The sequence below is a fragment of the Hydra vulgaris genome, chromosome 06 (assembly GCF_038396675.1).
Source record: "Hydra vulgaris chromosome 06, alternate assembly HydraT2T_AEP".
In the NCBI taxonomy this organism is placed as follows: Eukaryota; Metazoa; Cnidaria; class Hydrozoa; order Anthoathecata; family Hydridae; genus Hydra; species Hydra vulgaris.
This window is the reverse complement of record NC_088925.1, coordinates 40065193-40137281: the sequence shown is the minus strand read 5'-3', so window position 1 is coordinate 40137281 and position 72089 is coordinate 40065193. Positions and strand designations below refer to the sequence as shown.

General features: G+C 26.6%; 5 protein-coding genes and 1 long non-coding RNA gene across 8 annotated transcripts; 3 read left to right on the top strand and 3 right to left on the bottom strand.

The window, feature by feature from the left end:
* Window positions 1-1415: 1415 nt before the first annotated feature.
* On the top strand, window positions 1416-7578 carry LOC101235288 (uncharacterized). The gene is made up of 4 exons (XM_065800135.1): window positions 1416-1505; window positions 1730-1860; window positions 5993-6295; window positions 6700-7578. Exons 1-4 carry the CDS (start codon window positions 1456-1458, stop codon window positions 7449-7451), a joined length of 1236 nt encoding a protein of 411 aa, XP_065656207.1. The 5' UTR covers window positions 1416-1455; the 3' UTR covers window positions 7452-7578.
* Window positions 7579-9315: 1737 nt separating this feature from the next.
* LOC136081850 (uncharacterized) lies at window positions 9316-11026 on the bottom strand. Its single transcript, XR_010639184.1, has 2 exons — window positions 10652-11026; window positions 9316-10545 (listed from the first exon to the last, which is right to left on the bottom strand). It is a non-coding gene; the product is annotated as an uncharacterized LOC136081850 (long non-coding RNA).
* A 25031-nt stretch (window positions 11027-36057) lies between these two features.
* LOC136081848 (uncharacterized) lies at window positions 36058-45931 on the bottom strand. Of its 2 annotated transcripts, XM_065800131.1 has the most exons (12): window positions 45798-45931; window positions 45632-45693; window positions 45527-45551; window positions 43929-44029; window positions 43807-43851; window positions 43509-43569; window positions 43320-43381; window positions 43215-43239; window positions 42792-42865; window positions 40071-42090; window positions 39667-39873; window positions 36058-39308 (listed from the first exon to the last, which is right to left on the bottom strand). In XM_065800131.1, exons 1-12 carry the CDS (start codon window positions 45855-45857, stop codon window positions 39279-39281), a joined length of 2772 nt encoding a protein of 923 aa, XP_065656203.1. In that variant the 5' UTR covers window positions 45858-45931; the 3' UTR covers window positions 36058-39278. The 2 variants fall into 2 exon arrangements, with proteins under 2 accessions (XP_065656203.1, XP_065656204.1); XM_065800132.1 differs by lacking the exons at window positions 45527-45551; window positions 45632-45693; window positions 45798-45931 and having other exon boundaries at window positions 43509-43547; window positions 43929-44015.
* Window positions 45932-46039: 108 nt separating this feature from the next.
* Window positions 46040-50278, bottom strand: LOC136081849 (uncharacterized). Of its 2 annotated transcripts, XM_065800133.1 has the most exons (15): window positions 50141-50278; window positions 49530-49607; window positions 49186-49282; window positions 48729-48894; window positions 48160-48355; window positions 47985-48041; window positions 47830-47862; window positions 47708-47740; window positions 47125-47159; window positions 46847-46907; window positions 46663-46724; window positions 46551-46575; window positions 46387-46472; window positions 46287-46311; window positions 46040-46151 (listed from the first exon to the last, which is right to left on the bottom strand). In XM_065800133.1, the coding sequence occupies exons 2-15, from the start codon at window positions 49557-49559 to the stop codon at window positions 46047-46049; spliced, it is 1011 nt and encodes a 336-aa protein (XP_065656205.1). In that variant the 5' UTR covers window positions 49560-49607; window positions 50141-50278; the 3' UTR covers window positions 46040-46046. The 2 variants fall into 2 exon arrangements, with proteins under 2 accessions (XP_065656205.1, XP_065656206.1); XM_065800134.1 differs by lacking the exon at window positions 50141-50278 and having other exon boundaries at window positions 48792-48894; window positions 49530-49708.
* A 7033-nt stretch (window positions 50279-57311) lies between these two features.
* On the top strand, window positions 57312-58157 carry LOC105847287 (N-acetylglucosaminyl-phosphatidylinositol de-N-acetylase). The gene has a single exon (XM_065800130.1). It carries the CDS (start codon window positions 57329-57331, stop codon window positions 58154-58156), a length of 828 nt encoding a protein of 275 aa, XP_065656202.1. The 5' UTR covers window positions 57312-57328; the 3' UTR covers window position 58157.
* Window positions 58158-63348: 5191 nt separating this feature from the next.
* LOC136081029 (uncharacterized) lies at window positions 63349-64341 on the top strand. The gene is made up of 2 exons (XM_065798357.1): window positions 63349-64085; window positions 64246-64341. The coding sequence occupies exon 1, from the start codon at window positions 63439-63441 to the stop codon at window positions 64003-64005; it is 567 nt and encodes a 188-aa protein (XP_065654429.1). The 5' UTR covers window positions 63349-63438; the 3' UTR covers window positions 64006-64085; window positions 64246-64341.
* Window positions 64342-72089: the final 7748 nt, after the last annotated feature.

Genomic DNA, 72089 nt, shown 5'->3' with positions numbered 1-72089 from the left:
GTCATCTCTGCCTGTACTATTGACTATACTATCTGTCATTACCCTTTTTTTAATACCAAACTTAGGTTTTTATTCTTTCAACGAAAAACGTATTCATATGCTTTTAAAAGTATCATTATGAAATCCTTAGCTTACTGTTTTTCGATATAGATGTTACGCATCCGTTAAATATGCGTTAAGTGTACTTTTATCGTCTTTTTGCAACCAATAGCAAACAATTTAAGGCAAATGTACTTTTAAAGTATAACTAAAAACTCCTTTAAAAGTTGCTTTTAAAGTCCCAAAAGCAAAGTTTTAAAATCGGATATCAAATAATGGGTATCAAATATTGGGTATGAGATGGTGATATCACATGACAAAAAAAAGAAATACATTTTGCTCAAAAGTCAGTAGATTCTTTAGCAGAGTACAACCTATTTAAAGCCACCTACTCATAAATTGTAGGTTTTCCAATAAAAACTTCTTCCTTCTTGTTAATTTTTTAAAACTATTTTTAACAGAATAGAGGATAAAATTTACATTATTTCTTGTATTTATTTATGTATCAAAAAGGTCATTTTGGCGCTCCTGTTTCTTTTGGCTCTAAGGTAAATACCCGATGTACCAATCCCCGGTTGGCAAACCGAATCTTGCTTTTAGTGAGCACTGATTAAAAAGGCTTGATTTGAGAGTTATCTTCATACTAAAATTAAACAATAACTAAATTTTTTTTTGTTGATTTAAAGTCTTGTTTAGAAACAAAATCTTTTAACACTTAAATCCTTGCTTTGAGCTCTTCAATCTTTACTTTGAGCTCTTCAATCTTTAAATTTTCTGTTTCAATAATGTAACAGTTGAACCTTTTACTATTGAGTGACGCAGCAATTGAGCTACGTCATTATTTTTTGTTAACGGTTTAGATTACCGAATTAGACAACTAATTTCGAGAAGTTACTGAAAAATAAATTAAAAAAAAAAAAATTAGATCTTTTTATATAATGAGTTTATTGTTCAAATTTAAAAGAATACTATCTAGGGACAGAGTGTAGCTATTTTTTATTCAATTACATTTTCTTGTTTTGGATACTTAAACCGTTTTTCAAACAACGTTTCAAAAATTAGGATATGAGATAAAAATAAATTTCTTTCAAAATGTTAATATAATTATTTATTAAACTATTTTTTGAAAGGATTTTTAAAATAGCTTATGATAAAACATTTTTTAATAACGAGAAAAATTCAAAACAACTATTAGTAGCTTCCAAGCACTATTCAAACCAAAACGTTTCACAAATAACAGAGTTACACTGCTAGCGCAGTAAGCTTCCCATTCATAGCTCGTTAGAAGAGTAAACTTTAGCTCAGTATGAAGCAGGTTACATCTATTCAACTTGTTCAATTAATTGTTTTAAATGTTTCGATTGCTTTAATTATTTACCAATTTAAAATGTTTTACGGAGAGTAATCACATTATTGATGTGTAACTTCATACGTTCGTTATTCAGAAAAGGTTGTGAAGAAATGAGGTAAACAGTTGCTTTATAACTTTTAACTAATTTCTAAGTGTGACAAAATTTTATTTTCAAAAATGCTGTTCAGCATTTTTTCTTTTTTTGATAATTACTTTTAATTTTATATTTCAAAATCAACATATTAAAACTAGTTGACGTGATGAAAAAGTAATTCAAAATTACTCGCATTACCGCGTATATATTAATTTCCGGAAAGAAATTTTTTTTTTTTTAAATAGTAATAGCGCGTCAGTGTCTCACTTATCACACGAAAGATCGGAATACGAGCAACAAAAGAATCTTGAAGCTAACTCGAGAATACCTAAATGTGCACGATGCAGAAACCATGGAGTAGATTACGAGCTTAAGGGTAATTTATACTTTAATGTTAGAGTTTAAAATAGATAGATAAAGTGTAAAAAAGAAAGAAATAATATCTTGAGTTTAAAATTATTATCATAAAATTATTAAACCTTAAAATTATTGGGCATATTTTATAAATTTAAAAAAATAAAAAAAAATTCAGTTACTAATTTACTACTAATTTATTCGGTTCAAAATCATAAAAAAAATAAAAATTCGGTATTTAATCTTAATTTTTTTAAAATTAATCTTTTCTATATTTCAAAGAAATTTCAAAATGTTTTGCTTGTTATTATCAAAACACTTCTGTTTGTTTTTATCAAACACTTTGTTTGTTATTATCAAAGTGATAAATTCTGGCTTGGTGATAATATTACGGCATGTTAATAACTACTAAGCGCAATATATTAACGAAATATTATCTATGTATCAATTATATTCCTCCACCTAATTCAAATCAGGCAATGAGAAACTTTAAACAACAAGCTTAATACTTAATAATATTTTGAATAAGAAACTTAAGACAGCTCATTTATGAATTTAAACAAGTTACTTTACTTAGAGCATTGAAATCGTGATAACTTGATAATCCTTTTCTTTCTGCCACCTATCTTACCCAGTGGGCACAGGACGTAAAAAAGACGTCTTTTAAACGTCTTTTAAACGTTTTAAACGTCTTTTGAACGTTCAAAAGACGTCTTATTTAGGTCCTGTGCCCACTGGGTAGGTAACGCTAGAACTCGATATGTTGGAATCGAAATTAAAAAACTATTTCAATAATAACTTACAATACCAATGTCATAGCCGACATCATCTACCTTTTTGTCTTTTTTTAATTACGAATACAAAAACTAGTATTGTATATTGTTACTAGTATGATATATTGTATATCGTAAGAATAATTTTCTTACGAAACTCCGATGGGATACTTATTAAAAATATACAAGAAAAAAATTTGTTAAAAATACTATTCCGTAATGCTCTGTAAAACGACCATCATTCTATATATATATATATATATATATATATATATATATATATATATATATATATATATATATATATATATATATATATATATATATATATATATATATATATATATATATATATGTATATATATATATGTATATATATATATATGTATATATATATATGTATATATATATATATATATATATATATATATATATATATATATATATATATATACATGTATATATATATAAATAAAATGTTGTTTTTGGGACACACACATATATATATATATATATGTATATATATATATATATATACATGTATATATATATAAATAAAATGTTGTTTTTGGGACATATATATATATATATGTATATATATATATATATATATATATATATATATATATATATATATATATATATATATATATATATATATATATATATATATATAAAGTTAGATAAGTGTTTTTACTAATTTATATATATATATATATATATATATATATATATATATATATATATATATATATATATATATATATATATATATATATATATATATATATATATATATATATATATATATATATATATATATATATATATATATATATATATATATATATATGTATTAGGGTGTCCCAAAAAACACCATTTTTGAAAAATATATGAATACACCCCCTTAATGTGTTCTATATAATAAAAAAATACTGGTTTTAAAATTTTTTTGAATAAAAAATATTTTTAGGGGCCCCCAAGCTCCTTAAAAATCAGATGGGTCCATGATATTAAAAAAAAAAAGTTTTTCAAAAGTATGTCTTGTTAGGTCTCAAAAGAAGCGAAAATATATAAAAACTTTAAAAATAATCATCATTTTATAAAAAAATTATTATTTTAGATTTTAGTGAACAGAAAATGAAGTTTTTTAACTGAAAACAAAAAATAGAGAATTTAACAAGATTTTTTTAATTATAATATCTTTTAGCTATGTTTTTTAATAAAATAATGATTAATATAAAAATTTAAAAAAAATTCTGCTTCTTTTGAGACCCAACATGATATAACTTTTGAAGAACTAACTTTTTAATAATTGTAGGGACCCATGTGATGGTTAAGGGTCTTGGGGGACCCCTAAAAATATTTTTTATTCAAAAAATTTTTAAAACCAGTGTTTTTTTATTATATAGAACACATTAAGGGGTGTCTGCATATATTTTTCAAAAATGTTGTTTTTTGGGACACCCTAATACATATATATATATATATATATATATATATATATATATATATATATATATATATATATATATATATATATATATATATATATATATAAATTAGTAAAAACACTTATCTAACTTTTATCTTCTACAGCATGTTTCGCCATCAGTAGGCTCATCAGGAGGCTTCCTGATGAGCTTACTGATGGCGAAATATGCTGTAGAAGATAAAAGTTAGATAAGTGTTTTTACTAATTTATTATTGCTCTGTTCTTTAAGAACATTGAGCACTTTATTTGAAGAATACACTGACATAATTTATTTTATATATTTATTTTATATATATGTATATATATGTATATATATATATATATATATATATATATATATATATATATATATATATATATATATATATATATATATATATATATACACAACATCATAAGAAAAACGTAGCTTGTTCAATAAACTTTAAAATTTGTATAAAACGAAAAAATAACTTAATTTTAGTTACTTTAAACAGAATATAAAATAAATAAAATTTTTAATTTTTCTAATTCTTTTTATTTTGTCTTCTTTTTATTTTGTCTTCTGTAACGCCTTCTAGAAGGAAATCAAGGATATTAATGTTTATAAACGAACCAGTGGAAGTTTTGACAGGCAAAGACACGTTTTATGTGATAGTCGATGCCATTGTTGCTGATTTCAGTAAAAAAAAAAATTTAGAAAGTGATCTGCGTTGTTTGTTTTTATGTTGTGATATCAACAGCCATGTTACAGCAGAGTTAATGATATCATAGTTAAACTTTATTTGATGATGTTAATAACAAACTATTTGATAGATGGATATACTGGTGACTATTTAATAAATGGATATACGGGTAACGTATATCCATTTGTTAAATAATTCGTGATTGACACCAGTTGAATAAAGTATAACTAATGATTTTACTGACTCTGCCGTAACAGGGCTGCTGATATCACAACGGAAAAACGATTGACGTCAATCGATTTCTGAATAGGCTCAAACCAGCAACGATCCTTTTTATTTTTGGCTCAAATCCCAATGGGCATGCGTCATCCGGGTTTATGAACGTCTGAACGTGCGTGATTGTTGCGTGAACGTTGCTGACCCATTGTGCACGCGTCGTCCCCCAGACGACGCGTGCACAATGGGTCAGCAACAATTGACTGACTATTACATAAACGTATTCTTTACTGTCAAAATTTCCGCTGGTTTGTTACTGCCATCTGCTTTGCTTTTTAGACACTCGTAACAAGTATTCTTTTTTAAAACAACTACTATCGACAAAAACAGGTAAAGCAGTTACTCCACAAAAGATGATAAACATAATGTATCAATATAAACAGCAGTCGATAACAATGAATCAGGAAAGATTGTCGAGTTTAACTTTTTTGAACTTTGATCAGAAATATTCACAAGCCTTGAATTTCAAGATATCATTGATTCCTTCTCTACTCTAAAAGCACGACAGAAAAACTTTTTCAACAATGTGATGTGCCAGCCGAAATAATTTAACTACAATAAAATAAAATAAAAACAAACTTCAAGCTAACTGCATATTACAGTTTTATTTTATTTTCATTTTCATTAAGATATATTATGTATTTTTTTATTTAACTAATTTTAGTCTAACTGTAACTACTTTTTGGGTCGGTTAGAGGGCCTACTTTAGTTTTATTCTGCTATTTTGCGCCAGACTTACATAATATCGATCCAGCACTATAAGTTATACAGGACTTGGTGGTGAGATCTATACAATCTTTAAGTAATTGCTCAATCAAATTTTATAATATGTATACTCTATGATATTGAAAAAAATTGTTATGATATAAATATACATACATTTCATTAACATATGTATTCATAAATATTTTGGAATATTTAATAAATACTTTTTTGAACATTTAGGACATAAAGAAAAATGCAAGTTTAAAGATTGCGTCTGTCGATCCTGTTTAGTTGTGCTAGAGAGACAAAAAGTGACTGCTGCTAGAGTTGCCCACCTGCGTCACCAAAGAAAGGTGGCAGAAAGAAAAGGATTATCAAGTTATCACGATTTCAATGCTCTAACAGAAGAAGAAGAGTATGTGCTTAGTCAAAACTATGAAACAAGAAATGAAGAAAAGCGAACTTACGTGCGCGAGAAAAAGCAATTCAATCACGATAGTTATGACCGAGTAAGCATGATTGAAAAACAAAAAAAACACGAAGGTAAAAGCAACTCGCACAGATTAAAGTTGTAAAAGTTTTATTTTTGTTATAATTATTTTGAAATTATTGACTTAATTTCCTGTTATCTAATATGGAGACGACTGATTTTTAAGTTTATTTTTAAAAAAGCAATTTAATTTAAGAATTAATTCGAAAAAAATAATACTGTATCAGTATACATTAAGGATCTGTATTATATAGCACTTTATTTTTTATAGTAATATATAGAGGCGATTTTACGGGTGTGTGTATGGGGGAGGGGGTGAAACACCCCTTTAAAGAAGGTGACCCCTTCTTTAAAGGGGTGTTTTATTTTATTTTTAGAATCACCTTTGGCCACTGGTAATATATAATATTTTATTAAATTTAAAACAATACTTATATATAATACCTCTTTTTTTTAGATAAAAACTCAAAAAAAGATTTTGAGGATACGCCAAATAGAGACTTTGAAAAAAGTTTAAGTCGGGAAACTGAGGGAAACTCAAACAGAGACTTTGAAGAAAGATTTTATCGCCCTGAAGAAACAACGAGATCTTTATCGTCTTTACATTCTTCAAGTAATACAGTGACCTTATTTAAAAAAGCGCACAATGCATATTCTAGTTTCTACGAACGGAAACGCAACCATTATAGAGAACATTCTCCCTATTATGATTATAGACACAGAGATTATTCTCGTCCAATCTCACCAAATGTTTGCAATGAAAAAATGCAAAGTACCAATAGAAAATATTTTGAACATTACAAAGATAAACCTACAACAGAACCATATTCATCATATATTGACCTAGATAAAAAATACAACCAATATAACCAATCAACTAATTCTCGTTTAAATATTCCATCCACACTAATTAATCAAATTTTATATTCTGACATTAAGGTTCGGCCACGACAATACGAGAGCAAAAGTTTAAGAGTGCTATACGTTATGTTTCCTGAGATCGACGAAGAAACTATCAGAGAAGTACTTCGTAAGTGTGAATACGACATTCAAAACGCTGTTGATCATCTTCTTAGAAATCATCGAATCCAAGTAACCTCCAACGAGTTTGAACATAGTTTGTCTAAAAACAATAACGCATTTAAAAAGTATTTTTCGACTCCCCGTGCAGATGTTAAGGAGGTGCGAAATCAGTTACTAGATAAATAAAATGTATTTAAAAGTAATTTTAAAATTTCTTATAAAAGGCATCTTTAAAACCAAATCTATACATTTTATAGCCCAAAATTTTTAATGTAGCTTTTTTTTCTTAGGGTAGCACTATTTTTCTTTTTCCAAAATAACAACATTGGTCATTGACTAAAAATTCTTCAGTGGTTAAACTTACTACATTTAAAAATTTTACTTTTTTTATATGATAAAAGCGTTTGTTTACATTTACACTGCTATAAAAATATTAAGTTCGGACAAGCAGTGCAAACTTTAGTTAATTCTTTTTTATGTCAGAATTAAACTTTTTTATTTTACTTTTAACTGAAGCTCTTATAAGTGTAGTGTTTTTAAAGTGTTACCAAAAATGGTCTGAAAGCGTTGATTTTATTTTTCGGTGTAGCCAGAATAACCAAACAACAAGTTTAACCAAAATATTAACAATTCTGATTAAAAAACATTAAATAACAAAAACTATGAATTTGTAAACTCCTTTTAGATTAACCACAAGACATTAAAAGTTGAAGCTACAGGTAGCGCATGTATTATGCCTCGGAATAGTCAATTAACTTACGATTATTTGTACATATCTTACTTAAACAACGAAATTAAAACTACTTAACATTTTTAATAACATTTAATGAAGTCATTCTTTTTCTTAATTTTTTTAAGATTGTTTCAATTTGCATGATATTAAAATTTCTTAACAAAAGATGCTTTCCATGATTGCGTATATGTTAAAATAATATAGTTTATTAAATAACAAAAATGTTAATGTATAATCGAAATATTTCTGAAATTATTTATGAAAGACATAAAAAGAAATATGCAAACATAACAATAAATGCAAATCTGGATTAAGATACCCAAAAAAAATAATTTGTTGATTACTTTGTGGATCATTTTCCTGGCCTCACGTTAACCGGTGAGACCCGGAGTTCGCTCTTAAATAATTCCGTCTAAAAAAAAAGAAAATGTATTTTGGAAATAGCGTATATTTAACAATTAAGGATCAATTTTACAAGTGCAATGTTATTCCAAAAAGAAATATTTAAGAAAAAGGTAGATTATTTTAGAAGATTGTGAAGAGGTATTCACTATATCATTTTATTACCAATAAACATCAAGACGAAAAAACCCTTTTTTTCTTTGAAGCAAAATAAAAGCTTGATATTAACTTTTCCTTTACTGACATAAATTAAAATGTTTAAAGAAATTACTAGGCAAAACCTTATGTTTTAAAATTTTTATTATCAATGGATTAATTTAACAAAAAGAAAATTATTATTTAAATGTCTTCTAAACGCCTTCTAAACATTCCAACGTAAGGAACGTTCAGAAGACGTATAAAAAACGTCTCTTGCACTACTAGAGGTGTCAACCAATTACAAATAAATGTTTTTTGAAAATTTATCATTATTTGACAAAATACAGGAATTTGTTTTCCTTTTATTTGTTATTGCAGAAATATTTAAAGAATAGATTTAAATAATAGATTTTTAAAGCAACAGTACAGTAGTCTGGTCAGCATTTTTAAAGTCATCTGAAAAACCTAAATTTTTTATTAAGAAACAATGACAATTATTATTGAAGTATCTTTGGTTTTTAAATAACATTGGTTTGGGATGATAACATCTATTCTTTCTTTGATCCTGGTAAGAAGTAAATATATAATCAAAACGCTATTCATGTTTCTCTTGACAACGTTATAAAGTTTGAAAAGAGAAACTAAATTATAAATTATATGAAACACTCACCTAGCAGGCTTAAAAGTAATGCCTGACTTATGCATAAGGTGACCAACTAATTTTTGTTCAAAAAGTATACACTTTGCAAGTATTTCATAGGTGAAAAAAGAAGAAAATTAGATAAAAACTTTATTTTCTTTTAAAAACATATTTTTCTTCGGAGTAGATTTTTTTTTGCTAAATGAGGATGTTCGTCTAATAATGTAGACACATCCGAACAACTTTCATTTTGCATATTAAATTTGACTGTTAAGTCGGCAGATAATGTTTTTACAGAAAGTTGCGACTTCTCACTGCTCCAATAATCATTCCCTAATGAAAGTATCCTTTCAACAGCAGCATCACTGCCTGGACTATATAAAGAAATTTCTATTAAAACTTTTAAATTTTCATGTGGGATATGTTCTACTCTGAAATACCGAAAGATTTCTACTTATCTTTTGTCAAGTTCTATTTCCTCATCGTTTCATTTTTTCAATTTTTCTTCATTTAAATATAAATTTACTCTTCGAATTTCTTTAAAGAGAAAATTGTCATTAATAACAATATCTTGATGGCATTTGATATAATGTGAGCATTACAACCAATTCCCAAAATATTTCGTTTCAGAAGATCTTGTAATTTTGTGTACACATTATTGACACCGTTACGGGTGCGTCCTCCAAAATTAGTATTTGTGTTATCAGCCGAGAGCGCCAAAATTTTCGTATTCAAATTGTTGTCTATTATAACTCGAAATAAGTGATAGGACAAAATGTCTGACGTTTCCCCTTCGATTGATTCAAAAATTTAAAATCTTAATTTGAATACCGTTCTTGATATCGAAATACTTACTAAAGTTGAATACAGTTTTATTTCATTGTGATTCGATGCGTCTGATAGAATGATACAGAATCCAGATTTTCTGATAGCATTTTCTTGCAGTATTCATTAAATACGCTGGTTACGATAGACTCACATTTTGTTCGCGTCACAAAATTTTTTTAATAGTTTAGTAGTGCAGTCCAGGCTGCGAAAACTTTGATTATAGATTGTTGTGTGAAAAGCGAAAGAAGCCTCCATAACTGCCAATTATTTTTCATTAGTTCCAAAAGTATTCCCTTTATAAAATGTTGTTAGTTTGGATGTTGACGCTGCTGTGCCATAAGACGTTTTATGTACTTTAGTTTCAATGTGTACCGTTATTGCACTACGTCCATGAATTGCAATTGAAAACTCCATATTGCAGATTGTACATTTAACCAAGGAGTCATCATTTCGATTTTTAACTACAATGAATGGAAACTCTTTTTTTAAATTTTCGTTTAAATGATTTTTCCTTATTTTGTTATCGCTCATATTTGAATCTAAAAATTATATTACATATATATTTTTTATTTTTATTTTAAATAAATATTATAATTTGAAATCATTTAAGTAAAATGAAAATGAAACTATAATACTAGTACTTACATGCAACTTCACCTTTACTAGGTAAATAAAATAATGTTTTGTTTTATTTTGCACACCTCAAATCTTAAATTAATTAAACAGAAAGGGAATTCCTATAAAACTTATGTCATCTCTTGAAAACGGTGTTAGGTCTTCGCAAATGGCGGTCGCGTTTTTTTAACGGTAAAAGAGAAAAAGAAAAGAAAAAATATTAAAGATAAAATTATGATTACAAGTAAATAATTATTTATTTTATAAACATAAATAAACTAATTTAAAGAACATACAAAAAAAAACAAAAAAAAAAAAGGAGAGTAAAAAATAAATAAAGAAAGAAAGAAGTGTCAGAAAAAGTTAACGAGAAAGAATTGAAAAAAAACACAAAAAAAAAAACTCGAATTTAAAAAAAAAAAGAACACTTAAAAAAGGGAAAAAGAAAAAGAAAGAGTAAACAAAATAATAAAGTAAATAAATAAGAAAGACTTGAAAGGAAAAAAATAATTAGCAAGTTAAGAAGAAATAAAAGAAGAAAAAATAAAAGAACAGCTAGATCGGTTGTTTTTAGATTTTAGAGAATTTTTTTTTTTTTTTTTACGATTTAAATTGTAATCATCTGCTTGTCTGTATATTTAATTCATACTAATTTTATTACTATTTATTTTTCTCATTATCTTTTTTATTCATAGCTAATTGTATTCACTTTATTTAAAATTTATTACTAATAATATATTTTTTGTTATTATTATTAAATATTTATTACTATATATTTTTATAAATAACATATTTATACTACATATTTATTATTATATATATTTTTTATTATTATTATATATTTTTTATTATTATTATATAGTTTTATTTGTTACTGTTTATATTTTTTAGGATAATATCATAATAAATATTATTTATTATTGATTTATATTATTTTAGTTTAAATATTAGTATTTTATCACTCTGTCTTTCTAGTTAAATAATATTATATATTATTGTTTATTCTTTAATGTTTGATTATATATATTGTTATTATAAACATTTATTATAACATTAACTTAAGTTTTTTTTCTTATTAAAACATATATTTAAATTGATTAACCGAAATTACGTTAATATAATAGCAATATTTATTTATTTATATTTTATTGACTTTATCTTGTTATCTTAATTGTTTAGCTTAATATTTATTAATTTATTTTAAGTACTTTATATTATAATTAGTTTAGTATTTGATTCTTTAATATAGTTACATTAAAATCTAATACATAACAATACATTAACCTTAACACTTTACTCATTCAATAAACTCTATTATGGAATGTTTTCCTTGCATTGTATGCCACAAAAATGTTGCTAAAAATCACAAATCTATTCAGTGTGACAAATGTAATTGCTGGGTACACATCAAATGCAATAACATTAGTAGCAAACAGTATTCTGATTTAATTTCTGATCCACAGACCTGGTTCTGTATTATTTGTGATCCTCAACCTAGTCCAATAAAAACACTTAATTTAAATGTTTCAACTAATTCCCCTAATCTCAATTTTTTGTTTAAATGTCTAAACAAAGTAAACAATTGTGTCTTAGATTGTAAGTTCTACAATGTTGATGATTTTAATGCCTTAGATCTTAACCTAAACCCATTAAATTTCTTACACTTAAGTATTTCCTCACTTTCTTTTCATATAGGTGAGTTAAAATCTTTAATTAGTTCCTTTAAATTACCTCCCTGTGTTATTGCTGCGTTTGAGACAAGACTGAAACAACATATACCACCCATAAGTAATGTAGAAATTGAAAATTATGTGATAGAACATACACCAACTGAGTCCAGTTGTGGTGCCCTACTTTACATTAGTTCTACTTCTATATATAAAAAGAGAGATGAACTTTTATTGTACAAAGCACATGAACTTGAATCAGTTTTTATAGAAATAATACATCCTAAAGGAAAAAATACAATCGTTGGTTGTATCTACCGTCACCCTTGCATGTCAATTCATGATTCTAATAAAAATTTTCTTAATTTATTGGAAAAACTTAAAAAAGAAAAAAATTATGAAAACTCGCCTGAAATATAATTTTTCATTAATAATATGTGTTCGAATGCTTTTTTTCCTTACATTTCATTGCCAACGAGAGTCAATGTAAATTCAAAAACTCTTATTGATAATATTTTCATTAATTTTCACTCTAACAACATTATATCAGGTAACCTAATAACTTCCATCTCAAATCATTTAGCACAATTTGTTCAAATCCCAAGTTTTTACTCCAATTATACAGTCTATTAATCTTATGATCAACAACAACTTATATATCAATAATAAAACTACTGCTAATTCATTTAATGATTATTTTTTAAATATATCAGTGAATATTTCTGAAAAAATTGAACCTTCAATTAATAAATTTAACGATTTTCTTAAAATCTCAAATTTTAACTCATTTTTCCTTTCACCTGTTACAAAAGAAGAAATTGAAACAATTATTTCCGTGATGAATGATAAGAAAAGTATTGGCCCTAATAGTCTTCCCACTTCAATTCTTAAATTATCTTCAAAATTTATATCTGAACCAATCTCTAAAATGGTTAATAACTCATTTAAAAAAGGAATTTTTCCTGATGATTTTAAGATTGCTAACATTATTCCAATTCACAAAAATGGGTCAAAGCTTGAACCATCTAATTACAGACCTATTTCTTTGTTATCCAACATCGGAAAAATATTTGAAAAAACTATGCACAATAGACTGTAGAGCTTTTTTGATACCTTTAATTGTTTTCATAAATTACAATACGGATTTAGACGTAATCATTCTACTACACATGCGCTAATTGATTTTACAGAAACTTTAAGAAGCGCCCTTGATAAGAATAAGTTTGTTTGCGGTGTTTTCCTTGACCTGCAAAAAGCATTCGACACAGTAAATCACGATGTTCTTCTTGCCAAATTACAATACTATGGTGTACGTGGAATTCCACTTAAATGGTTTAAATCCTACTTAAATAACAGACTTCAATACGTTACAGTTAAGGAAACATCTTCAATAACCAAAACTACAATTTCGGGAGTCCCACAAAGGTCAATATTGAGCCTCTGCTTTTCCTTGTATACATCAACGAACTAAACACCTGCATTAATAATTTTTTAACATACCATTTCGCCGATGACACAAACCTGTTAATTGTTGAAGATTCGCTTGAAAAAATGCAGTTAAAAACTAATAAGGCAATATTTTCTGTTATTAATTGGCTCAGAGCAAATAAAATTTCACTAAACGCTACAAAAACTAAAATAGTTGTCTTTAAAAACAAAAAACAAAAAAAGCAAGGAACAATGCACTTTTAACATTAATGGAAAAATATTAACTTCGTCAAAAACTGTGAAGTACCTTGGAGTTTGGCTGGATAAGAGTCTTTCTTTTAAGTACCATCAAACTTACTTACAGACTAAGCTAAGCCGGTCAGTTGGAATGTTAGCCAAGACCAGACATTTCGTAAATTTTGAAACACTTATGAGTATTTATCATGCCATATTTGGATTGCACCTTAGGTATGCGTGTCAGATTTGGGGTAAAAAAAAAAGTCCGGTAAACCAGCTAGTTTCACTTCAAAACAAAGCCCTTAAAATTATTCACTTTCAAAATTTCCTATTTGACAATGTTTCTCTACTGTATAAATTGTCTAAAATTCTTCGGCTTAACGACAATATTACTTATTTAAATTGTTTATTTGTATGGGATTATCTTCATGATAAACTTCCAATTTCCTTCAAGAACTTTTTCCTTCAAATACGTAACAAACATTCTCACTTCCTAAGATCCTCTTCATGCAACAATATCTTTGTAGAACATACTAGGACAATAAAATTTGGCAGCGAATCAATTAAACATCAGTGCACCAATGCTTGGAATGCCAATGCTCCCTCATTCTTTTAAAACTGAAAACTCAATTTCTCGATATAATTTTCTCAATAAATTAAAAAACCACTATTTGGATAGCTACTAGAATAATAACTTCAATAAAAGCAATATATCACTGTTAATAGTCTTATTAAAAATTCTCTCTCTTCTATATTTTATTTATTTTATCTTTTTTTTTTTTTTTTTTTTAAGAATCTTTACATATATGTACAGCTTTTTTGTCGTCCTTGCACAATGATTGAATGTGTATATGCGTATGCCTGTGTGTATATGTATGCGTGTGTGGGTATATGTATGTGTGCAAATGTGTGTATATGTGTATGTATGTGTGTTGTGTGTTAATATGTGTGTGAATGTGTATGTATATTTATGTATGTGCGTATGTAGATAAGTATAGACATATTTAAATATACCATTGTTATTATTATTACTTTTATTTTTATTAATATCATTATTTTTATTAATACCATTATTTTTATTGTTATTAATACCATTTTTATTATTATAGTTATTTTTAACGTTATTACTATTGTTTACGTTATGATTTTTAGAGCTGTTATTATTTTATTCTTATGTTATTATTCATTATTATTAGGTGTTTACGCATCATTAGTAATTATACTATTTGTAAACATCCTTGAATTGTAAAATCGTGTGATTCAGAATATATTGATTGATTGATTGATTGATCTTTGCAATGACATCGTAAATGGAGGAACTGTTTGTTTAACGGTAAAAAGCGAAAAAAAAAAGTTTTATGAAGAAAAATTAAATCAAAAAACATTTTGATAATAAAAGTTGAAAAAATAAGTGTATAAACAAGAATAAAGAATTTAAATAAATATTTAATTATTAAAGTTGAAATAAAATAATCTAAAAAAATTTTTAGAAATACAAATGAGTATAAAATTATACAAATGAGTACTTTCAGAGTTCAGGATTTAAAAAGAGTACGGTTTGTGAAAAAAGAGTACAAAACTCAGTAAATGAGTGTAGTTGGTCACCTTACTTATGCATGACATAAGTCATACATTACTTTTTTCAAAATTGTTTGAGTAAATATAAGTTCGCTGATCACTCCTTAGTTAAACTTATCTACTTACATAATAATCATAATGCTTTAGATAATAACAGTTTTACTTTTTTTCATTGATCTGTCAATAGCTTTAAAAAGCTTTTCATAAAGTAAATAAAACAGAAAATAACGCTCAGAAAATACCAAATCTTTTAATCAATAACATTTAAGGTAAAGTGGGACTATTATTATTATTTTTTTTTTTGCTGTGACAAACTATATTTGGCAAGCGACATTTCTATGTTTATAAATTGGAAACTGCACCTAAACTAATAAGAATTTAAATTAATATTATCGAAACATAATTTATTTAGTTATCTTTTGGCATAATTATTAAACTGCCTAAGAGTTAAATTTCGAAAATTCTCCCTTGTATGTTTTATGTTGTAAATATTAAAATTTACATTATAAATTATTATGTAAAAAACCATTTTAATATATATTATCCATTATGTAATGTTAAGTATTATAAAATGGGTAACATTACATAATGCTTTACATTATGTAATAGTTGACATTTAATAATTAATATGATTAGTGTTTTGAGAAACAAAATAGAGGAAACATTTGAAATATATTTTAGTACCAACCTGGAGTTACCAAATTTAGTACCAAATTAGCAGATAAAAAAAATTTTAAATTGTTTTTCATGAAATGAGTTTCAATGAAAGCATTAGAAAACTTATGCAGGAACTGGCATCAAAGTGATTTTATAGCATGTTTATTTTGAAAATTTGGTTAAATATATACTTAATGGATAAGCTGTTGCAAGAGTCATAAAAGGTTACATTTTGGTCAAAAGTCCATTGATGAATCGTACTATAAGGTTTTTAGTTAAATAAAGGAAACAAGACGTATCTAAACTTGAATGCACTTATAAAATGGTGATGCAAAATTGAATAAATAATGAAAAGTATATTAGAAAACTGATAACTAGTATTTATATCTTCTAGCAATCACAAAAATGTTAAACTTATTTGCTGCATCAGGATATTTAAAATATATCTCCAAATTATACATTTAAAGATGAGAAAATTTTCAGAAACAAATCCGCAGTTGCACCAGCCATTTTTAAATTGGTGTCACACTGCATTGATCTGCAAGGTATTGGGCTGGTACATCCTCTGGCCTTGTTATTGACCCTGATGCAAAATTTAAAATGCAATGGTGATTTGACAATAAGTAAAGAGCTTGATGAAAATGTACGCAATCTATCATAGATTGCGTACATTTTCATTAAACTCTTTGCTTGTTGCAGCTGCAGTATATGACATTAGAGTTATTAAAAAAATTAGGATTCGTCATTAGAGTTATGAAAAACAATACAGAAACAGGTATGAAGAGGTTAGTATGTAATTATGAACTAGTTAGGCTTGCTGCAATAGCAGTAGGAGAGGATGACGTTAAACTATACATTGATTCTGAGTCTCCCACAACCATAATTTTAAAATGATCTAATGCTTGATCAACAAAATATCTTGGTAAAGTAATTCTTTGTGAAAATTAAATAATTTAAATCAAATACAAATGACAATTTGTTTTAAATTAGTGGTTTTACTGCGTATGTACTTTATGGATGCCTCTTTAATTAAATTTAAAAAATTCTTCAAACATTTTTTTCTGGCTTCTTGTTGACTTTTCTTATTGATTATTGTTTGTTGATTATATTGACACTGACTCTTATCTTTAAATTTTCTACAAGTTTATCTTCAAATTTTCTACGAGTTTATCTTTAAATATTTTACAAGTTTATCTTTAAATTTTCTACAAGTTTATCTTTAAACTTTTAACTTATTTTTTTTACATTGCCTTATCGTTGTGTTAAATTTCTTGTTAAAATCAATTGATTCTTTTCTTTTTTGCACTGCAACTTTATTTTTTAAACTTTTGTTTTCGCTTAAAATAAATCCATTTAATTTTTCATCCTTTGTGCTTGATTACACGGATTACTTGAATTCTCGTGATTTGGGGAAAGAGTCTACAGAATGAATTATGCTTGATTACAAGGGGGTTAAAAGATTTGAAAAGCATGATAACGTTTTAAAATGTTAATACGGTAACAAAATGTCACACTATTAAAATTAAAAAATTATTAAATATTGTAAATTTCAAATCATAAAAATTTTATTTCAAATCATAGACAAAATTTTGATTTTACTTCAAATTTTATGATATAGAGTAGAACGTCAAAGTGGAACTAAAGAAAAGGAAAAGAATATAACCAAATGTAGACAAGTTTAAATTTATATAAAAAATAAAAGCCCTTTAAAATTATAATTTGTGATTCTACTAGGTTAGAATGACAACAGTAAAATAATAAAAAAAGGAAAAAAAGAATATAAGAAAAAACAAAATAAAATTTTCATTCAACCTGTATACTTTTTAACTATTAAAAGTGTCATTAAGTGTCCTATGATTTACATGGCAACTTTCTCAAATTTATGAGTGTCAAAATAATTACTGAGCTGGTGAAAGCTGTAAAGAGAGTCAAAAGGCACTAAAACTCACTTGATTAAAATACAATACAACTAAATACATTAGCTATTAAAATACACAAGTACAAGTTTGTCGGGAATGCCTCGCTCCAAAAAGGTCTCAAAGAATCAACTTTATTACTAAAATGGTCTTTATTATTACATTAAAAAAATTTCTGCATTTGAGATTTATAAATAATTATTTTTTTGTGAAGCATTGTTAAACTTAACTTCAAAATTAGATATAAATTTATAAAGATATCTGATTCCGTCTTGGTAACACATTTTTGAAAGGTTTGTTCATTCTGTTCTCATCATATTTAACAATCACAACCTGATAAAATACTTTATTTTATCAGGTTGTGATTGTTAAATATTTATAAATATGTAATTTCCATTTGTGTAAAACAAATACTACAGAAAGCCTCTGAACAAAACAACTTTTTTTGTTGCGGTTTTTAAGATCCTTATGTCCTTTATGTCCTTATGTCCTTTTGTCCTTATGTCCTTATGTCCTTTAAATCCTTATGGTTTTATCACAGAGCACTGGATGAGAACATTTAACTAGGAAGTTCACGTCTCCGTCTTTACCAATGCTGTTTTACTGACTCATTGCAGTCGTGACCCAGTGGTTAGAGTTCTGGCTCAGAACTTTTAGTTCTGAGCCAGAACTCTAACCACTGGGCCACGGCTGCAATGAGTCAGTAGAATTGATAAATAAAAATTAATGAATGTTGTGTCATATTAAAAAAATTTTGAGACCACATCACAAGTTGATCAAATAAATTTTGCATCTTAAACAAAAATGTCAAGTCAGGTTAAGTGGTCAACACAAATCCTGGAAACATATATGCTAGTTAATAAATAGTCAAAAAAGATTTGGTTCCAAGTTTAGTACTTGTTGCTTTCACCCAATGCAATCCTTCAACTGTTGTGGGTTTCGAGACAAAATTTAAATCTGGTTACACTTGAACTTGACAAGATCATTGTAACTGTATAAATCAACAATAGCATCTCACACAAATGAAACTGTTAGTAAGAAATTGGTTGGTTTTTTGGAAATGCGTGGAATATATTTAATAAAAATTTTACTTAGTATTGAAAGAAATACAGAAAAGTATAAAATAAAACATCTTATTTTATAACTTATGGTTTCGTTAAAATTTTTACAACTGGATACTCATTCAACAATAAACCTACTTTACAAAAAAGGTGTTATATCATAGCATCACTATTAAGATATACAAAGTTTACAAACCTATTACCAGCACCAACATTTAAATAAGGATTGCATATTAGAGTATAACTTTACCGAGATTTCTTTTATTAAGTCTCACCTGTCTCAGTTCTATTTTATTTATAATACTAATATTTATTTATAATTATTTACTACTTTTATTTATAATACTACTTTTATATACTCAGTTATTAAGACATTTAAAAATATTAAAATAAAACATATTTACGGTTATATATCTTACATTTTTGAGGAGGAAATCAGAAAACTAGTTTTGTAATTTTTTTTTGCATAAAATACAGTAAAATGATATTTTAAAAACTATTTTTCTTGTTGAACTTACTAATTTTTAAAGGAGTTAAAAACGGTCATCAATTAAGCTGTTCCAAAAAGTACATTTGGATATCTAAGCAACAAACACAAGCAAATTGCATTATTTTATTTTCCAACAGCCAAAAACTTTGTTTATTTGTCATTTATTTGAAGATTGGATTCCAACAAAACATTCTGTCTTAGGTGTAACATTATTGTTTTATTTTGAAGATCAATATAAAACTAGAGATGATAAATGCACCCTTAATTGGCTTATGAAATATGTTTCTTCCAGATATTCTTGTAAAATTTCGAACACGCACAAAAAAGATGCTCTTATTAAAAGAGTTCTGGAATTATAAGAGTTCAATCCTAAATATTAGATACTGAAGGAACCGAAGAACCTGTTTGATTTAAATGATCGTTCGAATTATAGAAGTTCGAGTTGTGTTGGATTTATTGAACCATATTATAAATGACTTTTTCCAACTATATTTGAATCAATAACAGTTCATACCAACCTGAATGTGTATTTGCAATACAAAGGGACATCGCTACCATTTCCAAGAAGTTTGTCAAAGAACATAATGCAAAACTTGATACTAATGAGAGATGATTTGATATGCATTACATGTAAGATATACTTTTTTGCAGGCGTGTAAACTATTACTTAAGTAATTACATTTACCATCAATACTTTTGATAAACAAGGTTTAACAATAAACGATCCTTACAATGGTGATCCTTAAAAGCTTCAAAACTTTATGTGAAAAAGGAAAATATTTCTTATGATTGTATTATGATGGTCGACAAAATGTATTTTCAAAAAGCAGCACTATCAGGGAGGAAAGTATATTGGCGTTGACGAAGTTAACTTGTATTAAGGAATAATTGAATTCATAAAAAAATATAAAATAATAATATAAAAAGATATTCCCCTTATATTTTTCAATTTATTTTTCAAGCCATTTCATAATTATAATAATCACAAAAGTAGTTAATAACCCTGAAAACCTAATATATCCTGAATTCACCATGTGTGGTATAGTGATAGACAACCATCCCATTACTGTTACTGTGTTCTCATAATATTCAATTCTAAATCAAAATATAATAAAAACCCACAAATTTATGGAAAGAAAAAAAGACTTATTTGTTTAATGATAATGAGCATAAAAAACTTTAAAAATAACCTCATAAATGGAAAATAATTGATTGTCCATTAGAATGGTTTATGCAAGATTTACCATGGTGATAATGGACTAAAAGGTAAACTTCAAAAAGATCCTAAACTTACATATGAATTATGTAAGTTTAGGATCTTTAACACCCTAAGTTAATTTTAAAAATGTGTCACTAACATTAGCACTTATACATGCAACTATAATGGCGGCTTCAAAAAGCTATAGTAGAACTCAAAAAGATGTTTCAAACTTAAACTATTTTTATAACTTGGTGGACAATTGCTAACTCTAAGCAAAGATTTTGACATAATCTTATTGGCAATATTATTGTAAAAGGAGACAAGAAATGACATTTTACCAAGCTTTAGATTTGATCGATTAGTAGTCTCTTTTGCATGCATTCAAACTCACAACTCAAACAGAATCAGCATTTGCCTTCACTCTACGCGCATATGCAGAGCTTGTTGAGAAGCTCCATAATGACTGATTCGATAATATGATGACAGTTCGTTTACAGTAACCAATTTAAGAGATGTTTCTTAAATTACTGGCAAATGAGTAGGAGCAGATTTCTTGTAAGTTTGAGACAAGTTTTAAACTTCTGGAAAGAAAATCTACTGTTAGTCTTGACTGGATTAATCTTCAACTACTATTAGTCTACGACCAGATATCCATAATTAACTATACTTGATATACTGTTTGGGAGTACTTAATCCGAAAAATTTAAAATCAATAACAAGTTTATGCTCTATTAATGACAAGCTTAATAGGATAATTTCTGCTTTTCTCATTCTGTTAGAAGATCTCTAAAATTGTCAATACAGGACACATTTTGCTCTTCTAATAACTAAGACTCTCATATGGGAGGCCTTAAGTGCAAGTTTTCCCAATATATAAAGTAAAGAGCTTCTAGGAATGTTTAGTGATGCCAAAGAAAGATCATCTAATGCAACAATTTGTTATACTTTATGCAACTTAAGATAAAAATAAAATAACTTGAGATTATCTTGTTCATATATCTAGAAAAAATGTAGTTTTGTAGTTTTTTCAAATAGTCATAAAAAAAAAGCAGATCACAAAAAAGCAGTTTTGCAATGTTAAAAGATGGATAAAAGAAAAAAAGATAAGTTTGAATAAGAATGGTTGTACTATCTTTTTTAAAAGCTTGGTATTTATTTAAATTGTCTACCAAGCAACTTAATAATTTAGATGACACAATGTCAAATAGAATTGTTGGATGAAGCTAATAATGGTATTATACTAAGTACTCTAACTCTAATGTGGGAGAAAAAACTTAATAAAAGAAAACAAGAACGAAGACTCTTCCATTAAAGAAAATTCAAATTATGCCTTTTAAAGGTCAAAAACTAAATACATGTTGTGGAAGCTTTTTATTCAGCAATTTATTTATTTTTTTCAAAAAAATTTTTGTATTTAAAATTTTTATTTTTCATTTTTTGAGGTGGAGGAGGGGACAGGAGGGTTTAGAAACACACACCCTTCTTCCCCCCCCCCCCATCCCTCCTTCACCCACAAGTCAATATAAACACTAATATTACATGTAAATTTTTGTAAAACATAATTTTGATTGTATGTATTTTAAACATTATACTAACTTTACTTGTTTTATTATATAAATTATATAAATTTAAACTTATTTAAAAGGAGGAAACATTTTTGATACTAGAGTGTGTTAAACCATTATCACCTCATCCTCCTCCAATTCCAAAATACACAACTCATATTTGTTTATAATCTGCAATTTAATTTAATATCAAAGACATGTAATAAATAAATAAACGTTTTAAAAGAAAAAAAGAAAAAGAAATATCTGTAACAAAATAAGTAAAAAAGTAATGAAAATAGAAGTTAAAAAAAGACGTTAATGAATGAAATATATAAAAAGAATGACAAAGAAAGAAAAAAAAAACTATTTAAACATCGGAACAACGATCGGCAAATCAACATTTTTATTATTTTTTCATATATTTCTTTAGTTTTTTTTCATATATTTCTTTAGTTTTCTTTCATATATTTCTTTAGTTTTCTTTCATATATTTCGTAGAAGTATTTATTTTATTTTTTATTTATTTTTCTTCAGTTTTTTAGCGTATATAGTTTTACTTATTATTTTTTGTTAGTCATTTATATATTTTTTTTAGTTATTATTTATTTTTAATGATATATAATTTTTTTTATACAGTTATTTATTTGTTTTTATTTTCATTTTAGCTATTTATTACACATGTTTTATTCTACCGTGTATTATTATTATTTTTAATCTTAAGTTTGTTTTTTTTTTGTTTTGTTTTTTGCCAAAGCTAATTTTTTGTTTTGTTTATAATGTTTGTTGTAACTTTTGTTTTGCTTTGATTTTCTCAGTGTTTTACTGTTTATATTGTATTTATTTATTTGGTCATAATATTTGCAATATATTTTGATTATTATATTATAACAACTATGATTATATTAATATACTTACTAAATCTTTGTAATTTTTTTAGCAATAGTCGTTTTTATGCTATATGCTAGTTTATTTTTATGCTAGTTATTACGTTTTGTCAGTTTATTACTGTTTGTAACTGTAACTTTGTAAGTAAAAACGATTGCTGTATGAAAAGTAATACCGATTTATTTAAATTATTATAATTACTTTATTATTATAACATCTATCTTAAGAATAAGTGAAATTGCCGGAACTTGTGGATTTGTTAATAAAGCGTTTTTTGTGTAAGATTTTGCTAGACAAGTTAATAGTATGTTCAATTACGTCAAAAAAAGTAATCAAAACTAAGTGTTTGAAGGATTTTTTAGGTAATACGCCTAAAATTCATTTCATATTCACTTGAAATATTTCGGTTTTTACAAACTATTATTACATTTTTTTTTTTGGAATATAGGGGTTTATATAAATCCCTTCTTAAAAATATATAGTTAGTTGAAATCCACCCAATATTTTTGCTTTATTTGCATTTTAAAAAGTATGTTATTGTTTCACTTATTATTTTTTTAAAGCAAATTTTTATCGCTTTAAAATCTTCTCTTTTTTTTCAACCACTAATTATGCAGAAAGGTGAAAGAAAAGAAAACAATGCAATTACGAATCAATTGTTAGTCGCTAAAACATTCTACAAAGAAGCCGTCTAACGCAAACAACCGCCATCAATTTTTTGTTATTTATTTTCAGTTAAAGTATTGAAACATTACTATAGCAGCGGCCAAAAATAAAAGATCGTGGGTCACGTCTGATCTTGGATCCACATTTATGTTATTTATTTATATTATGTAATAATAAACATTTTTTGTTTCTATATATATATATTATTTTTAATGATAATAATTTTGTATTAAAAAACTATTGCCCTTGGTATTAAGATTTAAGAGAATGGTTTAACTCAAAAATGTAACCTTGCTGCGTTATTGAGTTGATGGCTTTTTTGAGTGGCACTATTTTATTGCTAATACTTTTTTTCTCAGACAAAATGAATATTAAAGAAATATTTTTTTGTTTAAAAGTGTACAACTTCTTTTTAATAGACTATTTTTATAGGTACAAAAATATTAGGTGTTACTTAAGTAGCCACTGATACCGAGGTTTGGGTAAAAATATGGCATACGAGGTTTGCCGTTTTTTTATCCAATTAACCCAATGGACACAAAAATGTCCCAAATATTTCTAATTCGACATCTCGAAGGTCATTTTAGTTTAATAATTTATAGGCTTACAACTATCTTTACTGTAATAACATGTTTTACAAATTTTATGATATGACATTTAAAAAGTTGTACTTTGAATGAACTATTATACGCAACTGTTAAAACTTCGCATAAAAATATTTTTTTTTATTGAAAATACGTTATTTTAAAATATAAAATTGTTATCAAACGTTGAATTTGCAATTAAACTTTATTTGTAAACTGTCAACAAACTGTGACTGCTTTAACAATGGCAAAAAGAACACATTAAGATAATCGAATTTGCAAGTTACGTGTTATGACTGGTTTTGCAAGTAAATTTTTATATTCTGAATCTCACATTTTAAGAGAACCTAATAAATACAGGCTGCTTTTTAGAAGAAACTGCAACAGTAATGCAAAAGCAAAGCATAAATAGAATAAAGAGAAGTTCAATGCTGCAGCAGAGACCATAGCAGGACATACATATAAATGGGTATAAGTTATTAAACAAAAGTATAACATGTGATAGTGCATACAATAGTTGGATTGTCTGTGATTTTACTAACATTAATACATGCAAATGGTTGATGATAAAATAAGGTCACATTTACAAACTTCTTTGTTAATATTGCATACAAGTTTGTGTTATACAAATAATATCAAAATGACTGGAGCAAAAGTAGTGAAATACAAAAGGCCGGGTGAATAAAAAAAAGCAACAGCTTTTAATCAGCGTTTTTGGAGTAATTGGTGATTTTAAATATTATGATTTAGCGTTGTTAGGTTAAATACGAAAAGAGAACAATATAACTGATACTTAAAATTAAAAGAAAATTTTAATTATATCTTATCAGAATTTTTTGAAAAAAAAAAAGGTATATTAATAAATACCATGCACATGCTATAACATATTAAGATAGAAGTGCTATTAAGTGTATGACATATTAAGATAGAAGTGTATAACATTAATATAGAAGTGCTATTTAAGCACTACTTTGCAGCAAACATAAAGAACAGAGAAAGTTAGCTGCAAAGCCAATACTCTCAATAAAGAATTTAAACTCTGGAAATTCTACTATTTTTTACTTTATGCTGATAGATTTTATTATCATCCTTGCTTTTCCGATCTGGAGAATGAAAAAGCACGGATGATAGTAAACTCTACCAGCGGCAGTTAAAGAGTGGAGGAAAGATTGGTTATTCGATGGTCAAATAAGACCCTTTTGGAATTAATCTGCCTAAACAAAATCATCCGAAACAAAAATAGTTCAAGCCTCTGTCCAATCACAACCTTCAAAAACAGAATTTTCGGATTTTGAAATCTCAACTTCTTTACCTGAGTCCAATATTATCTTCTACGTCATCTTCTCCTAAATGCAAACCGAAATACCAAAGAGCAACCACTAAAACAGCGGGTTTACTAGTAATAAGTTATATTTCTAGTTAAATTTTTACGAATAAAGCACATGATGTTCTTGTGCCCATTGCTCATTGCTATAAGTTATATTTCTACAAATGAAGCATATGATGTTCGTGTAGCCATTGCTCAGTGACCTTATTATTAGTCTAAAAATATATATATGTATATTAAATATAAATATATATTTTTTATAAAGCTCTGAAGAAATTAATAAAATAAAATAAATTTGGTTAATACAAAAAATAAACGTAAACATACCTTTACAAAAATGTAAAAGCTAGTGTAGTTTAGATGGGATAAACAAGTCTAAGTAAAAAACAAAATAAAAAACAAAAAGCATTTCTAGTTTACTAATCTCCTGTGTCAAATAAAGATAATGAGAGTTTTTTTGAATGCCGACACTGAAATACAATTTCGTTTTTTTTTTTGTTTAGTAGGTTTTTAACATTATGTGATAAAAATTTTTGTAGTGACAAAGGTGGTATATAGTTGTTGTTAGATTGTAAAGATAGCAACGTTTGCTAATTTTCCATTTTATAGTAGGGTTTATGTTTTGGTCATTCAAGCTCTACATTTTCTCAGAGAGTTCTGAGTCGTTTCTATACTTAACTGATGCATATCATTTGAGATGGTTTGCGTATCTTATTTTAAATGGTGTATGATAATGCCAAAATATACTTTTTTTATTATTTTTGCAAATTGACAAGTTTGAAGTTTGAAATTAAAATTCATAAATAAATATTCTAGAAACAGATATGAAAAAATGTTAAAACAGATTAATATTTAATTTGTTCAATTTTTTCCTAAAACTTATGACTCACGCGTCTTATGCTGATTTTAAACAAAACAAAATTTTAACTATCATCGAACTTACAAACAAATGAATTGTTGAAATGAATCTATATATAAATATAAATATATATATATATATATATATATGTAAAAAAATTCCTTGAAAAATAAATTTTATTATAATTTTTCTGGAAAAAATAAACTTTCTTAATATCTTAGTTTTTTTAATAAATTTTCTTAATAAAAAATATCTTAATAATGTTACAGTTAGATATTTTATCGTAGTAGTTTAAATATAATATAGTAGTTTAAAAGTTTGCGTGATCAAAAAACCTAATTTATTTTCAGTATTATCTTTTCTTTAACGACGAAGTTGGCTCTCATTTGAGCCTGAGCTAAAAGTCTTTAAATGACGATTCCAAATGAAAGAAAAAAAAAAATTGTTATTTAAAAAAAAACTGTCACCGAACAATCGAAAAAAAAAATACTTTGTTGTCAAAGTATTGTGTATTTCGATTATTTTTCGACGATAGGCATTTAACCCGGAACTTTTTTTTCAACATCAATGTTTACTCGCGATATTTAGGGAATATTCGAAGGAAAGTATATAAAAACATTTATTTAATAATATTCTACAAATATCTGTTGAAAAAGTTTCAAAAAAACTTAATAATAATTTTTTTAGTTCTGATGCATCATTATATTTAAGCTGAGTTGCATAAATAACTGATTAATATATATATATATATATATATATATATATATATATATATATATATATATATATATATATATATATATATATATATATATATATATTTATATATACATGGATCAGTGACAGATCCGGGGAGGGTGGAATACGGGCTATGCATCCCCCTCCCCTACCGGAATCTGAAAGTCCTAAAATATCAAAGAAATAGAGGATCTTTTTTTTAAGGAGACGCGAATGTGATTCAAAATACAAAAATATTTCAACATCAAGTTGTACTTTAAGTCACAGTTTTACTTTTCACTATTTTAGGTCTTTCTCTTTGATTATGGCAATGTGTAACGAGTCCAAAAAAAAAAAACGTATTTCAAATTTTAACTGTTGAAAAAAATTTGAAATTTTGTGTAATTTATATGTTAATATAATTATATTTAATAATATAATATATCTTTTCTAGTTTCAGCGTTGGTTAGGGTGACACCGGTAAAAATATAATAACTTTAGTTATAAATTGGTTTTTAAAACTTTTTTTTTTAGGAGTATTCTTTAATAAAAACATTTCATATGATTTTTATATTTAAAAAATCTCAAAAACATTGTCATTATTTAAAAAGTTAAATGTTAAACCAATTTTAAATTCTTAATCCATAAAAAGTTTATACTTTTCTTCAATACATATTTATTAAACAACATCGTATGGGCAAGTACTAATTAAACTAATCTAAAAAAACACTTATAGCATATAATGAAAATCTTCTAGCATATCATGAAAACTTCATATTAACTTCATATTAAAATTTCATATTAACTTCATATTAAAATTAATAAATAGTTTGTAAAATATAAATATATTATCCGGCTATTTTAAATGCGTGCGATTGGGGCTCGGTGATAAGACAAAATAATGTCTTCTACTTGCCCCGCCAGTTTTTTTTTATTTATAAACCTTGTAAGTTGTAAAAGTTATTAAACGGCGAAATAAATAAAAAACAAAAATAAAAAAACTTCATATAAAAAAAACAACCTAAAAAAACATTCTAAAGATTTGATAAATATCAAGTTAAACTTTTTTACATTTTTAATCTTGTAAAAAGTTTAAATTTTTCTTCATTACATAATTACTTAATTTACGGCAACATCATATGTGACCCATCTGACCAAAACCAGTCACATATATAAAATTTTTTGTTTTGAGTGTGATACATATTTGAAAAGGTATAATATTCTGCTTTAAAATGAGGCAAAAATTATTGCTCTAGCTTGACCCAAGCCAAAGTTATGAGCAAAAATGTAACATCTATATTAAAATTTTAAAACGGAAAAAAACGCGTTTAAAGGTTTGATGTCATATAAAATAGAAAACACGTGTACACCGTTGAATAGCTAAAGAGGTCAGCTTTCTAACCATACCAAAATGTCAAGGTTATTATTGCGCTAGGCAGTCATGTTTATTACTGAAAGTGGACCAATTTAATGAGTAATCACAGAAATTTTAAGACAATAGCCTCACAAAAATCATCAAATTAACCATCAAAAAATTATTTTTTATTAAAAGTTAAGTTTGAATAGCAAAGAAAAGTTAATTATGTAAACAATTATGCAAAAAAATAAATAATGATAAAAATTGAATTTTTGAGATGTTTTGATGGTTTTCTCAATATAACATAACGCGACATCCGACTGGTTTTGGTCAGATGAGTCACATATAGGCAAGTATAAATCAAATTGAGCTAAAAAAACTTTATAGTAAACAAAAACCGTTAGAATTATATTCGGAGTTGATCTTTTTTAACCTTCTAAAGCTACAGAGGGGCTTTTTGTTTTTTTAGTTTTATTATTACCTTTTGTTTATAACTCATTCTCAACCTAAAACTCCGAAACACGAAACTTTAACGAGGCGGAGAAACAGATTGATATACACTTAGAACTTTAAATATTTTTAAACTTAGCATCCATCTTGCTTTAGAGTTCATGTAAAACAAAAAGCAAAAAGTTTTAAAGAAATAAACCATAATTATGTTACAAAATTTTCATTAAACCACTTTGTTGTGCCTAAATCTCTTTTAAAAATAATCTTATATTTTGTAGAAAATCTTAGCAAACATTGAAATTTTTTTTTGAACAAATTATAACTGAACCAAAACTTCATTAACCACACAGGGCCGATGTCATGGGTTTTGAAGTAAGGGGGCACAATTGTCAATTTCTAAAAAATATCCTCTAAATTAAAAAAAAAAAAGTTTCTTTAGATAAAAAACAGGAGAGGGAGGGACACTAAAATTGCCTTAACTAATCGGTGCAGTTAGAGCAATTTTAAAATATCACAGCGTTATCAAGACGTTATGTTGACGACGACATATTTCCGTTAAATGATCAGGTCTGTGAATTATAAAAAGACAAAAAAAATTAAAAATATTTTTCTTATAATCACAATCGCTTGTTTAAATTTTAAAAACATTTTAAACAAGTATGTTTTTAAGGCGAAATGAACATTATAGTTTAACAACGTAATCTGTTTTGATCGTTTGACGGCAATTTTTCTTAATCATATGGTCTTTCTTGGTCAGAGTTATAGTATTTTTTGTGATTAAAATGTTGCGTTTTGACATTATATATAGTTTATATACTTCAGAACCGATTAGAATAAGGATTAATAGTAAATTAAGGAACTTTTTAAATAGATTTAAAATAAATTCATGCTAACGCCGATGAGCAGAAATGATCTAAAGACTTCAAAATAGTGTTCTTTAGATTCACTATTACGGGTAGTAAAAAGGTTTTGAAAATTATATATAAAAAAAGAAAAGTTTCTTTAAATATTAAAAAAAAACCTAAAGCAAAAAAAATTATACCATGTAAAGCTTTTCTTTGGTCATTTAGCTATCAAACTAAAACGTGCGATAGCTAAATGACCTTTTCCAATTTCACAAAATGCTAAAACAGAGCAATAGTTAATACCATATTCCTTACCACCATTGTTTTTGTTAAAACTTGAGACTTTTTTTTGAGGTATAAAACTCGTGTTTCCATTCATAAGTACAGGAAGTAAGTATAAAAAGATGTGACAATCCTTTTTTTTATCAATATTATGATTAAAACCTAACTTTTCGAAGCATATTGGACATAACCCAACTTTATCGACAATGTCTTTTAAGATTTGAGTGTTAAAAAAAAAATAGCATTCAATATCTTGACTGCAATTAGTATTTACTTCATAATTGAATTCGTCATAATTTAATTGATTTTGAGAGAATCTGTTACCATGAAACTTTTTTTTTCTCGCTTTTGATTTCAGTTTTTTGCTAGTTGAGCCTATTATAAGTAAAAAACTTCAGATTTATTCAATAATGAGAACTTAACCTTATTTGCAATACATGTATCCAGTAAATTTATGGAAATACCGTGGTTGTGTTGCTTGGAAATATGTTTTCAAGTCTAAACAAGAAGCTCTATTGGTTCAAAAGTTAGTTTCCATACTGAATAACACAAATATAGATAGGAAATAAAATAAGTTCAGGTATCACTCTGGTTGCTAAGACGGTTGCTAAGGAACTAGAAAATTATAAACATTTCAAATGCTAAATTTAAATGCTGTTTAATCTAATTTTGATCTCATTTTCAGAATCAGCAATGTAAAATTAACCAGAAAAATTGATAATTCAAATTTTGAAAATTTTGAATATTTTGAGGTATGTACCACCCTAACTACACCGAGTAGCATGTGTGCAAAAATATAAAAAAATTAAATAAGGTCGTAATTAAATAGATGTCTAAGACATCTATTTAATTCTTAGTATATACTATACTGGCGTCGCTACGGTTGGTGTCACCAAAGTCATTAAACTTTTTTGGTGTCACTCCTCTAGATTTTTTAGACCCAACAACAGGGGTTTCGAATTTCTATCAAAAAAAAAAAACTTTTGATTTTAAATAAAAGACGAAAGATTTTTGTGTGAAATGAGGAAAAAGCAGAGTTATTAATAAAAAACACTGAAAAATCAAAGCCTAAAAACTATTGGTTAGGCCAAACACAAAAATATATTAACACATGCATAAGCCGTTCTGTCATATTTGCATTTTTTTAATTTTGATTTCACCCCTCTGTATCAGGTCGTGATGGTGTCAACCGGAGCGTCCCGCATATAACCTTGTAAAAAATGAAATTTTAATGCGATACTCAGCAAAAAAACAAAAACATTGTCTTTTCTTGCTCTGACCATTAAAATTAAACTATTTATTTGCATTGTAAAATTTATTGGACAGCAAAATATAAAATTTTATTTTGTGGTACTTGACTTTCAGTTTAATAACATACATTTGATGGTACTAAAAAAGCTAAACCTAAACATTTTTATGTCAACTTTAGAATGGTTGTTTTTTTCCCTGAAATTGGAAAGAGGCGCCAAACCTTAGTGGATTTTTACCAAATTGCAAACACTTCCTGTATGAATATCAACGCATTGGTCAAGGTTAACAACACTATTCAAAATTCATAAAAGTTATCAGTAAAACAAAAGAAAAACAAAATTCTACAAAAGCAGCAGCAACAAAAGTATTATTAAAGAGTATCATAACGAGTCAGGCAAAAAATGCATTAGAATTTCTACCGATGGCTTACAGTAAAAACGAAAACGTGTTTTGCTCTACGCTGGCCACAATTTCACAATAAGAATACAACGACATCAAAGTCCTTTTCAAGTATTTTAGAGGATGTAGAATACAGTAAAGAAAGCATAATCATGTAGGTTATGCTGAATGGAAGGCTTAACATATTTTCTCCTTAAATCATTCGGCATCATCAGGGGTAAAAAAATGCACAAAGTTTATTATTACAAAAAAATCTTTATTTTGATTATATTACTGTAACTTAATTTTTAAATATTAATTGAAAGAAAAGTATTCCTTGGCATTTGATGTTTTTAATAGTAACCCATGAAAAAAACTTTAAATTGAACCAAAAAGTTTAGAGCGTGATGATTTATCCAGAAGATTATTAGCACCAGACTACATAACTAAAGTAAAGTTTAACGTTATGGTAATCGGTTAACGCGCAGTTTGTAGAATACAAAGTTAAACAAAAATTTTTTTTATTTGTATGGCTACTTGACAAACGGCGGCTAATAATTCTTTAAGTGAAAATGAAAAAGTGTACAAAAAAAAATATATTTTACAAAAAAAAACTGCGAAGTACATTATTATTGAACTATCTTTCCTGATCAGTCTCGTCGTCACGTATCATTTCTTGTGCGTCATATTGCTGATATTAATGACAGAAATTTTTTTTGGATACGATAGTAATTACACGTCAAAAATTAGTTTATCAACTTGTATCTAAATATCATTAAAAGCTTGAAAAACTGAGCAATATTCAAACATGCACACCGCTTTAAACACAGAGTTCTAATGAAGTACTCATCAATATTTTATGGTCAAGAAATCCAAAAAACGCTTTTTTTCACTAAAGTTAAGAGTGTTAGATTCTTAGAGTTAAGAGTGCACTCAGCTGAATTTCATTTTTATGAAAGAACTACTGGTAATTAGAGTTATAAGTCCCTACTTAGAGATTGATGTACGGCAAAGTTCTCATTTTTTAAGGATCAAAAATACATAATTAATTAGAACAGAAAATTTTCTAAAAAAAGATAAAATTAAAGATAGCAAATAAATGCCATTATGTTAAAACAAGTTACTTTTTTTTTTTTTTTTTTTTTTTTTAATATATATTTGCCGTATATTAAAATTTACAATGAAATAAATCGTGTTAATAAATAAGAGAGCTGGAGCAAGCAGAAGACATAAACTGTCTTATCATCGAGCCCCATTTACATTGAAAAAAAAATCGTCAGCTTATATATAAAAAAAGAAAAGTAGCAAAGTACATAATAACCATTTTACACGTTAGTTACAATATAAATATAAGTGTTGAAATATAATGCAATATATCAAAAATTAACAAAAGTTAAATATAAATAAAACAGCAACAAAAGAGAAGTAGTGTCAATAACTATTTTTTAGATAATTTATATTATTTATTTTAAAAGAGATATTTTAAATCAAGGTCATTTTGCAATAAGAGACTCTTAGATTTTTTCCTGAATTGTTCCAAAGAGATGTTTTGAATATTATTTTTTTTTGTAATAAATTTAAAAAAATGTTTCCACAGAAACGGTCCACGATATTGAATTTGGTAAGAACCTAGTTTTAAATTAGTTTTTGGTACAATGAAGTTGTTAATTGAAAATTTAGTAGGATACTTGTGCGAGATTTCACTAAAGTAAGACTGAAACACAATAGGAGAAAGCCCACGTTTTATTTTAAACATGAATTGTAGAACTTGGTGTATATTAAGTTTATAGATACTTAGGGCACCAAGCTTCCTTAAAAGAGGTTCGCAATGAAAAGTTCTGTGTGCACCAAATACAATCCTGCATGCGTGTTTTTGCTTACTATAAAGTTTTTTTAATTTACTATAATTAGTACTACCCCATACAATATTACAGTACGAGATAAAACTATGGATAAATGAAAAGTATATTTTTTTTAAGGAAGCAGTGTTAAGATATGGTTTAGTTTTATATAATATGGAAATATTTATTGAGATTTTATTTTCTATGTATTTTATATGTGGTTTCCATGACAAATTTTCATCTAGTATTACTCCTAAAAAATTAACGATTGGTTCCCTTTTAATAAATATTTTATTGATTATAAGATTAGGTAATTTTAGAGGAACATCATCACCTTTACTAGGTTTGGAAAATAAGATAAATTTAGTTTTTTCTACATTTAACGAAAGCCTATTACTTGTAAACCACTCGTTTATTTTTAATAGTTCTTCATTAAATATATTAAAGAGAACTTTTATGTTTTTGTCGGAATAAAAAAGATTGCAGTTGTCTGCAAACAATATAACATTTAAAATATTTGATGCTAAGTACAAATCATTTATATACAATAAAAATAATAATGGTCCTAAGATTGAACCTTGGGGCATAATAGTCATTATTGAATGCATTTGTTACATGATCAATCAGTTCAATTACCGCTTGGTTAGTTGAATTATCTTTTTTAAACCCAAATTGTTTACTGTACAGCAAACTGTTTGACATCAAATAGTTATAAAGTCTGTTATACATAATTCTTTCCAATAATTTTGAGAAGCAAGGTAAGACGGAAATTGGTCTGTAGTTGGAAATATTAGTTTCGTCACCAGATTTAAAAATTGGAGTGATTACGGCAACTTTAAGTTTTTTTGGCACAACACCTAGTTTTAATGAAAGGTTAAAAATATGAAATAATGACGGTTCAATGATATCGTAAACTGATTTAACAACATTTACACTAATTTTGTCAATGCCGGCACTTTTATTACTTTTAAGACTATTAAAAGCATTTCTTAACTTGCTTAGATTTAAATTAGATTCTTCCATAATAGTATTACACGGTTTGATATAAGATTCAAACTCTATGGTACTTGGTGGAATTTTACTCGCCAAGTTTGGCCCTACTTCAAGAAAAAATGAGTTAAGTTTTTCAGCTATTTTTTTTTTATCGTAAGTCATTTCCCCGTCAATTAAAAGCTTTTGGGGGAGATTATTTGTTACACATTTATTTTTACCAATTACTTGTTTAATTATATTCCACGTTTTTTTAGTGTCGCCGTTGGTTTTTTCTAGCAACTTTGCATAATAAATTATTTTAGAATGTTTTTTTGTTTTTTCAAATAAGTTTTTATATTTTTTGTAGTTTATTTCATTTTTATATGTTTTATGCCTTATAAACATATAGTTTTTGTTTTTTTTTAGATGATTTTATTAGACCCTTGGTCATCCAGGGATTTAGAAGAATAATAGAATTTTTGAATAATAGAATAATTTAACTTCATGAATAATAGAACTTTTTGTAAAATTGATTTTCTGCTTTCTAAATTTCTGAAAGGTTTTAAAACTTTTTGTAAAATTGATTTTCTGCTTTCTAAACTTCTGAAAGGTTTTAAAATATTTTTTTAATAATACTTTAATAAAAAAAAAAAAATACAATGCTAATATAAAAGGGCGCCCAAAATAAGGTGCATATGTAAATATGTAAGCAGGGAATTCTGTAACAACAAAAGTAACAATTACTATGTTATTAGCATACAATATTATTGCATGCTAGTATCAAATATACCCTTCTAAACCGATTCTCCAAGCTTTCCTGTCTTTGCCAAAAAATCAAAAAACTGCAAGTTTTACTAGAAGCATATCAGTCATTAAAGGGCATGCCATTCATTTTATTGGCATAAAACGTTTATCAAATATAAACTCTAACTTTTAGCGGTTTTCAAGTTAAATTTTTTTCTATTTTGTTCAAAATTGATTGACATTGCAACTTTTTTTTTTACATATTTTTAAAATTTTCTTTTAGGTTTTGTTATGTAATGTAAAAGTAACGAAACTTTGGGTAATATTTTTAGTTATGAGCAAGCTTAAACTGATATGCCAGCTGATTTTTACAACTTTTCTTTTTGAATAATTACAAAATCTGTTTGCACTGTTTTTTGCAGTAAAGTTACACACAAATGCGTATAAAAAAACTATTATTTACGAAATTAGAAATAAGCAGAAAATAAACCTTAGGTCAGATCAATTTTATTGTTTCAACTAGTAATATATACAAAATAATCAAACCCAGTCAGAACCAGGGCGGATCCAGCATATTTTTGTCTTTGAGATTTACAGCTAATTTCTTGACATGGAGCAAACTCCAAACATTTATGTGTTTACTTATGTCAAATAAGGATGCTTTGCAAAAAATGGCATGATTGGAGCCTGGAAACAAAAAAACAAAATATTTGCACCCCTACCCAAAACGTGAGAGCAACAAGTTGATGAAGTTTTCTTTTTAATATTTTTAACTTGACTTATTTTCATCAATAAATTTCATGGTAAAATATTATAGCGTTCAAATAAAGACCATATAAAGTTTAAACCCCCTCAATTTGAGGGGGTTGCAAATTTTATAGGGTCATAATTTTTGAACGCTGAGAAATTATGCTATGAAACTTATAATTTCTCGATGAATATAAGTTTAGTTGAAAATAGCTCAAAAAATATATCATCAACTTGTTGCTTTCAAGTTTGGGGTAGAAGAGGGGCGAAAATTTGTGGCCTTTTTTTTTCCAGGCTCCAATAACCGCAATTTTTTGCAAAGCATCTTTATTTTACGCAAGTATATACATATAAATGTTAGGAGTTAGTTCCATGTCTGGAAGGTAGATATCTCGACAAAAAGACAAAAATATGCTGGATCCTCCCCTGGTCAGAACACAACACATACATACATAAATACATTCGCACATGCATAAAAACATATGCAAATACAAATACATAAAAAAAACACAAATACATAAATATATATATATATATATATATATATATATATATATATATATATATATATATATATATATATATATATATATATATATATATATATATATATATATATGAAAGTGTCCACTGACTAATTCTGACTTTTCGAAAGATCGTTACTATATATTCTATAAGCTCATTCCAATATTAGCTACTCCATTCAATACAAAATTACGTCTCTTGAGAAGTTTTTTCACAACTTTGTGCTAGTATTGGTTCTTATGACCACGACACAAGCCATTAATGAAGTTTAAATTGATAGCCTTTGATAAATAATATTTTTTTTTAAATCAGGTAAATAGCAACAACAAAAAATCAAGCAAATAACAAAAAAGCCGGTAAATAGCGAAAAAAGTCAAATGAAAAAATTAAATAAAAAAATCAGGTAAATAACGAGAAAAAAAAACCCCGGTATATACCAACAAAAAACCCAGGTAAATAACAAAAAAAATCAGTTAAATAACAAATAAAACCAGTTAAATAACGAAAAAAAAATCAGTTAAATAACAAAAAACTCTGTTAAACAATAAAAAAAATTAAAAAAATCAGATAAATAGCAAAAAACCTATTAATTATCGAAAAAAACCATGTAAATAAAATTAAATAAAAATATAAGGTTAATTATAATAATAACAAAAAAATCTGTTAAACAAAGAAAAAATCTGTTAAACAAAGTAAAAAATAAAACATGCTAAATAATAAAAAAAATTAAGTAGATTGCAAAAAAATCAGTTTAAATAACGAAAGTTATCAGATAAATACTAAAAAAACCCCAGGTAAAAAATCAGACAAACAACCAGGTTAAAAACAGAAAAAAATCAGGTAAATAACAAAAAAATCTGCTGCAAAATAACGAAAGAAATCAAATAAAAAATCAGTTAAATAACAAAAAAATCAGATAAATAACAGAAAACCCAAAGTAAAAAATCAGACAAACAACCAGGTTAAAAACAGAAAAAAAATCAGGTAAATAACAAAAAAATCCGCTGAAACAACAAAAGAAATCAAATAAAAAATCAGTTAAATAACAAAAAAATCAGATAAATACCAGAAAACCCAAAGTAAAAAATCAGACAAATAACCAGGTTAAAAACAGAAAAAAAATCAGGTAAATAACAAAAATATCCGCTGAAACAACAAAAGAAATCAAATAAAAAATCAGTTAAATAACAAAAAAATCAGATAAATAACAGAAAACCCAAAGTAAAAAATCAGACAAATAACCAGGTTAAAAACAGAAAAAAAATCAGGTAAATAACAAAAATATCCGCTGAAACAACAAAAGAAATCAAATAAAAAATCAATTAAATAACAAAAAAATCAGATAAATACCAGAAAACCCAAAGTAAAAAATCAGACAAATAACCAGGTTAAAAACAGAAAAAAAATCAGGTAAATAACAAAAATATCCGCTGAAACAACAAAAGAAATCAAATAAAAAATCAGTTAAATAACAAAAAAATCAGATAAATACCAGAAAACCCAAAGTAAAAAAATCAGACAAATAACCAGGTTAAAAACAGAAAAAAAATCAGGTAAATAACAAAAATATCCGCTGAAACAACAAAAGAAATCAAATAAAAAATCAGTTAAATAACAAAAAAATCAGATAAATACCAGAAAACCCAAAGTAAAAAATCAGACAAATAACCAGGTTAAAAACAGAAAAAAAATCAGGTAAATAACAAAAATATCCGCTGAAACAACAAAAGAAATCAAATAAAAAATCAGTTCAATAACAAAAAAATCAGATAAATACCAGAAAACCCAAAGTAAAAAATCAGACAAATAACCAGGTTAAAAACAGAAAAAAAATCGGGTAAATACCAAAAAAATCTGCTGCAAAATAACGAAAAAAATCAAATAAAATATCAGTTAAATAACAAAAAAATCAGATAAATACCAGAAAACCCAAAGTTAAAAATCAGACAAATAACCGGGTTAAAAAAAAAAAAAAAAATCAGTTAATAATAAAAAAATCAACTAACGTAAAAAATGAAGCCATTAAAAAAAGTCAGGACAATAACAAAAAACAGGTAAACAACACCAACTTTAGGAAAATAACACCAAAATCAAGTAAATAACAAATAAATTTAGTAAATAGTTAAAACTTCGACAAATAAAATTCCCCACCAAAAAATCTGGGTAAGTTATAATTTATCTTTAAGATAAATTAGCCATACTTTAAAACTATAAGGTAAATAATTATAAATTTTCCAAAAAACAGGTCAACAAAAACAAACTTCAAATGGCTTAAAATAAAAATCATAGATCATAGATACAAAAATCAGCTATATGATCTAATAAAATGAAACAAATAAAAAAAATATTTAAATGTTAAAACATAACTAACAAAAATAACAAATAACAAATATTATGACTAGAAAAGTGTTTTAAGAACTTCTTGGAATGAAATCATTTTCATATTCATTGACAATTTCCATCATTTGTCTCCAACTAAAAAATTTATTATTATTTGTGAGTAAAAAAATACATGTAGAAATTAAGTTTTAATCAAAATGAGAAACTAAAATATAAATTTAAGATTACATGAGCATAAATTACAAGAGCAAAAAGTGGTAGGGAGGTTAAGAGTAACCCATAGACTTTAAACACTCCTTAGTGAAACTTGTGTTCATGTAATTTGTCTTTTAATCAATAGGATAATTTATGACCTTGAGCAACTAATTTTAAAAAAATTAAATTTTGACCTAGAAATAGTACATTCAAAAATCTAATATTATTTTTAGCCTGGGTCTCCTATACAAAAACATTAAGTAAATTATGCAAATAAATATTATAATTTAAAAGTTACTTTAATTAGGCGTTTTTTTCTTTCATAAAGAATCCGCGTTCTCAACTGCTGCCAACTATACTTTTCTAATAACAAAGAATTTTGTAAAACATTTACAATTCTTTCTTGAGTCAATGGGCCACCAGAAATAAGTTCACCACCATTTGAATGTAGAACTAATATGTGTTCTTTAGTGAACATTTTTTGCCTTTTTGGTGTAACATTGGTCTAAATGCATTAAAAAAAACATAAATTCAATTAATATATTGTATTAAACTGATAAATTCAATTAAAAACAAAATAAAATTGGGTATTTAACTTATAAATTGAGTGAAATCAGTTTAAAAGTTGGAAAAGTTACATATATAATAAATTATATATACAATAAATAATATTATTACTTTGAAAAATTACAAAATTTATACTTTTACTGCAGGTTCAAACATGCTTCTTAGTTTATCATACATCTTTTTTGGAGTAGCATTAATTCCAATTGATGGCAGTACATCCATTATCTCACTCATTGTTGGAGTTGCATGAAAAGTATTTTTCAAAATGTTTTCTTCTTGCAATGACCATTTTTTCCTATTGGTGGGAGTCATACTACCCTCTATTTCTATTTTTTTATCTAATGTATTTGAATTTGAATTTTTTGAATCCATAAAATCATGTTGAAAATAAGCGCTTATAGACTTACTGGATTTCACAGCTGTATTACGATTTTTACGACAAGTGTAATTTGTTTCTGCTGTTAAAGACGAATGCCCCATACTACCAGCAATCTCATCTTTATTTCCGATATTTTGTTCCCGTATACCGGTAGCCACAGACTTACGCAGAAGTGTAGCACAAACATTTCGTTTTCCTGAGCTTTTGTGGTAAATCCCAGCATTTTTCCACAGTGAACCAAGTCGTTCACTTATGGCACCAGACTTCATGCGATGACCAGACCACGATAAAAAAATATTTCTATATGTGGTACTTAGCTGTGAACGAACTTTATTTACAAAAACATCTAACCATTGAAACTTTTCTGGTTGGAGAACAACATACATATGACCATAGGTGCTAAATGTTTTATGATTAGCAACAGGAATAAGAAACATTCCGTCTGCATTCTTTTCAGACATCGAAAATTCATCTACTGTGATATTGGCACAGACACCAGAGCGATGAGCTGTGCCAAGTAAAATCACAAGTATCAAATGGTCTCTCATGATAGTGTACTCTGTCAGAGTTACAGGTCTTTTATTAAGAATAAAATAATTAAAAAGCTTCAAAGCTTCCTTAGCAATGTTAGACTCAAAGTATGATGAAATCTGTGATGGTGTAATAATTGATTGGTAGTCCCTTTCTTGACGATGAAAATGTTGCTTTTTGTTTTCGCGATTATATGTTTTTATCCATGTATTTAACTTTAATTTTATATCATATAAATCTGCTTTACTACATTGAGAAATTTTTAAAGATTCTTTTTCTGATAGTAAAAAATTAGAAAAATCTAGCAAAGAAAACAAATATTTTTTTATTGAGCCAGGTTTCAAAAGTTTGGATTCAAGTTTTGGAATATAGATGTCCCGTATAGTTTCAATAGTGAAAAGGTTAGAAGCATTGTTAAAATGTGCAGTGCTAACTAACTGGAAATACCTCTGGACATCTCTTACTGTTCTGCAAGCAGATTCAGATACTCGTTTGTTATCAGGTCCGACTAAAAAGTTTTTAAAATTGTTTAACAATATTTCAATATTAGCATCAAGTTGCAATATGAAATTGTCTTCAGGTATATATAATTCATCACTGTCATCATCAGAACCTGAAGTGCTTAAATCTGACTCTGAAGCTATAGTAGAAGGAATATTAGCAATATAAGGTGTAGATGAAAGATTTAAACTTACTTCACTGCTAGAAATAATATCAGTAAGAAGAGATTTTTTTTCCAAAACTATACTTTTATTTTCATTAGGCAAGGAATTTATATCACTAATGATATGACCAAAATTTATATTACTGTCTGCATGATGCAATAAGGGCATACTAATATCATTGCTAGAACAAGTAGATGCACTTTTGCTTTCAGTTAAAGAATTTTTTTTAAACAACTGTTTTGGAGAGGAAATGACATTTGGTGGCATATTATTAATATTAATTTTGCTTGCACTGTTCAATAACTTTTTGTAAAATGGATCACTAGATTTAAAATTGTGAACCCTTTTAAGATGGTTATCCATTCTTTTAACTGCAGCCATGCAATTTTGGTAAGGACACTGAAAAAGGATTTGTATATCAGAAGATCTTTTACGATGATTGAAGTAGGTAAGAGCTTTCTGTGCACTTTCTTTACTCCAAAAGTGGTTTAAGCGTTTGCTTTGTAAATGTCTTGACAAATTGACAACTTCTTTAAAACAACCATCAACAGGACATCTATATGTTTTATGTTTAAAGAGGCTGAAATAACAAAAATATTAAACTATTATTTGGTAGAGGTTAAATTTTAAAAACTTAATTGATTCCTATAATATAATTAATATTTACTTATATAAATATTTTAATTTACAAAACTTTTTGAAATAAAATCTTTATTTCTTATGACTCTTCCTGTAAAAAGTCTCAAAATCTTTAGTCAAAAATATTTCTGCACATTTTCAAGTAATTCTATAATAAAGGTCACAATTCAGACTTTTCTATATGATACAAGCACAATTTAAAGGTTTCTTTCAAAATAACTCTTTTTTTTGTTTTTCATCGGAAATTTCTTAAACACCACTAGTAAAGGTACCAAAACACTGGAATATAATATAAGTCAAAACAAAATAATAAAAGTTTCTCATTAAAGGAAGTTATGGATTATTTAAATAAAAAGATTAGCTAATTTTATCATATTAAATCAATACATATGTGCTGCTTTTAAAAATTATTTTAAAAGTGAGTTGAAATTTTTTGAGTAAATTTTAAAGCCTGTTAATCAATTGGTTTGTTTTATAAACAATGTTTTGTTCTGTCATTTATATCATGCAACATAGTTAGATCAATTGTAGATTATTAAAAAAAAAGTATAATTAACAAAATTAAAACTAATTACCTCCTCAAAAGTTCTAAAAACCGTCTAAAAAAGTGAATGTTTAAATTTTATAAAAAAATAAAATTACTTTTCAAGCGGAGTTTCTTTTTTTTTACTTTCTAGCTTTTCCACTTTATTAGTCATCACCACTATCTTACCAGTCTGCTCAAAATAAATCAAATTATTGAAAATTTTACAATTTATTTCAGTTATATGAAAACAAAGATAAATAAAGCATAGGAAACTTTAAAAACAATTAGGCAACTATAATTTTTTTAAGCATACAAACTTTGAAGGAACCCCAACATTAATAATCTTACAAACTTAATCCAAAGGAAATAACAAGAAATAACTCATTAAAAAAAATATCACCAGCAACAAAAAATAAAAATGCCAAGTTCTGATTCTGAGGTGATACAAATCATTAAATTATAAAATTAGTTAACCAATCCCTTTGTTGTTCCAAAATCTTATTCATTAAATTATATATTCGCATTAGTTAAAAAATTACCTCATATAATTCATCTTCAGAGGATCTAAAAAATTTGTTTCTTTTATTATTATGCTGTTCAACAACACATTACAAGGACACTATCTCAAAAATTAACATTCATACATTTCACAGAGAGTTCCAGGTGAATAAATCTTCTGTTCATTATTTAAATATGCTTCACAAGTCTGCACATAAATTTTGCCATTACAATTAATAATTTTATAAAGTAAAATTTAATATAATTATTGCCAAATAAAATATTTGATACGAAAAAAAACAACAACAACAAAAAAAACAACGCATATTTAATACTTTTGTTGTTTCCTTCATGCACATAGAATTACTATTGCCCTGATAAAAATGATTCATAAAGCTAAAAAATAAATAAATATATATATATATATATATATATATATATATATATATATATATATATATATATATATATATATATATATATATATATATATATATATATATATATATATATATATATATATATATATATATATATATATATGTGTATATATACAAGATTTTTACAGATGATAATTTATTGAGACATAAAAATCTATGTTTGTAAAAAAGATTAATAAAAAACAATAACAACTTGTTAAACTCAAGCCTGTAATCTTCACCCAAAATTTCCACAATCCTAAATTGTAAAAAAAAGTATTAACAAACTTAAACTATAAATAAATAAATAAAATATTTATAATTAATTAGGTTTACTTTGAATCATGAGAGCGTTTTTCCAGATCTATGGGAAGGTTTCTATTTTGTTCAGTAGACACAGTATAGTTTATTCTTTCAATGCCTTCGTTTAGTAAAAACTAATTTTAAAAAAGTGATATATATATATATATATATATATATATATATATATATATATATATATATATATATATATATACATACATACATATACAGTGGTGTGAAAAATATTAGAATCCTTAAAAAATTTTACTGCATTTTCAGTTTAAAGCATGGGTGTTAAGGTTTTTTTTAAAAGTCTAATAAAAAAAAAAAAAAAATTTTGTTATATTACTAGTTACATTTGTACAATGAAACATAAAATATTAACTATTTTATTAAAAGTTTTTTAAATTTAGGGCAAGTTTGCATAATTTTAATTATTTTTAAAAATACACATAAATAATAATTTGGTGGCTATTTTTATATATTTTATCTTTACTAGTAAGTTTTAAATGATGGCAGATAAGTACCATTAAGACACTTTAAACAGATGACAAATATTCTATGATACATAGTACAAGTACAACTTCAAGACCAATGCCACTGCCTTAATTAAAGCAAAAGTTAGAGCCAAAGTCTTAATAAAATTTTACTTCAATTTTATTTTAAGACTGTTAAAATAGTAGTTTACAGTTAGTAAGTTTACACTATCCAAAAAACTTTATGTAGCTGAAACTTACCCTAAAATCCTCAGATTTTAGATTAAAAGTTGATCACAATAGCATCTGTCATATTATTTTGATTGGCTTAGTGCAAGAAAAACAAAGATAATATCAATACTTCTAACAGTTGTGTAAAGTTCTATCTAATCAATCAGGTTTATTTTTGTGACCAAGCAAGTAGCCACTGCCAAATAAAAACACAAATGTCTTTAGTAGGATATTATATGGCCTGCCATTAGTAGAACACAGTATAGACAAACAGAATTTGTTATGGCTTAACATTCCTTAAAATTTTTTATGGCCTAACATTCCTTAAAATTCCAGTTTGGAGCAAACCAAGTTGAATCACATTATTTTATCGCATTCATTCTTCTGTGCAACAACAATTTTACTCAATTTTACTTATTTTTTCTTATATGCAACCTAGACCTTTAAAAAATAGAGTTCCTAATTTAAACTGTTTGCTACATTAGTTATCCAGAACATTTGTCATATGATCTACTTAACAATAACCCTGATAAAAAATTTTCAATCTTCTGTGGCCTTGAAGTTCATCAGATTTGAATTCAATCTAAAGTTTAAAAATAGTTAATATTCAGAGAGCTTCACGGCATTAACAAACTTGCAAAATCTCATTGATTTTGCTTTAATTAATATTTGGAAAATAAAAATGTTTATGACCCTAAAATTTAAAAAATGTGTCTAAAATTTAAAAAACAACAACACTAAAACATGTTGAAAAATTTGTTAAACTAAATTGTGTATTAATGAAGTGTTTGATTTAAAAATTATAAAGAATTTACAAATTATTTTTCACTAAGTCATTTTTTTATGGTTTTTACGTTGTTGATTCTAATATTTTTGACAACACTGTGTTTATGTATTATTACAAACACAAATTATAAAAATTACCTCATCAATTCTATCTTTAGAGGCTCTAAAGAATATCACTATTATTAATTAGAAAATCAGAAAATTAATAAACTATTTCAAAAAAATTTATTATTTCAAATTTACCTTTCAAGAAGAGTGTCAGGTAAAGAAATATTAGCATCATACTTTAATTCTTTTTTGCAAGACTGGACAAAAAAATTGAAGATATATTTAATTAATTAATTTTACCAAGCAATATAATTTTATTGAATAAAATATTTGATAGAAAAATACAGCAATTATAACATACCAATACTTTTGTTGTTTCCTCCCTTTTCATAGTGTTTTCATTGGGATGCATTTGATTCATATAAGTAAAAAATTGATCTTTTATTAGAAAAAGTGTATTGAAAAGAAAAGTATTAAAAAAGATAGGAAGCTGTTTTAATAACTTTACACAAAAGTTCTACATTTTTATAATATAAATTTTAAAACTTAAGTTAAAAAAGAAATTTACAATTAAAAAAAAAACTTTAAAAAATTAATTGTTAATTTCGGTTTACTTGGACCCATGAGGACTTTCTTCTAAACCTATATGATGGTTTCCATTGTTCTCATTAGACACCATAAAAGTAGTTTTTTCTATTCCAATGGTTGGCAAACACTTATTTTAAAATGAATTATATATATATATATATATATATATATATATATATATATATATATATATATATATATATATATATATATATATAAACACACATACAAACATATAAATATAAAAACTCAAATTAATTACCTCCTCAACACTGATTTTAAAAGATCTAAAAATTATTTAGCTTGTTAATAGAATAATTTTCAGTAAAAAGGTTACAAGCTAAAGAACTTAATAAAATTACTCTTGAATCACATTATCGGAGTTCGCTTTTTTTTGCTTCATTGTCTTGATCTCTTTTATATCAATCATTAGGTTTTTCTTTTCACTCTGCACATAAAATCAGTGTGGCATTTTAATTTATATTTATTGCATCCTTTTAAACAAAAATAAAATTATCAAAACTACCTCATCAATTTTTTCTTCAGTGGGTCTAAAGAATGTCACTTTCATAATTAGTTAGTGACAGAAAACAATTGAAGAACAACTATTTTAAAAATAACTAATTTTTAAATTTTACCTTACAAGAAGAATGTCAGATAAAGAAACCATTGGTTCGTACTCTAATTCTAGTTTGCAAGACTAGACATAAATATATGAGATATTGACTAATTTGATTATTTAACATTGATTAATTAATTATCCCAAGCAATATAATTTAAATGAATAAAACATTGTAAACAAAAATACAACTGATGTAATACCAATACTTCTTCTGATTCCTTGAATAACACAGCCGGGGGCTGACGCAATTGATTCATTAAACTATAAAATTGATCAATAAGTAGAAAAAGCAAATCAATGGTAAAGGAGAATTAACAAAAATAGCTTAATTCAAAAAATAAAATATTTTTTAACTCAAGTCTGACATATTCACCCAAAATTTCGATATCTGTCAATATTAAGTTCAAGCTTTGTTAAAAAAAAAAAGTAATAAACTATAACAAAAAATTAGAAAATAAGTGAGACTAAATTTGGTTACTTTGTTGCAAGAGAACTTTCTTTCAAACCTACATCCTGAAAGAAAGAAATATTTTATAAAAATAAGTTTATGTTTTTATAAAATTTTTATAAATAAAACCCAAAAATTTCTGAATAATTACTTTTAAAGAAAGCTGAAAAATTTTAACTAACTGAAATATATATACACACATATATGTGTGTATATATATTTATATATACACACATATTTTGTATGTGTATATATACACACACACACAAAATTTATTTTTCTTTATTTTTTTCTTAATTTAGCTTTAAGCTAATGGCTTTCTTAATTTCTATGAAATATTTAATATATTTTTCATAAGACTGAAAAAAGCTAGAAAAAAAAACTTTTTGGAAATCTGGAAAAATTGAAAGTTTAAAAAAACCCAGATTTTTGGATAAATCTAGAAAATTTTTTGCAACTCTTTTCTTTTCAAAAAAAAAACAGTTTTTATTTATATCTAGGCATTTGAGGGAAAAAATATAAAGTAAATGCTAAATATGATTTATTTAAATTTTATTCATAATAGTTTTCAAATAAATTTTAAATTATTTGAAAAAGCTGACAATAAAAATACCTCTAACTGATTAGAACTTGAACACAACAAAACCTTTAAAGCAATTTTATTTTAAAATGTTTAAAAAAAATAATATATAAGTATAGAAAATTTATCTATAATAAATGCACAAATACACAAACCTCTGACACCTTTGTCAAATGTTGTTTAAGAGGCTGAAAGTGAAATGAAACAAAAATTAATAAATAAATTTTATTAACTTTTACGCTCTTAAAAGAATTATTTACTAAATGAAAACAACTAGGTTGTTAAAATACAAAAAGTATTTAGAGTAAACCTTTCCAAGTAATGAATTTCTCAAGTCATTAACTGTTAATGGTTTTAAATAGTCTCTCTAGATAAGATAAATTTTTGATTAGGATGTAGAAAATCTTAAGCAACAAAATTAATAATCTTAAACTAAATCTATTTATGAAAACAAACAAAAAATGCATAAACTACAAAAAATTTACAGAATCTCTCCATTTTTGATTGATTTTGTCTCCATAATCATATCGCAGCTCAGTATTCAAAGGAATGAAACATTTGGAAAAAAACATAAGGCGATACTTTCCTTCCACCAAACAACATTTTGGCCTACAGTTTGAAAACTTTTCAGCTGAATCGTTAATAAAACGTCCAAAAGACAATGAAAAAGTGGCATCAATGCTAAATTTCATTATAAAATTATAATATCAAAAATCATTTGAATTTTAGACATAGAAACACCGAATGTTGATAAGATTCTCACCCAATAACAATAATATTAATAATAAAACATAATAATAATAGTTTACGAAAGTTATTTTTCAACAGCCTATTAAACATAATGTAACTTAATAAAATTCAGCTTCTTGAACTTGAGTTTTCTTCAATAAATAAAATTATTTTTTCAAATTATTAAAAGCAATAGTTTAATTATTTATCACATAAAACTTAATTAAGTTTAACACAAATATTAAGGAGATTATTATAAGGAACCTTTCAATATTTATCATCAATTATCATTATAAAAAATTATATTGTCAAAAAAATTACATACCTCACTCTTTCAGAGCCAAAATCTACATCATAAATAAAACAACCTTTTTTTTCCATAAAATACTTTTTGTGACGCAGTTTTGCTTCCACACGAGATATAACTTCACCTTTATATTCTAATAAAACTTCGTTAGCTTCAAAATCTCTTTTGGTAAAAATCCCATAACCTAATATATTACATCTCAAAATATATGTAAAGTATTTGAAAAGAAAACTAATATGTCCTTTAACATTAAAGGACATGCTATAACATGTTATAAGAACATGTTATAACACGTTAAAGGACATGTTATAACACATTTTAAAATATTTTTAGATAACACTAGGATTATTTTTATCTGTTCACTTAAGATATTTACAAGTTATGATAAATAAACATAAATGTAAAATAAAATATAAAATACTAAATATTATGCTTGTTATAAAATAATTAACATATTATAAAAAATGAAACAAACCAATTTTATTATCAATGAACAACTTTTTAAAATGCTGTGATTCATCTCTTTCGCAAGCATATACTAACTTTTGTTTGGCTGAAACTTCAGATCCTCTCTAAATATTATACAGATATCAATATCTATTTCAACTAATCTTAAATGTGAAAAACTAAAAACTATTCAGTTTTTATTGGGAATGTGTATATTCTGTAACTGTATATATAATATAAAAAACTTTTTTTGGTTTATATTATATATATATATATATATATATATATATATATATATATATATATATATATATATATATATATATATATATATATATATATATATATATATATATATTTAAGGAACTTTACCTTTTCATATGATTTCACAATTTTGTCCATGATATAAACTGTTTAATTTAAAAACTTTTTCTTACTAAACTTCAACTGCTAAATATAAGCAAAAAATAATATTTATAATGTGTTTATGATATTATTAGAAACACATTATAAATATTATTTTTTATTTATTATTATTATTGCTTAACATTAATAAGCAATACTAACAATAAACATTAATAATGTTGTAGAATGGAAACAGTTAGATTTTCTCCAGATTTATTATTGAAGATTGTTTGGGTTATTTAAATTAAAGGCAGTTGCATGAAAAAAAAATTATTTATAATAGGGACAATCGAACAAAAATATATATAATATAGCAATAAACATCATAAAACAGTCAAAATATTATTAAAAATTAACGCAAAACTTTTAAGAATATCTTGATCCAAATTCATCTGAATCTATAACAATTAAATAAATATACAAACACATGTATCTTGCTGAAATTCCAAGAAAATAACTTTTATTTTAAGCGATTAAACTTATTCAAATAAATAAAAAAATAAAAAACGTGTAACAAATAAAAAAAAGGTTTTTGATTTTCTTTTAAGAATTCTTCAAAATAATTAAATAATAATTACCTTTAGCCGGTAGCGAAAACGGTAAATATTAGGTAGAGAAAGCACTAAATTGTAGTAAAAGCACAAAGCGGTAGAAATAGCACAAACGTTAAATGTAGTGAAAGCACAATACGGTAGAAAAAAAACATTGCGTAGAAAAAGCACAAAAAAAAAGCGTAGAGAAAGCACAAATCTGTAGCGAAAGCACATATCGCGTAGAAAAAGCACAAACTACGCGTAGAGAAAGCACAATTGAGATTATTATTATTACTGTTATTATTGTTATTGTTATTGTTGTTATTATTATTATTACTAAGATTAATTGTATATAAATAAACTATTTTTTTAAGGTATTTACTTGAGATTAGTATTTCAATACTATTTGTAAATAGCCGTGAAAATTTATTTTCAGAATATATATGATTGATTGATTGATTGATTGATTGATTCCCATAAATCAATCTATAATGCAATAAGACATGTAAAATCTTGTAAAACATAATTTTCATTGTATGATTTGTAAATTCTATACTATAAGTACAATCATTTTTAAAAAGATAAATTTATTTATACGGATGAAACATTTTTGATTCTATGTGTTAAACATATTACCACCACATCATCGTGCAACTTTAAGATTATTATATTTATTTGTGGTCTGAAATCAACTTTTGGTAACTCTTTGTATAAAAAAATTACAAATTTCGTAAAAAACGTTCTTTTATGAAAAAAATAGCAATTTTTTTACAGTTAAGGTGGTGGTTTGGCACCCCCTCTATCCTCCAAGATATGCCCGGTGGGTAAAAACCAATATAAGTTTGTAGCCCAATGCTACACCTATCTTTTGAGACCAAGTTATATGTATAGATATGAAATGACAAAGTGATAACATTTTAGATAAATAAAAACTAAATTTTGACCACAGTTTTTTTTGAACAATTCTATATATCAAAAATTTGGTACTTAAAACCTCATAATTTTTTGTAGAGTTGTTCAATTTTGATAATGTTTTCACCATTAATATAATGTATTAAAGCTCTTGATGTATAACTATTTAGTAGTTGAATTATGATGTATAACTATTTAGTAATTGAATTATTTAAATTTTTCAATCCACATACCTACCTATATCAATTTGTCTGCCTATCTAATAATAACAATTCTAGAATTCCAAAAACACACTTGAGTAAATGTAATCTACGTTTTCCAAATACAAATACAAGTATTTGTATTTTAGGTTAAGAAAGAAAACTATTGCACAATCAAGGCCAGTGTAGTATGAGGTTTTTTTACTACCGAGTGAAAATCTCATATTGATTTTTTACTCCCATAAAAAGATTTTTACTCCCATAAAATATTTTGCGGCAAAATGTATTTTACGACTTTGACGTATTTTGTGAATATTTTTTAACGTTTTAAAGATGACTTTTTGAAAAGCAGTGAAAAAGCGATTCCGTTTAATATGAACATTTACTTTAGCGATTAAATTAATTGACAAAATGTTAAACATTATTAATAAACAAAATATTACCGTTAGACGCTTTAATCTAACTCTTTCTTTGAATCTTCATAGAATGAATACATATAAGCGTATATAAAAAAACTATATAAACTGCTTCTTCAGACCAGTTTATTTGATCAAACTGGCAATGAAGATGAACATAAGTCAGTTTTGCTAAAGTTTTCAAACCGTATGCGCAACGAGGTACACCAGGAAATTATCAGGTATTTAAATATTGCATAAAGATTTATTTATTAAGATGCATGATAGTTTGTGATAATAAATTGCTTAAAGATGCGACCTAGGGTACCAACGAGGATATTATGGGGGGTAAATATCCGTACATGTGTTCAGTAAATATGGAGCAAAAAAAAGAAGTACAATAACCGAAATTAAACAACAACATTTAAAATTCATGAAAGCACATAAGTAGGTATATATATTTTCTCTTTATCATCCGGCAATAAATTACTCTCGCAGTTGTTAGCATTAGATGCTAATAACCAGCAGATGTGTTATCCACAAATTATTGGATCAGACTTCTCGGAACATTCTACTCCATCAAAATCTCTCTTTTGTTTCAAATTCCAAAACTGGAACGTTTTTTTCAATATTGACACAGCATCAGCTTGCAGGTCTTCGATATGTTGCGTGAATTTAATTTTTTTCCATTTATCATGCACTGGACGAAGTTTAAACCAAGTGTGTTGCAGGCTTCAAACACTTTAGTTGTAAATAATTTTTTATTCTGTATTGCCTGTAATTAATTGATTATCAGTGAATTGCTATTCACTGATAATCAGATTAAACTTCGTCCAGTGCATGATAAATGGAAAAAAGTTAAATTCAGTTTGATTTTCCAACAGCCTGATAAGGAGATTTACTTTGTTCCTAAGCAGAATAGTTGAAATATCCTCTATTTTAAAAACTGATGTAGGTAATTTTTACTGTACTTCGAGATACAGAAAAATGATTTTAAGATTGCTCTTCCAACAGCATCTATTTTACCAAGAAAATAATATCATATTTGCATAGCTCAAGACCATAAATAAGCTTCGGCACAGTTAAGGTATTGGACCTTAACTGTGCCGAAATTGAAGGTATTACAAATGGATTATTGTTGATGGCTGACAGTAACGAATCCCGCTGTCGATTAGAGCTGTTGCAACCAATTCAAATTGAGATTTACGCTCATGTAAATTTATTTTTTGGATTGTTACAACTTTGTTTTTGCTAGTATCGTTATCCCATTGAAAGTCCATATGTTTTAATTTATTTTGAAGGTATATAGAAGCTCCATTAATTTAAATAACGTTGGAAATATTGCTTTTTCCAGAAATCAGAAATTCCGTTTTTTCAGTGTTTAGCTTGATAAAGTTTGCTACTCCGTATGTTTGAAATCTGTTAATCAGTTCTTGTAGACCAGAGTTTGTAGGGATTGTTATATAAATGCGGCAATAGAATAGGCCCTTGGCGCACCCCTTGACAGAATTGATTTGAGGTAACTTCTTGATAGGATATGTTTGCGGTACCAGAAAAATAAAGCGATGATATTGTGTGTACTACAGACAACGGAAGTTTTTTTTGAAAATAGAGCTTCTCAAATAGCAAATCTCAATAACAAGTATCAAAAGTTTTATTAGCATTTAAACTGCACATATATAAAGGCGTGTTATTGTTTTTATAGTGCTTAACAGTTTCGCTCAATAAAAAAGGGTAGAGCTGTTTTTTTCAAAACTAAATTGATAGGAATGACAATCTGTTATACTAGGACATATAAGTAGTATTAGATATTCTAGAAGTTTAGAAAAGATTGGTAAAATACTAATTTCTCGGTAATTATCTGGATTATTAAGTGATTTTTTATATGACTTAACAAGTGGAATAATTGTTGAAGTTGATAGACTGTTTGGTACCTTTCATTTGTTAGAACACTATTATAGAATTTAGCGAACCACAAAAAAAGATTGTTATTATAAGAGTTTTTAAGGTGCTCACCACTTACCCCACAACTATCTGGGGACTTATTACTATTTAATTGTCTGATGAAATTTATAATATTAGCTGATACAACTAGTGAACTAGGCTTGTTACTTAGAGATGGAATATGAGGAGGAATATGGCTATTATTTGTAATAAAAGGCGTATTGAATAGAGTTTAAATATGATTTCTAAATTTTTTAACAATATTTTTTATGTTTTGCGATTTATTAATTGTAAATAATCGAACTATTTTTTCAGTTTTGAATTTACGAATGTTATCCCAGAACTTCTGAGGATTTGTAGTTCGAAGACTTTCAATCTATAGCTTTTTCGTGGATCTTTTTGTTATAAGCTGCATTAACCGCTTTACGAAAGTTTTTACGTGCAAGGATGTATCTATTGTGTTCAATGCATTCTTGTGTTTTATTGTAATTAGTTAAGTGAATGATTTTCTTTTCATTTTTTTAAGGTCCGTTTTCCACAACGATTTGGAGTATTTACAGATTTCGCGTTGTTCAAAGCACTGCTTAACTGCTAATAGAGCAGCATTTATGATTCTTTCGCATGTTTGTTTTAACTCTTGTTTAATTTTTTCTTCATTGAAGGTGTAGTTATTAAAAGCTATGGAGAGGTTATAATTATACAAGTGAAGTTTTTGTTTGTGAAGTGAGTGAAGTTTTAGTTATTCCATGCATATTTTGGTATGTGAATATATTTATGCATTATGCTACTTATTACGGTTGATAGATTAGTATGTGTAACGACAAAACTTGTAACGATTGGTAAGTGATTACTAAAATTAAATGGAGAAGGGCGAATAACTTTGGTGTTTATAAAAGATAAGGATGACTCTTTTAGAGCTGCGATGTGATTGATATACGATTAGTTAGAGAGAGTTTTATTTCGATAGGCGAATGTTGGACCAGCGCCACTGATTATATCGATTAAAGAGAGCTTATTTGATTTAATGACATTTGTCAGATAATTAGAGAATTTGTTGTGTGTTTTATTATTACAATTCTCATAATCGTAAACTGTTTTGGGATATGATTGAAAAACTCCAGCAATAATACATTCACTTACATCTTCGTAGTTTTTTATGACTGACGTAATTACATCATGACGAAATAGCGAGGGATTCCTCGTTATTTCGACATGATGTAAGATAAATACCGATAAAGACTAGATTTTGACACCTTTGCTTACCTTTAATAGTGAGAATAATATCACCTTTATAAATTATTGGAGTAGACAATAAAACATCTTTTTTAACAATAAATACGTTTTCTCCAAATGTTCTTTCATGTGCTTTTTTTTTTCCGCCGCATAAAAAAATACTTTATGCGTCAGCAATACTATGCTTTTTAGCAAAAAAATTCAATATTTAAAAGTCAATTTTCCGATAGAAAGATTATATCAAATGATCTGACGAGTTCGGAAATATAAATTAAGTTCGATTTAAAACTTTGGCAGTTATATGCACAAAAAGAAATATTTTCGATGGTTGTAGTTATTTTGTTTCCTTCCATTTTGAACAAAAATTTGGTATACGAGTTGAGTAAGAATGTTACCGTGCAAAAGAAGGTTGTTCTTGAAATGTAGAAAATATTTTTTGAGGTGGTTATACAAAGTGTAGCGTATTAACTGCACTCTGTTATAGTGTTTTGCGTCTTAAGGTATCACAATAAAGCCTGAATGGTTTAAAGATAGTGTTATTGTACCAAACATCAGAGTTTAGGATTATGTCTTTTTCAGTACTTTTTATTTTCACTTTGAATGAGCAAATGTATTTAATTTTACGGTTAAGTTCTACGTCATTCGGTTCAATACCTATTTCATTTTTGATGTGGTTAGACAGATCTTCTTCCGATATTGGGTTACCGAACCCTCCTACAAAGATATTATAGCTACATTGTTTTTTTTACTACCAAAAAGGAAAGATAATTTTTTTTTCCAATCCTATCTTTTTTCAATGATTGCATGGTGATTGCATTTGAACCTTTTTAGCATAGGTGTACTCTACTTTGGTTTCCGATTTCATATGTTTTAAACTAGGCTCCATAATGGTAGTCTCATCATAAGCGAAACCTAAAGGTACATCATTTAAAGTATTTTCAGTATTTGAGGAACGATTTTCTATTGAACCAGAAACAAAAGATTTTTCAGTATCAAGGGGTTTTTGAATTGATAAATTACTGCAGCTGTTAGAAAGCAGCGCATTTTGATTTTTTTCCATTATTTTGCACGTTTGCTGTAATTCATCATACTTTCCTTATAATAAATGTAGGTTGTCTCTGATTTTCTCGTTTTCTGATTTGATTGTTTTAACCCAATTGACAAGCTCTTTTAAAGCTTGTCAATTGGGTTAAAATAATCTTTCTTTTTTTTTTTAGTTTTATTCAGGTGCCCCAAGAAGTCCTTACGGTCTTATCACAGACCATTTAATTAGAAGTTCACGCCTCCTTCCTAACCGATATTGCAAGACTTGCCTAGAGGTGGGGTTTGAATCACAGATTCTTTATTTCTGAGGTAAGTGCGCTACCACTGCACACTTGCCTCGGAAACAAAGGTCTTTTAGAAAAAAAGTGCCTTTAGAAAAAAAAAAGTCCTTTAAAAAAAAGTGGGGGGTGGGGCACGTGCCCCTGTACCCCCCCCCCCTTCCTTTCTTCCTTTCCCAGTGTTGTTAGCTCTGGTTTATGCTCTGCACTTGCAAGTGCACTTTATGCTGTTATCTAAAATATAACACCGAAAATTATGCTGTTGGCATAATTTTTGGTGGTTAGTAACATATTTGCTGTATTTAACTTTGATATTTTCCATTAAAAGGACATAACCTTTCCTAACTTAGGATTGCAGCCTAATTTCATTACCACTTATGGCGATATGGCCGCAATAACCTCTCTCTCAAGGTTCTTTACGCAAGTTCATTAGCCACGTAGGCTTATGTTGAACCGTTTAAAGAAACTTCTTGATAATAAATGTATTAGCAAAAGATCTGGCCTGCCGATTGTAGCTTGTAACTAGTGTAATTTAAAAAGAATACTTTTATAAAGAAAAGAATGGTGGAATAGAAAAAAGCCGACGAAAATAAAGCCTAAAAAACGTCGATTACTGAATGGCCTATTATTGATATAAATTGCACATGTTTTAGAAAACTTAAGTGATGCTGTTTTAGTGTATAATTAAAAGTAAATAAGCTTAAACCACTAATAACAAAAGCCCTATTCTGATCCAAAGTACATTTTATAAAATAACGATCACGCATATCAACTTGAAAGTATCATTTAAAAACGTGTTGTTTTTTAAAAAACACGTTTCTAATTTATGCTTTCAAATTTATAACTGTAAATAAATTTTTTTATGTTGTAAAAATATATTAAAAAATGTAAAGTTTAAAATAATTTAAAACATTTTACATGAACAAAGAATGCTTAAGAAGATTTTCAGTATTATAACTTAATGATATTATGTATTTATATATGTGTATATATGTGTGTGTATATATATATATATATATATATATATATATATATATATATATATATATATATATATATATATATATATATATATATATATATATATATATATATATATATAGTATATATATATATATATATATATATATATATATATATATATATATATATATATATATATATATATATATATATATATATATATATATATATATATACAAACTTATAATTTAGAGATGAAAGAGTATGGCAATAATAAACAAAAAAGATATGTTTTGGATTAGTTTTAGTGCAATCGCTTCTATTTTGTTTGTAGTCTTTATTGATAATACTTACCAGTGGATAAACAAAAAAATTATTGCCTCCATCATTTTAGGACTGATTTATGGCTATTTTAAGTTAAAGTCAATTAACAAAAACGCAAAGAAGTTTTTTGATCAAAAGAAAAACTATGCATTAGTTATTGCTCATCCAGATGATGAAGTGATGTTTTTCTCACCAACTATATTATCACTTTGTCAACATGTTAATTTATTTATTGTTTGTGTTACCAAGGGAAACTACTATGGCCTAGGGAAAATTAGAAAAGCTGAATTATATGAAAGTTGTTATTATTTAGGTATACCAATAAATAGAGTTTTATTTTTAAAAGACAGAAAATTTTTTGACCACCCTACCTTAAAGTGGGATACAGTGTTACTATCTGAAAAACTTCAATTGTTACTTCAAACTTTACAAATAAACAGTGTTTTGACCTTCGGACCAAATGGTGTTTCAGGACATCTTAATCACATAGACTTGCACGCTGCTGTATGTTCTTTAAATAGTTACCAAATATTGTATTTAAAAGATGTTAACATTTTTAGAAAATACACAAGTTGTTTAGACATTGTTTACACCTATTTTTCTCAACCTTCAAGTAATCTATTGTTTATAAATGAAAACATGTCGAAAACATTTTGGTCATTAAGAAAGCACAAAAGTCAATTTGTTTGGTTTCGATTGCTGTATATTATTTTTTCAAGATATGTTTTAGTAAATGATTGGATTGTGTATAAAGAAATACAAAGTTAATTATATTAGCTATATATATATATATATATATATATATATATATATATATATATATATATATATATATATATATATATATATATATATTTTTCTAAATATTATGCACACAGATATATATATATATATATATATATATATATATATATATATATATATATATATATATATATATATATATATATATATATATATATATATATATATATATATCTGTGTATATATATGATATATATATATATATATATATGTATATATATATATATATATATATATATATATCACAGATATATATATATATATATATACATATATATATATATATATATATATATATATATATATATATATATATATATATATATATATATATATATATATATATATATATATATATATCTGTGTGCATAGGATGTTTAATATTAAGTTATGCTCTGCCATTACTGGCTCTTGGTAATGGTAGTACATTCTCTTTGTTACCTGTTTTTTTAGTATACTGAATGATTGCTTGTTTTTTATTTTATATAATAAAATAATGATTTCTTTTTAGAAAATGTGCTTTACACATATAACTATTCTAAGTATTTCTAATATATATGTATATATATGTATATATATGTATATATATGTATATATATGTATATATATGTATATATATATATATATATATATATATATATATATAATATATATATATATATATATATATATATATATATATATATATACACACACACTCTGTATTCATTGTACTTAAGTATTATAGTTGTTCTTGTTATATTTATTTTATTATTTTATTTGATTGAGTTTTATTTAATTATTAAAGAAATAAAGTTTGCTTCAGGTTTATGTTAGTTTATCTAAAATTGAGTCATGAAGGGATTTGGACCTAAACCCTTTGCAGTTTTAAATTTTCATTGACAGTAAAAATTACTTAGTTAAAAATTGGTAGCAGTAAATGCTTAACACATACATGCACACACACATACACAAATATAATAATAATATATATTTATAAATGAAATAATGTTTAAAAATAACTCAAAGTTTGATAAAGATAGTGTTTTTTGCGTCACTTCAATGAAGGGTGTTGCTATTTAATAAAAATTAAAACAGTTTAATGACTTAGTGCTTTTTTTAAGTTTATTTATTTTCTTAAGTTTATTCTTTTTCTTAATGACGAGAGCAATAAGAAGTTTTAAATCTTATCACAAAGCCCTTTTGGAGAATTTTACAGCAAGTTGTTTTGTAAAGTAACATTAGTTATGTTCAACGTTAAAATATTGAAAAAAAAAACAACATTGCAAGATGCATTTTGGAGGTTTAATAAACACAGTACTGCTCACAGTGTTATTAAACAGGTTCTAACTTTAAATTTCTTACCCGGGATAACCCTTTGGTGGAATGATATCCCACACTATATAGATCACTTAGGTATAAGTATCAAAATCAGGTCCTGGCAAGTTGATTATAATTTAATTTTCATCTCAGTAAGCACAAAACGTGTTTCAAACGTTTAATAAACGTATTAAGACGTATTATAGACGTATTAAACACGTCATGTGTTTACTAGGATACTTTATTGATTGCACAACATTGCGAAATGAGAGCTTATTTTGCTTTTTACAGTAGTAATAATCTCTAATAGTAGCAAAAGGATATATTCTTGAAGCTATACAAGTAACAAACATAAAAATATTCACAAAAACACTGTCTCTTATATGGAACAAGTTTTAAAATAATTCATTTTTAAATCCTTTTTTAAACTACTGTTTACTATTTAAGTCAACTAGGCAACATTGCAACGTCTTACTGTATTCTGGATGATGATTGGGCCTTTCATACCTTTGCCAATGTATCTGAAAATTATGGTTCATTGCTTCTGTTGCCTGTTCTGAGTAAGGCCATGTCTGTTGATGAGATCTTTCACATGGAAAAATTTTGCATGGATCTTGGGTGTCATTAACACAATTTGCAATGCCGGATAATACACTTTGAATTCCACAATTATTTGTGGGTTTGAATCAAAGTTGCATCCAAAACACCCAGACGCTACCGCAACGAATTTTCAAAAAGTATCAATGAATGCACTATGGTTTCTGAGACCCGATTTTTTGGCAGAAACCCAATTTTTTTAAGTTCTAAAAAAGATTTTTTTTTGGTGGTACCTTAAAGAAAACCCACCAAAGTGATAATAAACGTGGTCTATTTTTAAATTAATTGCCTAGTTTGTTTTTAATACGCACTCAAATTGTGGATATTTTTAATCTCAGCTTAGTTTGCAGTGACTTAAGTAAGCTGTTTAATAATGCATAACTTTTGAAATAAATAACATTTTTGATTGCTGTAAAGAAAATTATTTCTATACAGGTATATACTTTTTAAAAATATTTAATTAAATTAAAATGCTGCATTATTATATTGATTATATAAAAGAAATAAGCGCGTGTATAGAATTTTTTCTTTCTTGACATTTTTCAAAACTTTGATTTGAATTACAAAAATATCTCCGTATTTCTCTAAAAATATTTTTACACGATTAAATTTTGGTAATGTTCAGGAATATATTCCAATTTTCAAAACTTGCCCCTAGTTGCCCCAATTAAAAATGTATCTTTTTTTTTGCAGTGATGTTCAGTTACAAATACGAGGATTTATTTAATGTATGGCTGGAAAAGAAAGATATAAATGAGAAAAAGTCAACTGTTTTTGAGCACGTTATTCAAATAGTTAGAAGTGATGAAGCAGTAGTTATTAGCAATGATATTCAAAAGAAAATATGTCGTTTGTGCAATTCTTTTGAACAAAAATGGTCAGATTGCCAAAGAACAATATGCCGTTTTAAAAGTAAAAATTCAAATTGGTTAAAAAGAGAAATTACATTTACTGATAATGCAATTCTATCAACATCTTCAAGTCAATCAATTCCATCAACATTTTTTGGACGACCAAGGTTATCATATACCAAAAAATTGGATCGGGCCAAGAGATTGGAAGCATCAGAGTTATGCCGGAATAACTTGCACGAAAAATCTCTTATATTACAACCAGCAGGTATGGCTGCACGTCAGCAAAAGAAACGTGATTTAGCATTAGTTCTAAAAGAATTGAACACAAGTCCAACTCGGCCAACTAAAATTAAAAAAACTATATTTTCACCCAAAAAAGAAACAGTACGTTATACAGCCGAAGAAGCATTAGAATTAATTTTAGATTCTAATTTAAGTAAACAACAGTATCAAAACATTGACAAGGAGCTGTTATCAAAAATTGTAAATGTATCCAGATTACAAAGAGATTTGGAAATTTAAATCAGCATGTAGACCAAATAGTATATCAATTTCCGATATCATTGCACAAGTACCATTAAAGAATTTTTTAGAGCATACAGTGAAACGTATTGTACAATTACAAGAAGAAGTGATTTTTCAGCACATGGAATCCATAGCCGATATGATATTTAGTTATGGTTTTAATGGCAGTTCCGGTCATTCTGCCTATAAACAAAAATTTGATACAGCTGGTTGTCATTCTGATTCAAATTTATTTGTGATAACTGTTGTACCACTTCGTTTGAGCTCAGAAGATAATAACATCTTATGGAACAATCGCACTCCTCAATCTGTGCGGTTTTCTAGACCTTTAAAAGTCGAATACATAAAGGAATCCACAGAACACATTTTAAAAGAAAAACAAGATATTGACGGGCAAATAAATAAGGTAGAGCCAATAACAATTTATTTCTCTAATAATAAAAAAATTCAAATCAGCTTTACTTTATTAATGACGCTAATTGATGGCAAAATTTTAAATATATTACCTGGAACAAAATCAAACCAAGCTTGTCCTGTATGTGGAGCTACTCTTAATAATTTTGTTAAAGTGCAGGAATTCAAACCGCAGAATTATTTAAGCCTAAACCTAATACTTTACAGTATGGCATTAGTCCACTGCATGCTTGGGTACGATTTTTTGAATGTATCGTCCACATATCATACAGATATGATTTATGTAAATGGCAAATTCGAGGTACTAGTAAAAAGAAAATTCTTTCATGTAGAAAAAAAGAAATACAACAACGGTTCTTTAAAAATTTACACCTTCACGTGGATAAACCAAAAGTAGGTGGTTTTGGGAGTACTAACGACGGCAATTCTGCACGCCGAGCATTTGAAAATGTTAAAAAATTTTCCGAAATAACTAACGCGGATGAAGAATTAATAAAAAAATTTAAAATTATTCTTATATGCATTTCTTCCCAGTATCAAATTAATTTAGATAAATTTGAAAAATATTGTTTTGATACGGCAAAATATTATATGTCAAAATATCCTTGGTATCCGATGCCTGCAACTGTACATAAAGTTTTAATACATGGCAGACAAATTGTAGAAAATACAGTACTACTTATAAGTTATTTTGGTGAAGAAGGGTCTGAAGCTAGACATAAAGTTTTTAAACAAGATAGACAATTTCATGCTCGTAAAACCAGCAGAAAAAAAAATCTAGAAGATATTTTTCATAGAGCCTTAGATACCTCAGATCCTATCATATCCAGTATTAACCTAAACAGAAGAATTCAGAATCATCTCAAGTTACCTCTTCCTTCTGAGGTAATAAGTTTACTAACAGAAGTGCCATCTAATTACTCGCAACATCAATATAGCTAAAGCGAAGAGGGTAGTGAAAGCGATGACGACTATGACGATGCAACTTCCGACGAGGACTTAATTTCCGTAACTTCAAAACATAGTTTGCACATACAAAAAAAAACTATGCTATATATTCATTCTATATATTTATCAGATTCAAGTGATTTTTTTTTCTGTTGCATGTAATATAGCTTTTTCTAAAAAAAAAGTGTAATAATGATTAGCTGATTCAATAAAATAATTGTTATACTTGTTAAAAAAATCTTTTAGAGCATTATGGGGCCTAAAAAGAATCATCTATGTTATGGTGAAGCCAAAAATTATTTAGCTTGTAACTTTACAATGCCAACTCATTTAAATATTGATTGTAGAAATGGACATATATTAAATATATTTATATCCAACAATGAATCATTTAAAACAACTGTTGAAATAGTCAATAAACTTTTTTTGAAATTTACCCAAAGCAACTTATATTATCAAAAGGCTATGTCAAGCCAACAACTTGCTGACAAAAATTCTAGTACTGCAAAATGACATACTGATTTTACAGAAAAAAGTGGAGCAAATGCAACAAATAACACAAAAAATGAAAATTGCTACTCAGCAGATATTGGAGCATTTATATATGACATGCTTGTATGCCAAGTTCCTACACATAGTGTTCCAACTCTGCTCAGTAAACTTGGAGAACGCACTGGCTATCGATTTAGTCACATTCGGCATCGCACAACTGTGGAACAAATAATGCATGAACTAGGTGTAATATCAGACTTACTGACTGCTGAAATAGCTTTCTCAACAAAAAATCTGACTCTTGGTTTTGATACAACAACACAGGAGGGTGTTCATGTAAATGTTGTGCACTTAACAACAGAATCAGTATGCATGGTTGTAGCTATTGATCAACTTCCTGGAGGTACAGCATACGACTATCAGAGTCACATTACAAAATCTGTTGATAATCTTGCCAAATTATATAGTGGCTTCTACCAGTTACAATTCACTGATGTGCGAAGTACTATTATTGGAAACATAACTAACAAAATGAGTGACAGAGTAGCAACAAACCATGCAACAGTTACTAAGTTAAACCATTTTTGGCAGAAATCATTAAAGGAACTAAAATGTAACCTTCACTCCTTGGACACAATGACCAGTTCGTGCAAGTCTTTACTCAAAAGCATTAGAGACCTCTAAAGGAAAACTTTTTGGAAGAGACTGCATTGCAGCAAATATTGTTTTACAGCTAAACAAACTTCGCTACAAGGATGCAAAAGGTACATGTATAATCTTAATCCCACTTTTTTACTTTAATACAACGTAATTTTTTGAATTAAGATATATAAATCTAAAATATTTTTTTTATTAGCATTTAAATGTTTCTTATTTCACATGCTCCCTATGCTCTTTAAAATAATTACTTTATGTTATTTAAAGGTGACCCAAAGGGTTTTATATCCTTTTTGGATCTAACACAAGCTGCCCAGAGGACTGCTACCATGCTACAGAGGGAACAGACTACACATTCTTTTTCACACATGTGGTATTTTGATTCATCACTATGAAATATTAAAGACATTTCTGTTTTCTGGCTAAGCGTTGTGTGGAGGTCTGACATATAGTTTGTTTCAAGATTTTACATCTAAAACAGGTGAATCTTTTATATGATTGTTTCCATTCTTGGACACATTTAGATCTTAAATTGATAGGAAGGGGTGCAATATTAAAGGCTATGGGATAAACCTTTAAAACCAATAGTAATGATACTTGCAGCAATAGTTAGGGGATTATAGATTATTAGAGACTAATACTATGGCCTGTTTATACACTTTTTTGTTTCAGGTTTCTGTGAGTTATTTGCCCTAGCTTTAATTGGAAAGCTACTGACTGGTTCTTGGATGACAAAATTATATATCACACCAGGTCAGGGACTTGACTACATATCTGGCATTCAGATAGTCAAAAATGTTTGGAACACTCTTATTGAAAGCAGCAAGGATCCTCTAAATCTAATTAAACAAAAAACTGATTTTTTCAGAAATATTATTAAAGATCCTGTTTTTGATTCAATAATCAGCTTTTGCCCAGTAACTGATGAAATTAGTAAAATATTAGGTGAATGTCTGAAAGCTGTTGTCAGTGTCATTGACAGGCAGTACAAGCATCAGTTCAACATGAGTTCTAATGATCAAATTATGAACCAGACTAAATCAGGTTTATGAACCAGTTATGAACCAGCTTCACCCAATTTTGAAATTGCGTCTGCATTTTGAACCGCAAATTTACCAAGAGCTTTTGCAGTTTCGGTAGAAGAGCGACAATTTCTAGTTGCGTTTGTATCTGTGATTATGTATTACAGAGAAGAAGGTGAGCAATATCATTTAATTAAATCAATTTATAGATCTGTGGTTCATTTTGTAAAACCTTTAGAGGCAGAAACAAAGTTAGAAGAAATTGTGAGTTCAAATTTAGAAGGCGCTAGACATTCAAATCATGAAGAAAGCGGTTGGATTTTACACAGTTTATCGCAATTTGAAAGTATGGTTTTAAGTAATGTCAGTTTGAATAAATTTGTTATGTTAAGAGATTCTATTATTGGAGCAAAATGGGAAAATAATAATGATTTTTATTGTCGAAATGCACTTCATCCAATAACAATTAAAAAAGTAATTCGATTTTTAAAAAGAAATAAAGTATATACTTGCGATATAGAAAATTACTTCATGTCACAAAATCCTTTACATAGAAAAACTTTAAGAAAAGTAAAAGAATATTTGAGAGAAAATATACTTTTAGATTCTTTTACAAATATACTTTTAGATTCTTTTACACCAAATCAAATTAAAAATATGCTGATTGATTCTCATTGTTTTCCTTCTGGGTATTGTTTTTATGCGAGTTTTTTAATTGGTCTTTATCAATGTATTAAAAAAAAGTTTTCCTACAAAGAGTTGCAAGATGTATCATTGGAAAAATGTTTAATCAAGTGTAAGGAATACTAAGAACAATTACTATTTATAAAAGATCAATCGTTTAATATAACGTGGCATGAACTTCCAGAATTATTAAAAGTTATATCGGAAATGTTTTCCAAGTTTAATATTGTTGTATATAATTTACTTGTAAAAACTAAAAGAGTACAAGTGAAATTAAATTCTCGTCAGAACGGTGATAAAAAACAAATGAATTTAAAAACATGTATAAAAACAATGAGTAAATGTTATGAAAGTCAAATGATCACCAGTGAAGCACGTAATCCATACAGAGAATTTGCAAACGATGAAGAACGAACATTATACAATAATCGTTTAAAAAGGGAAAACACAATTCAAATTTTAATTATTCCAAAAAATAATCAATTTCATTGTGTTTCATTATTATCAAAAAAACATCAATATATACCCGTTAAATTCAATAACTATTTTCAAGTTTGCGAGCAATGTCATCAATTTTATAACAATATAAGAGGACATGAAAATTGTAAAGGATTTTATCGGGAAAGTCGAGTCAAATATGACGTAACAAAATCTTTCTATAAACCTCAACATATTCTCTTTCATGAATCAAGAAACAATTTTCCTTTTTTTATGACTTTTGATTGTGAAACAGAAGTTATAAATGAGCGTTTAGAATATTATTGTCATAGCATTACAATATTTTGTATTGATGATTGCATGGCAAGAAAAGTTTTTGGTTTAGATGAAATGGGAAATACACGCTTACAGTGGACTCTCTATTTTGAAAATACTTTTGAAAGTATGTCACATTGTTTTGAAAAACTTCCGCCGCTTATAAATAACATAAACCCAATATTACAAATGATTCGGAAACAAAGATATAAAAAATACAGCCACGATCATGATTATGAAGGTTTAAATGCTTTAAGAGTATTTGATTTGTTGGTTATTGCGCAATGTATTGTTAATTTTGCTGAAAATAAAAAAAAAAAAAAACATACAGAACTTAATTTAACAGCCAGAGAAAGACAAATTATTTGGCAATCTTCTAAAAATCAATGTACCATTTGTAATTTATATGTTGATAGAATTAAATCAAATCACCGCTCCATTGAAAATCATAATGTACTTCAATGTGAAAGTGCAAAACATGAAGTTATAAAGTATATGTTGTTTCAAAATGTCACTCAAAATGATCACTTTCAATTGGATCAGTATAGTATTGATTATTTGAGAAATAAACAAAGAAATCACATAGAAAATGATTTGTTACAATTATATAAAATTTATATCATTTTAATTGAATTCCAAAAATGTGGAAGGAGTCGTAATGGAAAATTTTGTCATTATTTTCTTTTATCTAATGATGAAATGCTTGATAATCTTAATGTTATAGAACGGACATCATATTCATTTGACGAAATGATGATGGATGATTATTTATTTTATGACTGTTTTAAAAATATCATTGATAATGTTGCCATTTTGAATGATAATAATCCTTTATTTGAAAACTTGTATATACGTTATTTGGATTATGTTGCGAAATTACATTTAATTGGAAATTTATGGCAACGAGTCATGCTTGTTGACGTACAAAAGGAAATTTATTCTGTACCCGTTCTTGATACAATGATGACAAAACAAGAAGAATGTATAAAATATTTAAAAATTATTTGTTTAAAATACTTTGATCACGCGGTTATTGATCATGATCATTGGACAGGTAAAGTATTGGGTTTAGCTCACAACTACTGCAACTTACAGTACGGACGAATAAAGCCACCTCAAGTGAACATTTATGCACATAATGCTTCGTTTGATATTTTGGTGATGATTACGAAACACATGTCTGAATTGACGCGTTATCCTTGGATGCAAAGTATATTGGATTATTTATTTTTACAAAAATGGATAAGTCAATTTTTTACCGGGAAAAGTTGCTTTCCCTATGCAAAAATCAACAAAATGGATTTAAATATCACGCGCGTGCCCCACATCAATGATTTTTTGGGAAATTTTTTGAGTTAAGCTAAAGATGAGCAAGAAGAACGCAAGCAATTGCAAATACCATTTGAAAATATAACAAAAATGTGGAATTTGTTAAATTTGAAAAATTATGGCCAATTACTTCACATTTATAATATAATTGATACCATATCTCTTTCATTTGTTTTATACGATTTTGATAATAGAATATTTCAAGAATTAGGCTTTCATATTTTTCCATTTAACTCTATTTTTTCATTTGCAAGTAAATACAATTCCTATGTTGGCAATATTTGTGTTCAACATATTGTAAGTAAACCTCATCACGACACGATTGAAATGTGTATGAAGGGGGGAATGTCTACTAACGGCTCGCAACCCATTGTCATTTCAAATGAAAACGATAACAGTGTCATAAAAACAAAAATTAAAATGTGGGATGAAAATGGTCAATACGGCGCCGCTCAATTAAAGGAACTTGGAGTATTAATGGAATCGCAAATTCATTCAAATATGAATTGGCAACAAATTATTGAAAGATATTATCATAAAGATGGAACATTTAAAAGAAGCGCGATGATACATTGTGTTTTAAGAATTAAAAAAGAAGCGCACGCAACTTTTAATGGTTTTTCACCTCTTGTTACACGAGAAAAAATAAGAACTTTCTCCATTTGAAATTTTTGATAAAAGACAAAAAGATCAAAAAGGATACAAATTAAATATTGCAAATAATGCAAAACTAGTTTATAAATATGGAGAACACGAAACTGTGGAAACTTTAGATCGTTTAATACGGCTTATAGATACTCAAGATGTTGAAATTGTTTCTATAAAAAGAGTTTTTGGAGTCGTCGTTACAAAAATGGCTGAAAGTTTTGTTTCTTATTTATCTGAGAAAAGAAGACAGGCCAATATAAAAGGAGATAAAGTGAGCGATCATTTATTACTAAAAATAGTTTCGTTACTAAAAATAAATTGATAAGACAAGCTTATCAATTTATTTTTAGTAACGAAACAAACACAATTTCAATATAAATTCACATTAAAAATTATTACTCACATCGAATGTTGAAGAGCGCAAGTAAAGATATACAAGATATATATACAAGAAAAATGTCAAACTATGAAATCACCCAACTTGATGCAATAATTAATATTGCGATTATTGAATTTGTAAAATACAAAGATAAAATAAAAAGAATAAGACGAAGAGAATCAATGAAGCAACAATTAAGCAGAAAAAGAACGTTAAGAAATATTTATGATGTAATGAAAAAATTTCACACCGCTCAAGGTTTTTTTATTATTAATAAAATTTTTTTCATTTTTTGTTAAACGGTAAAATTAAAATTATTTTTATTTGTTTAGAACAAATAAAAGAAAAGAATTACCATTCTAAATCGAGTGATTCAGAACTTTTCACCGTCTAAGTGACAATCGGGAAATTCATCTTTAAAATGATTTGGCAATTTTTGTTTTTCAGTAGAATAAAAAGAATGAGTTTTTGGATAATTTGAGTAGTCGAGAAGTTGATCAAAAGAGGAATCGGTTTTTAATGCTTAGTCGATACGCTCATTAAAATGTTCACCTTCACCGTATATAACAACTAACAAAGAATCAGTGTCTGTCATCACTAATTGATAAGTTAAATTGTATTTTTGAAGAGCATGCCGCAGAGAAAAAGCAAAATGAGTAATACTTTTTTTTGCATGGTCTAAAATGTGGCAGGCTACTAAACGAAGACTCGAATTAAATATATTTCTTTTTGGTTTCATAACTACAACTGGATAATCAATATCGGATTCTTCTGTTATAATAGATTGAATGATTTCAATACCATTTATATTTGGAAAAGACATGACACTTTGTGTATCATAATGAAAAATTTTTTGCAATATGTTACTTTTATGTATGGAATTGAAAATTTCATCATCTTCAAAACGAATTTTTTTTTCGTTTATGTCTACAAATAGTTGATCAAGAGAATTTAAAAGCCATTTTCTATATGGTCCCGGAAGATGAGTTTGTAATTCTGTAATTGACACTGTATGAAGTAATTCTTGACAAGCATTTTTTAAACAATTGAAACAAATTCTCATTTCATATTGCGCATTCACATGATATTGATATACTTTATGTTTTTGAGGATCTTTTGCCGTCCACCCGTAATGTCCATTAATCATCAATTTAAATAAATGATCGCTCACTTTATCTCCTTTTATATTGGCCTGTCTTCTTTTCTCAGATAAATAAGAAACAAAACTTTCAGCCATTTTTGTAACGACGACTCCAAAAACTCTTTTTATAGAAACAATTTCAACATCTTGAGTATCTATAAGCCGTATTAAACGATCTAAAGTTTCCACAGTTTCGTGTTCTCCATATTTATAAACTAGTTTTGCATTATTTGCAATATTTAATTTGTATCCTTTTTGATCTTTTTGTCTTTTATCAAAAATTTCAAATGGAGAAAGTTCTTATTTTTTCTCGTGTAACAAGAGGTGAAAAACCATTAAAAGTTGCGTGCGCTTCTTTTTTAATTCTTAAAACACAATGTATCATCGCGCTTCTTTTAAATGTTCCATCTTTATGATAATATCTTTCAATAATTTGTTGCCAATTCATATTTGAATGAATTTGCGATTCCATTAATACTCCAAGTTCCTTTAATTGAGCGGCGCCGTATTGACCATTTTCATCCCACATTTTAATTTTTGTTTTTATGACACTGTTATCGTTTTCATTTGAAATGACAATGGGTTGCGAGCCGTTAGTAGACATTCCCCCCTTCATACACATTTCAATCGTGTCGTGATGAGGTTTACTTACAATATGTTGAACACAAATATTGCCAACATAGGAATTGTATTTACTTGCAAATGAAAAAATAGAGTTAAATGGAAAAATATGAAAGCCTAATTCTTGAAATATTCTATTATCAAAATCGTATAAAACAAATGAAAGAGATATGGTATCAATTATATTATAAATGTGAAGTAATTGGCCATAATTTTTCAAATTTAACAAATTCCACATTTTTGTTATATTTTCAAATGGTATTTGCAATTGCTTGCGTTCTTCTTGCTCATCTTTAGCTTAACTCAAAAAATTTCCCAAAAAATCATTGATGTGGGGCACGCGCGTGATATTTAAATCCATTTTGTTGATTTTTGCATAGGGAAAGCAACTTTTCCCGGTAAAAAATTGACTTATCCATTTTTGTAAAAATAAATAATCCAATATACTTTGCATCCAAGGATAACGCGTCAATTCAGACATGTGTTTCGTAATCATCACCAAAATATCAAACGAAGCATTATGTGCATAAATGTTCACTTGAGGTGGCTTTATTCGTCCGTACTGTAAGTTGCAGTAGTTGTGAGCTAAACCCAATACTTTACCTGTCCAATGATCATGATCAATAACCGCGTGATCAAAGTATTTTAAACAAATAATTTTTAAATATTTTATACATTCTTCTTGTTTTGTCATCATTGTATCAAGAACGGGTACAGAATAAATTTCCTTTTGTACGTCAACAAGCATGACTCGTTGCCATAAATTTCCAATTAAATGTAATTTCGCAACATAATCCAAATAACGTATATACAAGTTTTCAAATAAAGGATTATTATCATTCAAAATGGCAACATTATCAATGATATTTTTAAAACAGTCATAAAATAAATAATCATCCATCATCATTTCGTCAAATGAATATGATGTCCGTTCTATAACATTAAGATTATCAAGCATTTCATCATTAGATAAAAGAAAATAATGACAAAATTTTCCATTACGACTCCTTCCACATTTTTGGAATTCAATTAAAATGATATAAATTTTATATAATTGTAACAAATCATTTTCTATGTGATTTCTTTGTTTATTTCTCAAATAATCAATACTATACTGATCCAATTGAAAGTGATCATTTTGAGTGACATTTTGAAACAACATATACTTTATAACTTCATGTTTTGCACTTTCACATTGAAGTACATTATGATTTTCAATGGAGCGGTGATTTGATTTAATTCTATCAACATATAAATTACAAATGGTACATTGATTTTTAGAAGATTGCCAAATAATTTGTCTTTCTCTGGCTGTTAAATTAAGTTCTGTATGTTTTTTTTTTTTTTTATTTTCAGCAAAATTAACAATACATTGCGCAATAACCAACAAATCAAATACTCTTAAAGCATTTAAACCTTCATAATCATGATCGTGGCTGTATTTTTTATATCTTTGTTTCCGAATCATTTGTAATATTGGGTTTATGTTATTTATAAGCGGCGGAAGTTTTTCAAAACAATGTGACATACTTTC

Coding starts and splice junctions, on each gene's coding strand:
- LOC101235288 (XM_065800135.1), top strand. CDS start 1,456: ATGTGTAACTTCATACGTTCGTTATTCAGAAAAGGTTGTGAAGAAATG. Junction 1,506..1,729: donor AAAGGTTGTGAAGAAATGAG/GTAAACAGTTGC, acceptor TTTTTTAAATAG/TAATAGCGCGTCAGTGTCTC. Junction 1,861..5,992: donor AGTAGATTACGAGCTTAAGG/GTAATTTATACT, acceptor TTGAACATTTAG/GACATAAAGAAAAATGCAAG.
- LOC136081848 (XM_065800131.1), bottom strand. CDS start 45,857: ATGAATCAAATGCATCCCAATGAAAACACTATGAAAAGGGAGGAAACA. Junction 45,552..45,631: donor CCTGACACTCTTCTTGAAAG/GTAAATTTGAAA, acceptor GATATTCTTTAG/AGCCTCTAAAGATAGAATTG. Junction 43,852..43,928: donor AAACGCTCTCATGATTCAAA/GTAAACCTAATT, acceptor TTTACAATTTAG/GATTGTGGAAATTTTGGGTG.
- LOC136081849 (XM_065800133.1), bottom strand. CDS start 49,559: ATGGACAAAATTGTGAAATCATATGAAAAG. Junction 47,741..47,829: donor ATTTGACAAAGGTGTCAGAG/GTTTGTGTATTT, acceptor ATTGCTTTAAAG/GTTTTGTTGTGTTCAAGTTC. Junction 46,473..46,550: donor CTGAAGAAAAAATTGATGAG/GTAGTTTTGATA, acceptor TTTTATGTGCAG/AGTGAAAAGAAAAACCTAAT.
- LOC105847287 (XM_065800130.1), top strand. CDS start 57,329: ATGGCAATAATAAACAAAAAAGATATGTTTTGGATTAGTTTTAGTGCA.
- LOC136081029 (XM_065798357.1), top strand. CDS start 63,439: ATGCTTGTATGCCAAGTTCCTACACATAGTGTTCCAACTCTGCTCAGT.